Consider the following 70,704-nt stretch of genomic DNA (forward strand, 5'->3'; position numbering starts at 1 on the left):
CTCTGGCCTCATGGCCCTCTTCTCTGGAGGAGAACCAGATGAGGGCTATCTAAAGCATATAGCCAAGGCAGGCCCTCTTGCCCATGTATAGGCTAGTATTATTAAAATTATTTCCGTTTTACAGATGAAGTAGCTGCAGTCAGAAAACTTGAGTGACTCTACACAGGCACACACCAGCCACAGGAGAGCCAGGATTTGAACCTGAGCCTGCCTGCCTCCAGATCCCTGCTGGGCCTCTCCCCCACCCTGCTCTCCCCATTGTCTAGCATCACCTGGGAACGCAGTGAGCCTCTCCCTGCTGGGGGCCTGAACTCCCAACACGTCTCGCCGCTGGAAAGGTGCAAACAATCTCTATGGGTCTCTTCACCTCCTGTCTTGTCCCCTCACCCAGCCAGGTTTTCTAAGACACAAAAGCTGTGACAAGTGGCCTTCTTAACCCCCTGCCCTCAGGGTCATGTTCAAAGACCTCATTTTGGCCCATCACGCGCTCTTACACTCTTCCTCTCAGCGGCGGTCAAGCCCCCTCTGGCCTGCACACACTCTTGCAAATGCGGTTCCTTCTCTGGTCTTGTCAGGCTTCCCACTCCCTCTCCCAGCCAACGCCCTCATCCTCCTCATCTGGGCTTAGATGGCCTCTGCCACCGCCCCCCCCCACCCCAACTCTAGTTCTAAGGTGCATGCTCTTTGTTCATTAATTCCTACATCAATAAGTGTCGGGCTCCACACCTGACCCTTGGCACTGGGTGGTACAGAGCAAGCCACCCGTAAATGCTCATTGACCTGCTGGGCTCCCTACAGGATGGAAAGCTGGTCCTCGTCTCCTTTCTGTGCTTCAGCCTGAGTCAATCCCTTTTGAGAGATAAGGGCAGCAGAGAGCCTCTGAATGACAGGCACTTCCTGGACCAGCCCAATGTCCCATGGTCCAAACAGCCACTGGAGGGGAAGAGCCCCGAGGGAACTCTGCAGCTCTGAGCTCCAGCCCAGCCTCACAGCTCTTCATATAAAAGGCATTCAGAGCAGGAGACATCAGGTTCATACCCCAAGCTCAGAGCCCTCTTCTCCTTGTAGCAGTGTTTTTCAACATTGCAAATTACAAAAACGATTCACTGTAGAAATTTAATGGAAGTCTGTAGAAGAAATTTAAAATTCTCTGTTATCCCACCACCCCAGAAAAAAATCACAGCTGAAACTTGCATACCTCCTCCAGATCTTTTTTCTACGTATAAAATGATTACATATTAAATATTAGGATTAAAGGTTTCATACTGTTTTATTTACTTCGACACTTGATGTTCCAGTGTTATTTGCTAAGTGTGAGATCATTAGCATTTTCCTATGTCATTAGGGTTTTTTTGAGAATTTTATTTGGATGGCTAAGCTGAGCTGACATGAGCCAGGGCAGTGGCAGAGGGGCTGGAAAGAAATGGAAAGACTGGATCCACGCGAGGACTTCCCTGATGGCTCAGATGGTAAAGAATCTGCCTGCAATATAGGAGACGCAGGTTTGATCTCTGGGTCAGGAAGATCCCGTGGAAGAGGGAATGGCTACCCACTCCAGTGTTCTTGCCTGGAGAACTCCATGGACAGAGAAGCCTGGCAGGCTACAGTCCATGGGGTCACAAAGAGTCGGACCCAACTGATCGACTTTCACGTTTCATATTTAAGAGCTAAAGTCAAGAGGTTGGGTCAACGCCAGGGACTCTGCAGAAAGCCCCTGTTCAAGAACACTTGCGGGTTTAGCAACCGTCAGCCCGTTTGCGTGAAGAGGTGCTCCCGTTAGTGGGGTGTCTCCTTTGACAAAGTCCTTAGCGGATCTCCTAGTGAAAGAGGAAGAAAGGAAGTAAGACAAGGCTCAGATGGGGAATTGCACGCAGTGAGGGTCATGGGCACCAGAGGGCAGCACAAGGGTCTCAAGCATCTTGGGAGCTAAGTCCCACAGGAAAGAAGGCGGGTCATCTTGGGTCAAGCCGCTCCAGCCCCACTCCTCAGTGCGTACATCCGCCCTGGAAATAACGATGCTTGCCCTGCATCTCCAGCGCTGTCCTGAGCATGGGAGATGAGATAGCTTTGAAGGAGCCCGCAGAGAAGAGTCAAGAGTCTAGGAAAAGAACTTGGCCATGTCTAAGCTGCCCCTGAGAGTAGGGCTAACTTCCAGTAGTCAGCCCCGGGGCGGGAACTCCCAGGGAGAGGAGGAATTCTGCCCGCCCCCCCCCCCTCCCCGTCACTGGGACTGGGGTACCCGGTCTGCAGTCAGGACTGATCCTTCAGGCCTGGGTCGGGCAGCCCTGGTTGCAGTGTACGTGTCTCAGATGCCTGGAGCTCTAGGCTCTGGTGGAGCAAGGGCACCCATCTCCAGGGGTTCCAGTGGTTGGCACAGCACCTAGTATTCTGTGCCTCGAGGCAAGCTGTGGTTAGTGGGGGAAACACAAGCTCTAGGGCAGCGCCCCCCCGCCCCCCGCCCAGTCCCCGGACTGGTCTGGGAGACGGATCGGGAAGAACGTCTGCTTCTACTTAGCCTCTCCGAGCCTCAGTTTCCTCATCTGTAAGCTGGTGTGGTATGTGCTGGGCACTCAGTATACAGGCCTTGCTGCTGGTGCTTGGAATTCAAGCCGCTGGCGGGTGGAGCGTAGGCTCCCCGTTTGCCGACACCGCTGGAAAAGGGGTTCTCCTGCCCCCTCCACGCAGGCGAGTTGCTGACAGCGGCAAAGCCACGTTGCCGTGCTTGGAGGAAAGCCGCCTTGGTTTCTTTCTTTCTTTTTTTTAAAGTCTATTTGGGTTTGGTTTCGTCTAGGGTTTGGGCCATCGCGTGCGGTTTGCTTCTCCTCTCCGTTGCTCGGGTTGAGGTCCTGGCCGGGAACGAGCAGCTAGAAGGGCTTTAGGACCCGGCGCGCCCCGGGCCCCGGAGCCCGGGGCGGAGAGGCTTGAATGAGAAGCTGGAGGGGGATCTTGGCTGAAAGGACTCGCGGCGGAATAGCTCCGCTGTCGCCAGGCAACCGCCCTGACGCAACGCAAAAAAAAAAAAAAAGTCCCTTAAAAAAAAAAGAATAGTGCTGAGAATCCACCGTAGCAAGAGAAAGGGAGGCAGAAGCCGGCTCAGCCCCGAGGCCGGGGCCAGAGGCTGCGGAGGAGCCGGGAGCCCGCTTCGGAAGGAGAAGGCGGGGACCTGGTGACACCCCTGGAGGGGGCCTCCGAGCGCACGGGAAGGTGGGTTCGAGGCTGTGCGGGGATGATCCCAGGTCTGGGGGCCGGTCTAGAGGTGGTTTGTCTGTTGCCTTCGGCGCCGCCAGGGGAGGGGGCTCTTGGGGCACCGCAGGTCCGCAGAACTGGCAGTAGAGGGGAGCAGCGGGGACTGTGGGAGCACCCACCTCAGGGCACCCTGGAGTGGACACCCCGCACCCGCCCGCAGGAGATGAGGTCCTGCCTCACCCTCTCCTGGGGGCTTACTGCCCTCAGCGGAAGTGGGACGGGTGGGTGGCCTCCATCTCTCACGTCCCAGCTGGCCTCTTCCAGGGATAAGATCTGGGTGGAGATTTGAGCTTAGAGATTTGAAAGGGAGAGCCCCAGTCGGTCTCTCCAGGTCTCCTGACCGCTGGTCACCTCCAAACCCACCTGGTCCCTTCTGTCTACTTCAGGCTCAGTGATGTGGGTGTTCCTGTCCCAAGGATGCAATCACTAACTCAGGAGAAGTGACCCAAGGGCACTTGGGCCTGAGAGTGCTCTGAAGGGCTGAGGTCAGTGCGGTCAGCAAGAACTGCGCAGCCAGGAGGGCCTGGGGGAATGAGTAGCCCTGTGGCTGACTCCGGGTCACTGAGAGAAGGCGGGCAGGTCTGTACAGCCTGTGGCCAGGAGGCAGGTGTCTGTGTGCACCAAGTCACGTTGACTGTTCTGCCTTTTTTTTTTTTTTTAATCCCATATTACCTGTATCTGTTTCTCATTCCCTGTTTCTCCTGAGAAGATTTGGAAGGTGAGTTGATTCCAGGTTGTTAGACCACTGTCTCAAACCCACAGCCATGCTCTCCGGATTGTTTCTACCAGCTCCGAGCAGTTCTCAGTGAATCCCAGGTGGAATGAGCTAGATCCCGCCAACAGGGCAATCCCTAGAGTGCCCGAGGGAGGCGTGGTTCTAAAGCAGCTTCCTTTCCGATCCCCAGAGACAGTGCCACCGCCCTCCAGGCGGGATGCTGAGCTGGGCAAAGTCCTGGGAGAGCAGAGAGATTCAGCCCCACATGCCTGACTCCTAAGACAGTGATCTCAAAGGAAGGCTTTGAACATCTGAGCAGAGAGGGAAGAAACCAGATGAAAAGCAGGCTGCGTGGAGGGGCTTGTCCTGTGACCTGGGAATGTCTCAAGGGCCCCGTGGAGCCAGGAGAGAAGCCAGGCTCTGCATTCCACCTAGCTGGCTTCAATCCCACTCCCCTGAAGCCAAGAGAGGAAAGGGTCCTCCCTCATCCCCTTTTCCTCTTTTCCCACTCGAAGACCCCCAACTTCTCATGTACTTGCTGTCTTATCCTCCCAGTTACATGCATGGGATTCCACTTAATTAACAGTCCCACCTCCATATCTACCAGCTTGGCCTTTTTCCAAGAGGGACTGTGGCAGGGAAGTAAATTCAGGCAGTGCCTAAGTATCGCTGAGAGAGATCCACTGAGCCCCAGCCCAGCGAGGAAGAAACTGCTTATCAGTCTCCTCACGCATGCAGGTGGCACTCTGTAGGTAAATTTTGCTCATGGAAAACTCCCTTGGCCCCACAGGAGTGTCTGGAATTCCCAGAACCTTCTGGGAGCTGTGCCTTCCCCAGAAGTCACTCTTTGTTTGCCTGGGACATAGAGCTGTTTGCAAAGGTGGAAGATGAGTGACGGCTGGAGCAGTCTGATCTCAGTTTCCTGACTAGGCGGGAAGGGAGTTCTCACTCACGAAATGGAAATCTTCTAGGGTTAATCAAGATGACTTTTAGCACACACATGGACTCTGGGATTTGGACCTGGGCGAGAAGAAAGGGAAGGCAAATTCTGAAGCAGAGCTCAAGGGGGTGCGCATGGACTAAACAGAGGGCAGTGGGCAAGTGGACCCGGAAAGATCTGGAGGTGGGCAAGGTGGTTAGAAGGAACTTTGTCATCAGCCTGCAGAGTCTGAGCTGCCCCAGGGGGTCAAGTTGCCAACGTGAGTTAGGAAGACTGCAAATGTCAGCTTCTGCATGGTTAGGACAGCTGCCCTGGCGCAGGAAAGCCCACCGCTGCCCCCTCCACTGCGCCCGTCTCCCTTGCCCCTCCATACTTCTCTCTGGAGAGGCAGGAAAAAAGAGGAAAACAGAGAAATTGTCAAGAGAAGTTAGCAGTGTGCAGTGCCCCATACCAATCTTTTGTCCTCTTGACGCCACCCAACAGCCACCCCACCCCACCCCCATGAAAACCTAGCCCATGAAAAGCTCCTTAAGGAAGGGAATGCAGAGCATAGGAGCTATTCTCCCTGTGGGCACACCGTCTAGGAGGGTAGGGGGACAGTGAACTCCCCACCATCATGGGCCACCTCACTCCTGGCCCCTGAGCAGCAGCCTTCACACAGCCCTGGGGAGGGGTGGGGTTCATCTCCTCCCAGGCACAAACTGAGCCCCACTTCTTCAAAGCCATCTCTCCAGGACAGCCAGAGATTCCCTCAGGTATCCTGATTCAGAGGTGGGAGCTGCTTATGTATTCCCAGAGGCTTTGTCGTCAGGCTTGTCCCTGGGGACCTGGAAGGCCCAACTCAGAGCTGGTTTCCAGGGACATAATGGGCCCAGACAGGGACCTCTGCTGCAGCTGCAGCTCAGGCTCACTGAAGGCTGAGCAGCCTTTCCTCATTCCAGGAAGCCAGCTGGGCCTGAGTGTGAGCTGGCCAACTCAGCCCTGGGAGGCCAGCTGGGTGGTGCATGGTGAGGAGTACATAGGAAGGTTCTAGATCAGGGTCCTTGACCGGGCCCTCGTCATCCCTGTCCATCATCAAGTTACAGCTGCAGTGTCCCCCCGTGAACATTTACATGTGTCTCGACCTGGGGACATCGCTTTACTGACCTACGGGTTTGGTCCAGGCTCTCAGGCTCTGTTGTGTTGCTGTTTGTTTTCTTGTTTGATGGCAGCCACTGAAAACTATGAGTTGAGAGCAAACCTCAATATCAGGCTGAATGAAAATAAGCCTCAGACTAAATTCTGCCACCCATCTAGGCATTTTTTGAACACTTGTTTATTTGCAAATGGGTCCAGCAGAGGTCAGACAGCCTGTTCTGTGAGCTTGGTTCAACTCACAGTCATCTATCTCTCTAGAAGGCCCAATCATACCTCCCTCGAGGTCTTGCCAGATTCTTTCTCCCTACCCTTTCATGAGTCAAAATTCATTTGGCCAGCATATCTTGAATACCTCTGTTTTCACCAATGAGAATGCATTTCTAATGTTTACTGCGTTAATTATCAAATGTCTGGTGTTGAGCAGTAAGAAAGACACTCAAGCATTTGCCAGAGCCTCTTCTGGAGTAGGGAATCCTACACTAGGCTCCCGGCTGAGGTTGGGATGTCCCTTGTTGAATGCAGCTGGTTTCCGCTGGCCTCACAATACCACATGGAACATCTCATGTCTGTGAAGGATTTTAAGGTCAATCATTGACATCTCACCAAGGAAGCATAAGATGCTAGCTCTGTTCTCAAGGAGTGCAGTCTGATCAGAGTTGCTGAAGAGAACAGACCATTTGTGCAGCCCAGAGTTCTGGTCTGACAGTAGAGTGATATTCTGCAAATTCTGTGGCACACAGAAATGAGTGAGCTAACTTCAGTGGTTTGGCAGCCAAGGAGAGTTCAGCCAAGCACTGTCATGGGTAGGAGGGGACTGTCTTACTAGAGGCATAATTAAGAATTCACATATAGACATTGGATCCTTGCAAGGCTTTGCAATTGATTCCATCATGATCCCAAGGTCAGAGAATTAGTGTCAGGGCTTAGCCATCAACCCACATCCACCAACAACCAGCCCTGCCTCATCCCTAACCTGTTCCATCTCTTTCTCCATTTCTTTCTCCAACTCCTGATTCCTGCCCTTTGTGATGTGTGAATTCAGGCAGCTCAGCATCTGGCTGTGTTCAGCTCACGCTGACACCAAAGGGGAGCAAGGTCACACATCCTACTTTCTGTTCTGCCCGGGGCCCCAGAGAGTGCAGGGCTGTGCTTTGGGGGAGCTGCAGACAGAGCTCCCACACACCCTTAGTACAGGACTTGCCCAAACGCAGGAAAACTCTGAGGGCCCTGCACCCCCCTGAGAAGTCAGCATGCCCAGACAGACTATGCAGGAAGCCAGTGAAACTTCCTAGGAAGTCCTTGCCAAACCATTAGGCTTTGGAACGTTCGATGCAGAGGGAAACAGTCATCCCAATAGTTTCCCATTTGAGCCTGACCTGGTTGCTTCCGCTTATTTGAAGTTGAAGCCCGTTATCTTGTGGACTCAGATAGTCCTAACTCTGACTTGTCTGGGAGCTGAGACAAATGCCAACTAGGGACCCTTGGGTGTGGGGTGGATACACCCCACGGGAGAGGATGCACGGCTCCTGCACCCTCAGCTGTGAGACGTTCCCTGTTCTTAGAGTGTCTGCTCAAACAGCCTTCTACTTTGATCTCTGCAAATTGCTTTAAAGGCCACTCTGTGTCTGCTTTCTGCCCCCTAATCCCTGCTGCCATGGCCTTTGGCCAGAAGAACCCCGCGGTCACATGCAGCGGTCGGCCGGGCAACGAAGGGTTGCCTCACCCCTCCTGCACATCTCTGCCTCGTCAGGGTTCTCACGGAGGAGAACCTCCGCCTCGGACTCTGTGTTTCCCATGGCTAATCCCCCCGCTCCCCCCGAGGGACCCTCAGATTCTCAGGCACCTTTCTCCCGCCTGTCGCCTGTCGGAGCCCAGCAGCCCTTTCCCAGGGCCTCGCAGCCTTGGAAGGGACACGGTGGCGGGGCTGCTGTGTGGCCCGGCGGCCCCTCCTCTCCTTTCAGCCCAGCAGTAAATTACATCTGCGGCTCCCGGGAGCCAGGACCTCTTCCCAACCCGGGGGGAGGCACAAGTCTTTTTCGGAGGTTTTCTCGGGCACCTCTTTCACTGGGGAAAATGATAGGAAAGGTCTCTCCATTCCCAGCCTCAGCGGGAGGCCTATGTGGCCTGTCTCTGCGGCGGGGAGCAGGCCCATCAATTATTCAGTGTGGACTGAGCTCTTTGAAAGCACAGAAGTCCTGACAAGTATTTTTATAGATCCTTGCCTGCTCACAGTGTCCCAGCGAGACAGAGCAAGCTTTCTCCGTATTTCAGACATTGGAAGCTCCACTTGGAGTCAGAAGATGTGGGTTCAAGCCCAGCCAGCTCCCCGAATGGAGCTGTGTGACCCCAGGCAAGTCTTGCAACATCTCTGGTTTGTGGCTTCTCTGTTATGTTCTCAGGAAGGTCTTTCCACCCCAGGTCATCGAGTGAGTATGGGGAGACGTTTGTAAACTGCAGTGTGATTTCCCAGTGCTTGTGATGGCCCCTGTGATTTCAGGTGTGGACAAGGGAGCTCTGGGTGATAACCTGAGGTGTGGCCATTAGCACAGGACTTGCAAACCAAGCTTCACTGGGAGAAACGCCTGGGAGAGCGCGGGTGAGTGGGTTCCTCTGTCCCTGCCCCCTGTGAGTGCGACTTCGTGACAAGGTGACAACCCCATGGGGTGCTGTGGTCTAGACTCTGCACTTATTGGCAGGGAACAAGGGTCAAGGCCATTGTCCCCAGACCGTGCATTTCAGAGGGGAGAAGCGAAACCCTAAGGGGAAGTGAGTCACCACAGTCACTCGAGTTGGTGGAGGTGGGGATGGGGTTCTTGGAGCTGACTCCCAGGTCAGGGACGCCTCTCTCCCACCCAGGCTGGGCCTGACCAAAATGGGGGACCCACTCCCCTCCCCCAGCAGCAGTCCTGGGACCCCTGGAGCAGGCGGCAAGGGAGTGAGGAATGTAGCACCCCCCAGCCTCCTTCCACCTGTCCCCTGGGCGAGAGGGCCGCAGAGCAGAATGAGATGGTGTCTGAACTAGGCTCAGAGACTTGTCGGGAGAAGGCAATGGCAGCCCACTCCAGTGCTCTTGCCTGGAGAATCCCAGGGACGGGGAGCCTGGTGCACTGCCGTCTATGGAGTCACACAGAGTCGGACATGACTGAAGTGACCTAGCAGCAGCAGCAGCAGCAGAGACTTGTCAAATTCAAACATGAGGCTACATGGAAAGGCTTAAACATCAAGTTGAGACCAGCTTCCTAAACCATCCCTGCCCTCCCCACTCAGACTCACTAGAAACATTCTGACCTTGAACTTGCAGGGGGTCTCCTACTGGGCAGGAAGCCATCTGGAGGTGTGAATTTGTTCACTGGTTCACAGCACCACCATCCTCAGCATTTAATGAACATCCGCTATTTGCAGAACTCGGAACACAAAAGAGAAAGGAAGGTCCTTCCCATCAAGGAGCTAGATGGTGGTCAGGGAGCCTAGATGCTCTCACGGTTCAAGGTCACACAGGCCTTGGGTACAGCGCGAGTGAGAGTGCTGGGAGCATTCAGAGGGTGGCTTGGAAGGTGGGGTTTCCTAGAGGACTTTGGAGAGGACACTAGCCCTCAGATGAGCTTCCAAGCAGAGCTCTAGACCCAGCGAAGAGAAGGGCGTCCCTCAAGGGCCAGTGATGGACAAAGGATAAAACCGACTGTCAGAAAGTCTTCCTTCTTTCATTCATCCTATCACTTCTTCACCTGTTCATCGAGTTTATTGAGCACCTACTGTGTGCTAGGCACGGTTCTGAGTGCTAGGATCACAGTAGTGAACAAGACGAGGTCCCTGCGCTTGAGCTTACGTTCCCATGGGTGACACATTGATCACTGTGTGATATCCTAGTTATGTGAGTGGGAAGAGCTACAAGGAACAAGGAAGCAGGGACATCCCAGTGAGCAGGTCAGAGCTGGTGTCTGTGGAGGTGGCATCCGAGTGGTGGTGTGAGATCGGGGAGAAGTCAGTTGATAGAGCAAGGCATGAGGGCGGGGGGCACAGTCTCAGAGTCTCAGAGGAAATGGCTGGAGTCTCACAGTGGTCTGGGGCAGGAGGAGGGATCTAGGCAGCCAAGAGGTGGCTTTCTGGAAGTGGTGAGTGAAGGGTTCTCCTGGTGGCAGCTTGCGGCCCCTGAGGAGCACATCATGGGTGGATGGGAGGAACCCAGGTACCACCCCACTGTCCTCACCAGCCTCCCCCACTGTGCACATCCAGAGCACAACCGCAATAAAGCCCACCCCACCACACACATGCACACGTCGCACACACAAATACATAGACACACCCACACACAATGTCCCAACTCATTCGCCCCCACCGAGCACCCACAGTTGGTACCCAGGGTCCTGTCTCTGCACCATGTCTTCCCCATCTCAGGTGCTCCCAACACCAGCTTTGACCAAGACCAGGAATAAAGAAGAGCTGGGAAAGAAGATCTGTGCAGGGCCAAACCAGCAGTGTCCCCTCCTGCCTCTGTCTCCATGGCAACCTCAGAGGAGGCGAGCAAACACGCTCTCTGGCAGCTCCTGGAAGTGCCCTGGAGACTGTGGGTCGCTCCATGGGGCACAGGGCTGTGTCCCCCAGCCTCTCACCCCGGTTGTTAGGGCTCCCACGAGTCTACAGAGCACAGATGGGGTTTCCCAGCCTCCATCGGCCACCGGAGGTCAGTCCTGAGGCCCAGCCCTGGGCTCTCCATTTAAAATAAGCGTCAGGGTTTTATGACGAAACCCCATACTGAAAAGCCAGCCTCATCACAACTCCACCTCCGTGCCCCACACCTACTGACCTGTCACTCACCTGGAACAAAGAGGGATTCGCTGCTTTAGAAGAGGAAAGAAAAAGATTCGGCTGTGAGTCGTGGCCTCAGCCACCGTGGAAGTTCAGACTGTGAAGTGCAGGCTACAGAGCGCTTTCCCCCGACTCTGTCCTTTCAGCCCTGTGGTCTTTTGGTCTTCCTCTTATTTTATGACACTGCTTAGCCCTCAGTTATATGCTTCGGCTCCCCAAATGAAGTGTTTGTCCCTCTCATTTCCAAGAGTCAGCCCTCATGAGGCTCAGAGTCCAGTGGAGGAGACTGTGGAGAAAGTTCCCGGTAGAAGTGCTGTGGTCTAAGAGGGACACCGAGCCCACTGTTTGGAGCCAACCTGGAGCCAGACCATAGGGGTTCAGTTCCCACCTTTTCAGTTGGCTCTGCGACCTGGGGCTGGCTACTCTACCTCTCAGGGCTTTGGTCTCCTCACCTCGGTCATGGAGACGGTGATAATGCGTGCCTCGTGCGGGTATTGTGAGGACTGGACACGTCCGCACATGCGAAGCTCTTAGAACAATGCCTGGCTTGAGCTGCTCCGAGGAGATGTGACCTAACCTTGCTGCGATGACATAATTGTTTCCCCGACGTGGTCTCGTGGCATTGCGGGGGCACGTGCAGCGTGGGCAAGTCGAGGAAAACTTGAAGGGGGAACATTCCTGAGAACTGAGATGTGGAAGGGAGCAAAGGGCGTTCTGGGCTGAGGGAAACAGCTTGTGCAAAGTCACAGTGGCCATGAGGGGGCCTGGGATTCAGTGTTGGAGAGGTTTGTGTATCATGGAGAAGAAATGAGTCCCTTCTAGTGGAGAACCCCAGACTAGAAGCAGTAGATTGGAGCCTGGGGATCCAGACTGCTGGAGAGAGTGACTGAGACTTTCTTAGGAAAACACGGGGCAATGGGGGGTGGGGGGGAATACTTCCCTGGTGGTCCAGTGGTTAGGACACTCCCAATGTAGGGGGCCTGGGTTCAATCCCTGGTCAGGGAACTAGATCCCACATGCTGCAACTAAGACCCGGCACAGCCAAATAAATAAAAAGTATTAAAAAAAAAAAAAAGAGAGAGAGAGAGAGCAAGTGTCCCATGAGAGAGATGAGAGAGAATGGGTCTTCAGCATCCTTCCTGCTCTCAGAGCCCATCTAGGAAGCGGGTTTGGAAGTTGTCCAGGAGGACAGATTAGGTCATCTTGGGATGAGATGTTGGCCGCATGACTGGGCTGCACCCACCTGACTTCCCCAGCAGCCGGGGCATTAGCTCATGGCTGGCACGGCGTCCTTTGTAGCAGCCACCAGGGGCCCAAAGCGAGCCAGGAGCGTGTTTGAACAGCAGTCCTTGTGTGTGGTGTGGGTCCCAGGTGCTGACACGTCACCACTGCAGGAGCTGATCGCCCCAGGGCTTGTCTTCTGCTTCAGGAACTTCAGGTTCTCCTGCAGCTCAGTGGCTGCCTGGCGGGGCGTGCCCAGGCCTGGTGGGATTACCGTCCAGCCTTGTTTTTCTGGACGTCCCGGGTCCTGGATCTGGCAGCCTTCTCTGGCTTCTCTGCTAGGGCTCTCTTTGCCAAGTCCCCAATGAATGCCTCTTCGTCTCAGGCTTACTGTAGACCAGGCACTGTTAAGGGCTTGATATTTGTCACCTTGCCTAGCTTTCACAATGACCTACAGAGTTGATAGCATTTCCCTCGGGGCCAGCTTCACGAGCAAGGGACCTGGGCAGCCCCACAGGGCCCTGTCCTTGGGATCCCGCTCTGCTGTCCATGTCTTGAAAATCTTAGTACTTTTTTTTTAGGCTGCCCCTCAGGTCTTAGTTGTAGCATGTGGGACCTTTCACTGCGGCGTGTGGACTCTCTAGTTGTGGCTTGCGGGCTCAGTAGTAGTGGCTCCGGTTTAGTTGCTCTGCGGCACGTGGGATCTTAGTTCCCCTACCAGGGATTGAACCCGTATTCTCTGCATTGCAAGGTGGATTCTTAACCACTGGACCTTCGAGGAAGTCCCCAAATCGTAGTACATTGTAACAAGGTGCTCTTTTACATTTTGCCCCAAGCCCAGCAAACTACATAGGGAGTCCTGATTCTCCCCATTTGTCAGGAGAAGACAGAAGCACGGAGTGGTCACATGCCGAAGATCACAGAACTGGGCCCCTGGGGGACTGACGCCAAGGCCTATGCCCCCTGGAGGAGGCTGACCCAAGTCCCTCAGCCTTCCTAAGCTCGATCTTCCCATTCTTGAAATAGGGTGATACCACCTGCTCCTCACTTCCCCTGTGGCTCAGCTGGTAAAGAATCTGCCTGCAGTGCGGGAGACCTGGGTTCGATCCCTGAGTTGGGAAGATCCCCTGGAGAAGGGAATGGCAATCCACTCCAGTATTTTCCCTGGAAAATCCCATGGACTGTATAGTCCCTGGGATCGCGGAGCCGGACATGACTGAGCGGCTTTCACTTTCGCTTCTTTCACCTGCTCCTCAGGGCAGCCATGAGGTTTGGGAGAGCAGACAGACACAGCAGGGGAGCCTCGTACGCTCCCGCTCAGCCGATCAGGGATCAGCACGGGCTGACTCCCACAGGCGCGCCTGCTGATACCGCCAAGTCGTCCTGACACCGTCTTGGAACTGATGCAGAAACTGCTGATTAAAATAAGCTCCCCACCCCCGGGAGGCGGCTACACGAGAGTGGTCAGAGCTGTTTCCCCCGAGAAGGAGCACGCCTCCTAACAGGTCCTCCCTCTGCAGGGAGGGTGCAGCCGGCAGAAAGGGAGGCAGACAGACGTCCCGGTAGCTTCTTCTGCTCACAGATCTCAGGGCTCATCTCCTTAAAAGGCTTTGCTGTAAATCGCCAGCACTCCGCTGTCAGTGGAGAATGCCCTGAAGGGTAAAACCACCCTGGGCACACTCCAGCCAGAATCTGGCACCCCAGCAAAGAGATGGATGGTGCCTGGGAGGGGCCCTTGCTGCTGCTGCTAAGTCGCTCCAGTCGTGTCTGACTCTGTGCAACCTCATAGACGGCAGCCCACCAGGCTCCCCCATCCCTGGGATTCTCCAGGCAAGAACACTGGAGTGGGTTGCCATTTCCTTCTCCAATGCAGGAAAGTGAAAAGTGAAAGTGAAGTCACTCAGTCGTGTTCGACTCTTAGCAACCCCATGGACGGCAACCTATCATGCTCCTCTGTCCTTGGGATTTTCCAGGCAAGAGTAGTGGAGTGGGTGCCACTGCCTTCTCCAGGGAGGGGCCCCAGACAGAGGCTAATGGGTCTTTAGATTTGGAGAGATTCTTGAGAAGCCTAGATGACAGGGAGGCTGCATAGGAGGCCCCCATGAGAATACCCCCCATTTGCAGGGTGAGCTACGCCTACAGAAAGTCCACACAAGCCTTAGTTCTGCCAGTGTCCCAAACCTAGGGCGCTGGTCTTGTCACTCTCCATTTTGCAGATGAGGAACCTGAGGCTCAGCAAGCCTGGCAGCACCTACAGCTAAGCGATCTGACTCCAAGCCTCATGCCTCTGTGCCAAGACCTAATGGTTCTCAGCTCCGGTCCTCTCAGATCACGTGGGGAACTTTAAAATATGTTGATGCCTGAGTCTGGCTACAGACTAACTGAGTCAGTACCCCTGGGCCAGGCCTGGGACTCATGTTGTGGAGGTTCCTCAGGGGATTCTCATCTGTGTGACTGGAGCTGAGAGCTAGGTTTCTCTGCCATCAGCAGGGGGAAGATTTCTTTTCATTCCTGGAGCCAGGTGCAGTACATCCCTCTGGTCAGATGCGATCTCAGGAAGGGGTTGCAGGAACCGTCCAGAGAGACAGCAGGCTTAGCTCTTGAATAACTCCAAGCCCAGGTGGGAGATGAGCCCACAGCCTCCCGAGTGGCCCAGCCCTCACACCATCACCCCATGCCTGGTTCCCATCACCCTAGACACACAATCACAACTCTTGGTTTCAGTTTTTCTCCTTAGGTGCATCCAGGTCAATACAAATCTCTTCATTCCCCACCTTTTCAATACCAAGTGTCCCCTCCGGGCTGCAGATGTCTTCTTGTTGTTTTTTTGTCCCCTACGTAAGCTTCATCTTGGACGTTGTTCCCCGTTCAGTCTTTTGCCCAACCTCATGCCCTCACACAAATTTTCAAAACTCACCCTGAAAACCAAGGACTCCTTTTCTCTGCCCAAATGAAAGCTCTCCCACTCTGATGGCCCACCTCCACCTGCCCAGACCCTGTGGGACACGGAGGCTGGGAGCCCAGGGCCTGATTCTGGCTCAGTTACTTCCCTGCCTGCCTTTGATGGGACAAGGGCCTGGCTCTCACCTCCTCCGTGGGGGTGGGAAGGCCGAGTCAGATCAGAACTGCAGCCCCAGCCCGGGAGCTGCTGCTGTGTGGGCATATTAGGTGGACGTGAGAACCATCTTTGTAGAAGGTGAGTCATGGCCTCGCTCCATTTAACAATCCACCCGAGTGCAGCCTGCTCTTTCTCTGCAGGTTTCTTGCTTCCTGCTCTGCTGAGGTGAGGTAAGGTGTTGTCCTTGGAGAAAGAAGCTGAGGGTGTGCAGTAGGACTCGCCCTGAGGAACCGGAGCCTAGGAAGGGGCTGTAGTGGGCAGGGTGGGGCGGAGTCAGGGGTCTCTGGACCCAAGGCTCACCTGAGTCTGCCTGGGGACTACCCTTTCCCTCCCGCTGGCAGCCTTAGCTCAAAGAGACCTGAGCCTGCGTCCTTACTAATCACTGGGAGCTCTTGGGTGAGCCATGTAACCTCTGGAGACTCTGACTCCTCATGCATAACATGGAGACAAAAATAAGTAATTATAGACTTACAGGGAGGATTAAATGAGATAATAGGGGTGGAACCATTTCCTAAATGGTAAGACACTGTACAAAGTCCAACTTTCCTGCATCGACTTCAGGTACTAAGCCTCTCTGAGCCTCCGCGTCCCCTCCTGAGACTGCGTCCAAGGGAGGGGTCAGCACTGACGTCATTCCAATCCTTCCTGCAGGTCCCACACCAGCCAGCAGCCTCCCGCCGCCTGCCCTTCCTGCGAAGGGGACCGGGTCCATCCTGCATCCCCACTGGAGTCTGATCTGCCTGCCCCTCAAGCACTGATAGATCTTCTTGGCAAAGCAACCCCCAAAGATTCCTGCTAATGCTTGTCTGTTCCTGCCTCTTGCAAAGCATGGCGCCCACAGCGCTCCAGGAAGCCTCTTAAGCCCTGAACGTCGGCAGCTGCTCCAGTGGAGACTGTGCGGGTCCCCTCTGCCCCCTCTAGACTCCAGGAGCCGTGCCCTTCCTAGCAATGCCCTTGGGAGCCTCGGCCCCCGCTGGATGAGACCCTTCCAGAGCAGGACCCGACCTTGCTGCCCACCAAGAATCCCACGGCACCTTCCACCACCTCTCATGTCTGGCTGTCCGGGCAGGTTCTAGAATGTCTGTGCCCCAGATCCAAGTAGAAGAAGTGGCTGGTGGGGAAGAAGGGCCGGCAGGAACAACCCCACCTCCAGATGACCACCTCCGGAGCCTGAAGGCCCTCACGGAGAAACTGAGGCTGGAGACCCGCAGGCCTTCCTACCTGGAGTGGCAGGCCAGGCTGGAGGAGCAGACGTGGTCCTTCCCAAGGCCGGCGGCCGAGCCGCCGGGCTCTGCGGAGGAGGAACCCTCGCTCCTGAGAACGAGGGCACTCAGGCCGCATCCCCCACCTAATGGGAGGGCGAACCAGGACGGGCCACCGCCCACTGGCAAGCTGGAGGGCTTTGAGAGCATCGACGAAGCTATAGCCTGGCTCAGGAAGGAGCTGGTAAGTAAGTGGCTGTCCAAGCCTTTCTCTGTCTCTGTCTTCCCCTGCTAACTTCACGTCTTCCTATTCAGACAAGGGGGGGCCTCATTATTATGTAGGTCCATGTGGTCCGTGTGTCCATCAGCCCCCAACCACAGTACTTACAGAGAGTGTGAGCCCATGTTCTGAAGGTGTCCGCAGCCTTCCTGATGCCACCCCGAAGCCACAGCATTCCACACTGAATGGTCCAAGAGCCGAGCGGCTCAAGGAACCAGTGAGGTGCTTGTTGTCAATTGCTGACCCTCCTAGAGCCCGGTGAAGTCGGGTCTGGCAGAAGAGTCTCTTGCACTCCTTCCTGGACTGTGACTGTGCCTCTTCCTGTCTGAAGCCCTGTCATCCTGCCATCCGCCCTTGTGACCCTTTATTCGGCAGCCACTCTCCCCACGGCGCCGAGCTGGGCAGTGGGGCTGTGTAGCTTGGGCTCAGCCCAGCAGTGCTCTGTGCACATTGAGGGGTGAATAGGGAGATGCCTGGGGTGACATGGCTGATCAGGCCTGGCGGGGGTGAAGGCTTTGGGCTGGGCCTCGGAGACTAGAAATGGCCAAGAAACCAAGGCTTCTCTGGTGGCTCAGAATGTAAAAATCCGCCTGCATGCAATTCAGGAGACCTGGATTAGATCTCTGGGTCGGAAAGATCCCCTGGAGAAGGGAATGGCAACCCACTCCAGTATTCTTGCCTGGAGAATCCCATGGACATGGAGCCTGGTGGGCTACAGTCCACGGGGTTGCAAAGAGTCTGACACAACTGAGCAACTGACACACTGGATGAGAGGGCACCCAGGTGGAGTAAGTGTGAGCACTGGGCGTGCATTGGGAGCTGGGACCAGCAGCTCAACTCTTTTTCTGCCCATGGCCATGGCCACGGCAGACTCCATCAGTGGTGGCGCTCAGCTCACGAGAAGGTGGGCAGAACTGTGTCATTTGGCTCTTCTTAACCACCGTACTATATGATGTCTTCCAAAGGCAGTTGATTTTGTTCTGTGGCTCCTAAAAATGTCAATTCCCAAGAGTTGTCGGCAGGCAGTCAACAGAATGTGTAGGGTGGGGCAGCAGGAGAAACAAAATTGGCGAGAGTCCAGCCCTTACACTGTGGTCTCTTTGAATCCTAGAGCAGACCTGTGCAATTGCTATTATTGTCTCCATTATACAGATGAGTAAACTGAGGCTCATAGGAGTCAGACGACCTGCCCAGAATTATATGACTAGTAAGTGGTGAACTCAGCCTTTACCAGTGACAGCAGAGCTTTGGGGAGAGAGGCCGTGGGTGAGGGGGGTCCCCTCACAGGGCCCTGTCATCGGGCAGGCCTCTTCATGTGGCAGGTAGAGAACCTCTCAAAGCAGAGACTCTCCAACTCTAATGGGAGGATTCTGATCCTGTTAAAATGAAGATTCTGATCCTACAGGAAGGAAATCCATGATTCTGAATTTCCAACAAGCTCCAAGATAGTGCTGTACTGCTGGTCCACGGACCACACTTTGAGAATCTAGGACTGAAAAGCAGGCAAGACTGGGGTCAGAGAACCAAGACAGGACCTCAGAGGGAAGTCCCAGGACCCCCAGGCTTGTGCCCAAAGCCCTGTCCCCGCCGCATCTACCTTTCAGGCTTGGGCTTCCCGAGTTAAAGTCACAGCATCCCATGCTGAGTGGTCTACAAGCTGAGTTTGTTCAGAAGACTGTGAGCCTGGGGCCAGAGCAGCCCTAATTCAGATGGGCGGGCAGGTCAACTGAAATATGCAACTCTGCTTGCTTCTAAGATTAAACACTAACAAAGGCCACCTATAAAATCCTTTGCTTGGCCTGAAAACAGAGTCGAACGTTTGATCAACATGCCCATTCTCTAGTTTTAAGTCTCAAACACCAGACTTCATGTCATTGTTTTCTTAATTTGTCATCTATTAACTTGTTGAAGGTGTCATTAAAAATTACCCATTAAAAAAAATACTCATTTCAAAATTGGTTTCAATAACCTTTGTTTTATTTTAAGCCCAGAGTCAAGTTTTCTCTATACCTGGGTGGACTCTCTCTGGCAATTTGTCAGGCTCACTTGCAAATAGGTCTTTTCTCTTGATGTGGCCAAGGAAACCAATTAAAAATCTGCAATTCAGTCAGCCGTGTGGCTGTTTGCCCTCCACGATGCCAAACTCAGTTGCTTGGGAGTTTGGGCTCAGTTGTGGGTTTGTGCCCTGAGCAGGTCTCTGTCTTATCCTGGGACAGTTGATGCAGCGAGTGAGGTGTGTGCGTGCCCAGGCGTGTCTGACTCTTTGGGACCCTGTGGACTATAGCCTGCCAAGTTCCTCTGTCCATGGGATTTTCCAGGCAATAATACTGGAGTGGGTTGCCATTTCCTCCTCCAGGGGATCTTCCTGACCCAGGGAATGAGTGAGGTGCTTGTTGTCAATTGCTGACCCTCCTAGAGGCAGGTGAAGCTGGGTCTGTAAGGATGGGTGGTCCACTCCTGCCTCCTAGGAGGCCAGTTCAAAGGTAGAGTGACTGCTTGAATGCTGGTTTGTTTCCAAGGCCAGAGAGGATCCTAGCAGCGCCAGCAGGGTCTGCCCTCCCTCTCAGCTTTGACTGCAGGGCAAGTTCAGGCACTCCTGACAGCCCCAGGGACTTACAAGTAGTGGGTTTCCCTTCAGAGTCACTCACTGTGGGTGGAAGGATGGTGGGAATACTTAAAACCCTGCTGGCACTGTTTCTCCAGCCAGCAAGACCTGACCCTTGGTTCCCCGAGTGTCCAGGAGAGGTGTTGCCACCCAGCCATGGCAGACAGTGCTGCCAGCTCTGTACTTGGCAACTTCGGCTCCCTGACTCCCTAGGTTCGCTCTCTTGGAAGACAGACTTGGAGCCGGGTGAAATGACTCTCTGTGACTCGGCTTGATCCGGGTTGCTCCTGCTGCTAGAGGTCACAGCCTCCAGCTTTCCACCTCCAGAGTAGCCTCACTAGGTGGCCAAGGAGCCTGGAGTTGGTGATGGGGGCGGGGGGGTGGGGGGTGGGCAATGCTTCAGGAAGGGGTCAGCTAAAAAGGGCATGGCCCTGAAGCTGTGGGACTCAGCCCTCTAGCTAAGCCTGGAATTCAGAGCATCGCGAACCTCTGACCCCAGAGTTCACAGCCCAAGAGGAAAAGAGATGGTCCCTTCTGCCTTCTGTCTTCAATCCTAAAACATTCCCCTTGCCAGCTTGAAGGATAAAGGAAAGGGAGAAATCGTCTCCTTGGCCTGTGCAGAGCCAAAACTAAAACCAAAAAAATAAAAATAAAAAAATAAAAATCCCAGCTTCCTAAGTGCTTGTCTTTGTGGCGAGAACCCCTGAGCATCAACAGATATTTTTCTCTAAGCCTCATGCAGGTGTTTGATCCCCACAGACAAAGCCTCCCGCCAAAAAGGTGTTTATGGTTGTTAGAAAAAGGAAAAGAAACCTGCCAGGTTTTAATAACTGTAAGGCCTGCTGTGTCAGGAGTTCTGTGCCCACAGCTCAGGTCCAGCTTCTCTAGGTTAACCTTCTCCTGCCTATGCTGCCTGCTTGACAAGCATGTGCCTAGGGCGTCCACACACTGCCCTCTGAGGCCAGTGTTATCCATTGCCACTGAATGATAATGGCCGAATGACAATTCAGGCTCACTGAGCATCTTCTGATGGGGATGGAGGTGAGAGGCATGAAGATGATACCCACATTAACCCTGCCCACCTAGGAAGCATCTTACGGTCCCCAAAGCACTTTTACATGCAGTATCTAAGTGAGAAGAATTGGAGGTATTCGCTCTTCCCATTTTATGAGAAGACTGAGGCTCAGAACGATGATGAGCCTGAGGGTCAGAGAGTTTAAGTAACTTCTCCAAGGTCTTACACAGGGGTGTGACTAAGCCAAGACCCGCATCTCCAGGCTTTGGACCCAGATCTCTTCCCTGTGTACTGGGTACCGGTGCTCACATCAGATGTTCAAGTCAGTGGGGCCAGGAGTTGTCAAAAAGCCTGCATTTAAAATTCTTCTGATCTCAGAATGGGACCCCTGTTATAAGCAATGTCTGGTAACAACCCTAAAGCAGGGATGGGGGGAGCCATGCCTGGAGCATGGTGAGAATAATTAGCTGCTCAGAGCCATCCAGGCTGGGTGCTGGCTGAGACGAGGTATGATGCACAAGGGTTTCTAGCCCTAGTGTACATTCACTCACGGCTCCTCCACGGAGCTGGGCTTTCTGCCTGTTGTTCCTGCAGGAGGAAGGCTGTCCTGTTAATCTGGCCACACGCTGCCAGATTTGATCAAATAAAGAATTGATCAATAACCTCAGATATGCAGATGACACCACCCTTATGGCAGAAAGTGAAGAGGAACTAAAAAGCCTCCTGATGAAAGTGAAAGAGGAGAGTGAAAAAGTTGGCTTAAAGCTCAACATTCAGAAAACGAAGAACATGGCATCTGGTCCCATCACTTCATGGGAAATAGATGGGGAAACAGTGGAAACAGTGGAAACAGTGTCAGACTTTATTTTGGGGGGGCTCCAAAATCACTGCAGATGGTGATTACAGCTAGGAAATTAAAAGACTCTTACTTCTTGGAAGGAAAGTTATGACCAACCTAGATAGCATATTAAAAAGCAGAGATATTACTTGGCCAACAAAGGTCCATCTAGTCAAGGCTATGGTTTTTCCAGTGGTCATGTATGGATGTGAGAGTTGGACTACGAAGAAAGCTGAGTGCTGAAGAATTGATGCTTTTGAACTGTGGTGTTGGAGAAGACTCTTGAGAGTCCCTTGGACTGCAAGGAGATCCAACCAGTCCATCCTAGAGGAGATCAGTCCTGGGTGTTCATTGGAAGGACTGATGTTGAGGCTGAAACTCCAATACTTTGGCCACCTCATGCGAAGAGCTGACTCATTGGAAAAGACTCTGATGCTGGGAGGGATTGGGGGCAGGAGGAGAAGGGGACAACAGAAGATGAGATGGCTGGATGCCATCACCGACTTGATGCACATGAGTATGAATGAACTCCAGGAGTTGGTGATGGACAGGGAGGCCTGGCATGCTGCGATTCATGGGGTCACAGAGTCAGACACAACTGAGCGACTGAATTGAACTGAACTGAACTGAAAGAATTGATAAAGATGTTTCCCTGGTGGCTCAGCAGTAAAGAATCCACCTGCAGTGCTGGAGACAAGAGTTCGATTCCTGGGTTGGGAAGATCCCCTGGAGGAGGGCATGACTACCTATTCCACTATTCTTGCCTGGAGAATTCCATGGACAGAGGACCCTGGCGGCTACAGTCCAGGGGATCACAAAGTGTGGGACACGACTGAGGGGTTGAGCATGGGGAGGTAGCCAGTGCCGTGTGGAGGTTCTGTGGCAGGAGGAGTCCAACGTGGGAGTCTCTCTCACCCTTCACGGTTAGGGGACAAGGGCTGAGCTGGGCCTGAGGATGTTGGCATGGGAAGGGTTGGTTCTGAAAGAGGGGACACAGACCCAGCATGGCTGCTTCAAAGGGCCAGGGGCTGAGAATGGGGGCCCGAGCAAGGAGAGAGCAAGGGAGCCAAGAGGGCTGGTTGTACCTTTGAAGGGTTTGCAGAAGGGGAGAAACCTGCCCGCTGGCCTCTTGACTGAAGGGCTGAGTGCAGAGAGTGGGAGGGAGGCAGAGAGGCGGCTGGTGCAGGTGAGAGGTGAGTGTGGGTGTGCTCATCTGCCCCTGGCAGTAGTGCCCCTCTCTCCCCTCTCACTTTTGAAAACAGAATTCCTTTCTTGGGCGTACGGTTTCCAGGGCTCCCTCTTGCGCAGGATGTATTCTTATGAGGTAGGGGAAAGGGACGAGCAGAGGGGGTCACATCACCTGCCAGAGCCCCTCATCTCCTTATGGGCTGGACAGGAACTGTCTGTGTCCATTCTGGCCGCTGCAGGTGGAATTGCTAAGCCACAGATATTCAGTTATCACAGTTCCAGAGGCTAGAAGTCTTGGATCAGGGTCCCAGCATGATCAGGAGAGGGTCCTCTTCTGAGTTAGACTTCTCCAACTAGGTGGTTGGTAAGCCACAGATATTCAGTTATCACAGTTCCAGAGACTAGAAGTCTGGGATCAGGGTCCCAGCATGGTCAGGAGAGGGTCCTTTTCTGAGTTAAAGACTTCTCGCCATGTCCTCACACGATGGAAGGGGCAAGGGGACTCTCTAGGGTCTCTTTGATAAGAACAGTAAATCTTTGTTCTTTGATAAGAACAGCCCCATCATGGGGCTTCCCTGATGGCTCAGTGGTAAAGAATCCACCTGCCAATGAAAGACGTGAGTTTGATCCCTGGGTCGGGAAGATCCCCTGGAGAAGGAAATGGCAACCCATTCCAGTTTTCTTGCCTGGAAAATCTCATGGACAGAAGAGCCTGGTAGGCTACAGCCCATGGGGTCGTGAAGAGTCAGACACAACCGAGTGACTAAAGAACAACAAAGCCTTCATGAGGGGTCCACACCCCTCGCGACCTCACCCCCTCCCAAAGGCCCACCTCCTAACACCAGCATGTTGGGCATTAGGGTTTCAACATATGGGGAGGGGTGGACACAAAGATTCAGATCAGAGCAGACTAGAAGCCAGAGGCTCTGGGTACAGACCAGGAGGCCGGCAGAATGCATCACCACATTCTTCTCAAAGGTCAGCCTCACCTGTGTAGCTGGTAATTTGGCCTGGGACCTTCCAAGTTTGAAAATCAAAGACCTTATCATAGAGTGTGTAGGGTATGACTCACCACTGGTGACGGAGAGTCCCTGGTAGGGCCTGAAGCAGCTCCTGCTCTCTGTCCCAGCTCCGGGGCTCTGCTCTGACTTCCCCTCCCAGCAGATGATGGCTCCAGGGGGATCAGGAGAGCACCTTGGAGGAACCCCCCCAGACACAGGATGGGAGCCGTGGTACCTGCCCCCACCCTCACCCCCGGCCAGCGACATCAGGGGACCCGGCATCTAGCCTGTACCTGCCCCAGCCCCAAGGCGGGGGGCTGCAGGGTAAGAGGAGGCTGAGAAACATGTTCCACCCTCTCCCCGAGTTGACAGCATCTCCTGGAAATCAATTCACAAACACAGTTTGGTTTCTAGGGGTGTCTGAAAAAATTTTTAAAATTTTTCCCAGCATCTGAGATTGCCGACCAGCAGCACACTTCAGTGACAAGCCTTGCTTTCTTTCCTCACAGCATGATTCTGGCTCTTTCTGAGAGGCCAAGATCAAATACGGAGTCATGTTTTGTCCAGGCTTCTAAGTGTGTGTCTGAACAATGCTGATTAAAACAGTACTGGACCTTTAGTTAAATCACGAGACAGGTTACAAAAACTGTTTCCAAGTTTCCAGCATTAAGTCCCATAGAGAAGGGAGCATGTGTCTGAGAGAATGGCTTGAGCTTTATACCCAGTCTCTCTTCAGCATCAAGCAAAGATTAATTGTAGCTGTTAGGCTGGGCTTCCCAGGTGGCTCAGTGGTAAAGAATCCGCCTGCCATTGCAGAAGATACAGGAGACTTGGGTTCGATTCCTGGGTCAGGAAGATCCCCTGGAGGAGGAAATGGCAACTGACTCCAGTATTCTTGCCTGAAGAATCCCATGGACAGAGGAGCCTGGTGGGCTATAGTCCATGGGGTGACAAAGAGTCAGACACGACTGAGCTGAGCTGAGGCTAGAATAGCTTAGACACCAGCCTTAGAAACAGGGATTGAACAAAATGTCCTTGATCACCTTGGGATTTTTTTTTTTTTTTCCTGTCTACCTGAATAATGCCCCTTCCAAGAACTGTAGGAAGCAAGTAGATCAGAAGTAATATGCCATATTAGCTGAGCTGCTGCTGCTGCTAAGTCACTTCAGTCGTGTCCAACCCTGTGCGACCCCAGAGATGGCAGCCCACCAGGCTCCACCATCCCTGGGATTCTCCAGGCAAGAACACTGGAGTGGGTTGCCATTTCCTTCTCCAATGCATGAAAATGAAAAGTGAAAGAAGTCGCTCAGTCGTGTCCAACTCTTTGCAGCATCATGGACTGCAGTCCACCAGGCTCCTCCGTCCATGGGATTTTCCAGGCAAGAGTGCTGGAGTGGGGTGCCATTGCCTTCTCCAGCAGTGCCAGTCAAATAAAGGCAAGAATTCCACCATCTAGGTCCTTCTAGGTTTGGAATATGGAGATTGGACAGGGCCTTCCAGTTTTGAGCCTTTATTAAAAAGACAGAGACGCTGGCCCTAAAACCTGGTCCCAGTGACCCCACCATCCATGCGGGCTTAATGCTCGCCCTGGCAAAGGCTCAGCTGTAGGACATGTGATTTGTAGTCCCCCTCCCAGGGTGGCCTGTGGCCTCTGCGGGATAACGATATTTACAGGATTCTCAGAGGCGCAGCCTGTAACTCCAGAAATCCTATAATTAGGGCATAGCGAAAGGGTGTGTTCCCACGGGGTGAGAAAGCACGTGCACCAAAGCTGGGGGGGGGGGCTGGGTGGCCGCTGGCCAGGCCGTGTTGCGATAGTTGTGCTGCTCTGAGTGATTGGCTGCAGGCAACACACGTTTGATTCTCTGAGTCAGATAAGAATGGCTCTGAGGAGAGCCTGTTTCTTTCTCTCTTTCTTTTGAGGGCAGGAAATACTTATTGTACCAGTCATGGAACTTGGTCTCAGGCAACAGAAGCTACCACTGACTATCCTAAGTCAAACTGATTGAAAGGGGATTTTTACAATTAGTTTCTATTGGAGTAGAGTTGCTTTACAATGTTGTGTTAGTTTCAGGCATACAGCAAAGTGAACCAGCTGTATATTTACATATATCCACTCTTTTAGAAATTATTTTCCTATATAGGTCATTACAGAGTGTTGAGTAGAGTTCTCTGTGAAATACAGTAGGTCCTCATTACCTATTTTATGCACATATCAGTAGTGTATAGATCCCAATCTCCCAGTTTATCCTGGCCTCCCTTCCTCCTCGGTATCCGTATGTTTTGTGGAATTTAGAAAAATGGTATAGATGATCTTATTTGGAGAAATTGGTTGTTTCTTAAGGGGAAAGGTGCAACTCCATGGGAGGGAAGATGTAACTAAAGTGGTAACTAAGTTGCTTTGCAAGAGGAAGGGCTTCCCAGGTGGCTCAAGTGTAAAGAATCCACTTGCCAACGCAGGACACTCAAGTTTGACCCCGGTTGTGAAGATCCCCTGAAGGAGGAAACGGCAACCCACTCCAGTATTCTTGCCCGGACAATCTAAGGGACAGAGCAGCCTGGTGAGCTACTGCCCATGGGGGTCACAAAAGAGTCAGATACCACTTAGCAACTTAACAACAACATCTGCAAGAGGAGGAGGGAGATTTCTCCAGTTGTCTTTGATGAGATGAGGGGGTGTGATGAGTGGTAAGGCTCCAGGGTCGGGGGATAGAAAGGGAGAATCGAGGAGGGTGGCGGCCAAGGGAACGCAGGAAACAGAAGAATCTGCGTGCGTAAGTGGTTTGCTGTGAGGTCTCTTTGTCTGAGTCTCATGGGTCATTAGTGATTTCCTGGAGAGTTAAAAGAGGAACTGACTACTCCTGCCTGTGGACTGGCAGGAATAAAAACAAGAACTGCAGTAAAACATTGAGGAGAACAGTATGGCGATTCCTCAAAAACTTAAACATACGATGACATGATCCAGCAATTTCACTTCTTAGTTTCCGCCCAAGAGAAGCAAAAGCAGGGACTCACAGCCTGCTGCACCTGTGTTCATAGCAGCGGTATTCACAAGAGCCAAGAGCTGGAAGCAGCCCAGACACCCATTCATCCATGGATGAGCGGATACGCCACATGTGAGCTATACACGCAGTGGGATATACATCAGCTTTAGAAAGGAAATCTGACTCGTGCTACAACGTGAGTGAATCTCGAATGAATGAAATATGACGGTCACAAAACAGTAAATAATGTACTGATTCCACTTACTCGAGGTGACCAGATAGTCAAATTCACAGAATGGTAGTTGCCAGGGGCTAAGGGAGGGGAAATAGGCAGTTATTAATTAATGGAGATGGAGCTCCAAGTTTGCAAGATGGAAAGAATTCTGAAGAGAGTTGGTGGTGATGGTCACACAGCAATGTGAAAGTTTTTAATGCCACTGAACTGCACACTTCACAATGGTTTAGACGGTCAGGTTTTATCCTCTGTGTATTTTAACACAATTGAAAAAATCCTAGCAGTGGGGGAAAGAACCTCTTAGCTCTGCACATTTTACTCAGGTTTCTTCAGGGGCTCATAAAACTTGATTCTATATGGATTCGGTTTGATTGCAGTGAAGTTACCTCTTCACTGAGGACTCAGTTTAGGGTTTAAGGTGTGGAGTCCCCTTGGAAAACTCCTGTGTGGTCTGCAGAGGAGGTGGGAATAGGGCCAGCACTGCTGCTTTTCCTTGAAGCCCTGGAACAAACACTATTTCTTTGACTATTAGGGGAAATAGTGGATTTCTATTCAGGAGTCATAACAAAATATGTCTTGCAGGCGAGACATAGGATGGGCTGCTCACATGATCAGGTGCCCTCAGGACCAAGGCAGTGGAGGAAACAGAATTCCCAGCCCCTTCCAGTGTTCCACTCTCCAACAAGGGGAGTGACCAGGTCACCATCCCCACCGGAAGCGGTTTCCTTCCTTCTAGGCAGAGGTGAACACCTCCAAGCTCAGAGGGTGGCAGGTGGCTCCACCAAGGTGGCCTTGTCCAAGGAAATTAGTCAGGTGCCTTACTATTACCGCTCTTTCAGCTGATTTTCCAACCCAAAATTGTTCTCAGACTCTTGACCAAATCTATTTGCCATAGAAAAATAGCCCCTTTCTCCCATCAGGCATCCCTGCCCACCACATCTCACAGAGATTTGCAGACACCTGGTCAAAACTGAAATTCTCCAACTTTAAAGGATATTTTCAGATTGAAGATCCAATGAGGCCAGTTTCTGGGTTCACATCTGAGCCATAGGCTTCCTAGCTTTCAAAGAGATCTATCTTCAAATTACAGGAAATCCCAAAAAGAAGTGCTTCAAGCCAAACTCCCAGAAGACCATGTTAAATAAAGCAGTGATGTGAGCTGGCACTATCTTTCAGACAAATTGGACCCCCATCTCCTTCAGAAGGGCTTAGGCAGCACCCAGCCCAGCTTCCAAATAAGTGAATGAATGAATAGTCACCCTCTGGCGAGCCTGCCATCATTAATTTGGCTCTACTAGAGTAGTCTGATTGGCAATGTATCTGGGTTGTGATGCCCAAGGATTGAGAAGTAAACAGATGAACTGGATGCTATGAACTTGCTGTTAAATACTTTGGTGGTGATGGTCATTAAATACTTTGCTGATCCCCAAGCAAGACTTCCTATCCTGATTTTACTCATCTATGAAGTCTGGATAAAAGAGATCTGTAGAAGCACATCAAGCAATGAAAGGGAGAAAGTAGAGCAATGAAATGCTTATTGGTGGAGTCCCCAATTTTTCTGCAATGCACTCGATTCTAAGCCTGAAGAGGGAAAAGTGAGAATGTTAACGTTTATTTGCATAACCAGCAGGAAAGTCCCTCTGGAATCTCACAGTTGGTCTTTCTAAACCAGTTTGGGCTCCAAGCACTGGCTGAACAACACAGCTGAGCGTGAAGAAACAGAAGGACATAAACATTAACCACTTGCAAGCAGAGCAAACAGTGAGAAGGAATCAGATCTCGTGCCAAGTAAGGGCAGCTGGTGACCTCAGTGACCAAGTGTCATTAATGGAAAACACTCCACTAGGAGCCTGAAGAGACCCTGGGAGCCAAGCTGGGACATGGAATAGCTCACTAAAACTCTTCTGGATTCAACCAAACTGCCACACCGACACCTTGGGGCTGGCTGTATGGTTCCAACAAACATAACCTGTAAGTGAATTTTGGAAACTGTAAATGTGTGGCCAGGTGAGGAGTTATTATCCCATTTCTTCCTCAGTAGGAAAAAATAAACAAACACTAAATATATCATGAACCTTCTCCTAGGAAAAGGAAATGGAACCCACTCCAGTGTTCTTGCCTGGAGAATCCCAGGGACGGAAAGCCTGGTGGGCTGCTGTCTATGGGGTCGCACAGAGTCGGACACGACTGAAGTGACTTAGCTTAGCTTCTCCTAGGTCATGGGCACAAAATGAGTCCCATGCCCCACACTCCAGCTCTACCTGAAGAGTCAGAACTTAGAGGTTTGGGCTCTGGAGTCTGACTTCGGAGCGCCTCCTCCCAGCTCGGTCAGTTGTGAGCTTTGTGACTTGTCATGAGGACTGGCTTTGCTGAGCCTCTGCCTCTTCATTTAGAAATTGTGAGTGCATGCGTGCATGTTAAGTCACTTCAGGCATGTCCCACTCTTTGTGACCCTATGGACTGTAGAACGCTAGGCTGTTCTGTCCATGGGATTCTCCAACAAGACTACTGGCGTGGGTTGCCACGCCCTCCTCCAGGGGATCTTCTCGACCCAGGGATCGAACCCGAGTCTCTTATTTCTCTTACACTGGCAGGCAGGTTCTCTACCACTAGCACCATCTGAGAAGCCCAGAAATTGTGAGTAGGATGGTGATATTACTTCCAGAGTTGTAGTGAAGATTAGGTGTCACGTATCAACATACCCAGTTCGAGTCCGCCCCCCACTCCCCAATTCATATGTTGAAGCCCTGGGCCCCAGTGTGACAGTGTTGGAAGGAAGGGCCTTTGGAGATGATTAGATGTTTCGGTCATGGGAGTAGAGCCTTTTGGTGGGATTATTGTCCTTATGGAGGAAAAGAGACCAGAGCACTCTCTCTGCATCAGGTGAGGACACAGAAGGTGGAAGAACCTGTCAGCCAGGAAGAGTGTCCTCACTGGGAACTGAATCAGCACACCACGTCCTTGAACGTGGACTTCCCAGCCTGCAGAACCGTGAGAAATAAATGTTTGTTGTTTAAGCCACTCCGTTTATGGTACTTGCATGGCGGCCTGGGCTGACTAATACCTACTCAGAAAGCTTAGAACAGTGCCTAGCTCACAGGAAAACATCCAATAAATATTAGCATGTATTTATGTTTGGCTCTTTTGAAATAAGAAGTATTGCAAATACTCTTAAATGTTTAAATAATAAGGTGACAGCATACCCACCAGCCAGCATGTAATATAAAACAGCATCAATAGAGCTGAAGCCCGGAATACCTTCCCCAATTGCAGTCTCTCCTTCCTGCCCAGAGTAACCATGCTCCTGAACTTGGTATGTATCATTCCCATGCATTTCTTTATACCCTTACTCCATTTGTAAACAATGAGAATGAGCTGGAGATGCTCCCAAGCCAGGACTGACACACGCCTTCCAGAAGGATTTGGACACAGCATCTAGCTTAGCGCAAAGGGCTGGGCGGCAAGCGTGTCCTCGTTTGTCCCCTCACTCTATGATTTCACCTCCCTGACCTGAGAACAGGCTGCTCTCTCTGTGCTCTGCTTAGCCGCTTAGTCGTGTCGGACTCTTTGCGACCCCATGGGCTGTAGCCTGCCAGGCTCCTCTGTCCATGGGGATTCTCCAGGCAAGAGTACTGGAGTGGGGTGCCATTTCCTCCTCCAGGGGGATCTTCCCAATGCACGGATCGAACCAAGGCCTCCCGCATTGCGGGCAGATTGTTTACCGTCTGAGCCACCAGGGAAGGGAGCCCAGATGATGCTGCTAGCCGGTCGTTAGGTCCGTTAGCCGGGGTCTGTGCCGGTAAGGGACTTGCAGCACCCCGGCTCCCCCTCCAGCTTGGCGCTGACGCCTCCCCTCCTCGCTCTTCCCTGGCAGATGGAGATGCGGCTTCAGGACCAGCAGCTGGCGCGGCAGCTCATGCGCCTGCGCAGTGACATCCACCAGCTGAAGATCGAGCAGACCTGCGACCTCCACCGGCGGATGCTCAACGACGCCACCTACGAGCTCGAGGAGCGCGACGAGCTGTCCGACCTCTTCTGCGACGCTCCTCTCGCCTCCTCCTTCAGTCTTTCTGCACCACTCAAGCTCATCGGGGTCACCAAGATGAACATCAACTCCCGCAGGTTTTCTCTGTGCTGAGAAGCCCTAGACGGGGCGGTGGAGCCAGAACGAGGGCTTGGGAGGTGGACCGGGGGTGTAGGAAGGGAGCTGAGGCCCAGCTACCCCAGTGGGTCTCTCCGGAGGCAGCGTGTCCCCGGGACAAGTGCTCTTGGAGCCCAGCTGTGGAGCCCAGTGTCCCCACGCCTGACCCTGGTTTAATACCCAGAGTCCTGCAGACCGGCCGCTCCATCCGATGTTCAGTGAGACCTCGGTACCCCACGCACACGTCTCATCCCCCCACTCAGTAACCCAGATTCCTGTTTCCCGGAATCACTGGTGCTATGACGTGGGAACCCAAAGTGGGGGGGCAGGGATGGCGAAAGCTGTGATTCTTGCAGAAGGCTTCCCCAAGGACACCGAACCCCAGAAGGGAGGTGATTAGATACGTCATAAGCGCCCATGACATGTCACTGTGCTCTGAGGCTCGCTTCACCCTAAGTGGCTGACTCAGCAACCTCAGCAGGGACCCACCAGCAAAGGAAAATCAAAAGGAACCAACAGGTGGCTCTTGGGGAAGCAGGCCCCACCTGCCGCCAGCGCCTGGGCAAGGTCTTGGACCTTGGTCCCACAGGTGCCAGGTAAATTGTTTCCAGTAAGTGGGGTCCCTCCAGTGTAGCCAGGGTGGAACAGGCAAGACTGTTGCCCGCTCTGGCCACATACACCCGTCCCAACCTCCAAATATCCGCTTTGCTGTCACCCCACAACCTGGGATAGGGAGGGCCTCGGGCTTCCCCGGGGGGGCCAGCAGAGGCCTCCTGGTGGATTCTGACATTGTTACCTCCGTCACCTTCGTGCCCTCTGCAGAAGTTCACCCTGAGCCTCCTCTGAGATTCTGTGCCTGATTTAAACACCTAACTTTAGCTGAATCAGACTGTTACTAACCTATGGCCAGCTTGTTTATAACTGTTTGATTTTTGCCCAAATGGCGAACCAGTGGGTAAGTCAAGTTTGACAGAGGTTCAGAGTTTGGTTTTAAAAGGTTCTCCCTAAGGACAGGTGGGAGAGTCAGCAAGGTGAGGACTGAGACCTCCACAGTTTAGGAAGTTAACCTAGTGGAATACCTTGTGCCTGGGGGTTTTGGGTGTTTGACCCAAAGTCTTTGATCCTTCTAGCCAAGCCCTCTGGTTCACTGAGGAATGCAAGAGGCTAGTGGAGGGGAGGGGAGGGCCCCCGAACCCCGAGGCTCCTCAGCTCTTTAGTGGCTGTAGAATATGGATGTGTTAATTATAATCATTATTAATAATGCCTACACCGATCATGTATCAATGAACTTGAATTCCAAAGATGGTACTAAGGCTTTGCCAAACCGCTGCCAACCTCTCTACTCTCCGCCTCACTCAACCCTGTCACCTCCCAAGTTGAAATTCTGCTTGCCGTCAGCGTTCTGTCGTCGAAGTGAGGTGCTCTATTGCTCTGTCTTCCCTGCTTCGCCCTCCTGTAGTTTTATCAAGGCCCATGCATACTTGCACATGCACACACACACACACACACACACACACACACACACCATGACCCATGCTGGGGAAAGGTTGGTTTCCTCTTGTGGGCTGGGAGTAGGAGTTTGTAAATGATTGGTCCCTGGTTAGACAGAGGATAATTTGGTGTTTCCTTGTGATTTCTAAGAGCCAGAGGGTTTATGCTTCCTTCAAAGATGCTACAACCACCTAGCCAAGATCTGTTTCAAGCTGGCTCTGAGCAGTGGCAGAAGTCTGAGGCCCTGAGGTCCATGGAGAAGGCCTTAGTGGAAGGCCAGGCAGCCCCACTCCTGTCCTCAACCCAGCGATGCCTTTCCTCCGGGGTTCTGTACAGATGCTGCCAAGCCCTACAGAGGCACTCCTGCCAGCCTTCCTCCAGAAGAGCCCTTGAGGTCGTGGGGTATCAGGCTGGCCTGCACACACTCACAGCCACTCTACAGAGACGTGAACATATACACACTCAACCCACACGGGCAAGCCCATCCCATATTCTGGAAGAAAAGTGCCAGACTGGTTATTTTTCTTTCTAGAAACCAGTCATTACAGTCACTGAGAAAGCTGGAATCAACCAAAGCTGAGTGATCTAGCTGAATGGCATCAAGTCAGTTGATGAGTCAACTGGGCAGTTCAGTTGCTCAGTTACCTAATGATTCCTTTCTTTGAGATCAAGACACACACCTTTTGGAATAGGTTAGTTGTCTGAGCTATTGTGCTTAGTTCATCCCAAGAGAATCTTCCTTTGGGATAAGGGAGGAGGGGATCAAGAAGAGAAGCCCAGGGAAAGACAGGTCTGTTTTCTTAGTCACGGTGCAGCATCTGTTAGCAGCCTTATTTCCAAGGTGAAGGCAAACAACTAACCAGGTCAGTTCAGCCCTGTGAAGTCCCTGCCTCGTGTGGTCAAGAGACGTCTGAGTCAGTCACAGCCTAACCTTCCTCACCTCAGAGCAGCCTTCCAGCTCTACCATGTGTATACAGTACTGTTGCAGTTTTACTCATTATCTGCCCATCTCTCTGACACCCCCAAGAACTCCTGGGTTTAAAACTCAAAGTCTCTGTTGACACTGCCAAGCAGGGCAATGTCTGACACCTTCGTGGACTCAGCAGTGATCCCAGAGGCCTGGGGAGCCCGGACGGGCTTGAGATGACCTGCCCCTGCCCCAGGCCTCCTCCCTGTATCAATACCAAGTGCTATTATGTAATCGATGGACAATTTATAATTTTATTTTTTATGATTGTTTCTATATTGCTGTTAGCAAAAGTGAAATTAAAATATTTCAAAAGGACATCTTTATAAAGAGGAGAAGTGTCCTTCCTTTTACCTTGTTCCTGTTACAGCACTCGCCGGGCCAAGCACTGAATTGAAAGGAAGAGAAACAAAGAGGGAGATCAAGAGGGAGTGGGGAGGAGGGTGGGGGGAGGAGGGGCTACAGGATTAGCTGTCCTGCCTTCCTGGTGCCTTCCCTCGCGGAGGGCTGTTTGGTGGTGATGCCATCGGGAGCTTCCCAGCTCAGGAGGTGAAATTAAGATACCCAGCCATTATTCCTGTCTGTGACCGAAGCCGGAGCCGAAGCAAACCCACTGTGTCCCGCGCTGTGTGCTAAGTCGCTTCAGTCCTGTCTGACTCTTTGCGACCCCGTGTAGCCCTCTAGGCTCCTTTGAGATCCTCCAGGTAAGAGCACTGGAGTGCAGGGCCATTTCCTCCTCCGGAGGGCCTTCCCGACCCAGGGCTTGAACCCCAGCCTCTTCCGTCTCTGGCATAGGCAGGCGGGTTCTTTACCACTAGCGCCACCTGGGAAGCCCCTCCCTCTCCTGCATTAAACACTTCAAACGTGACTGGATTCAGAATACTTGGGTCAAACTCAGAGCACAGCTGGATAGTGGACCCACAGGACGTATATTTCAAATCACAACTCCATCATCCAAGCACGTTGCCTCGCATTACTGTCCCGTGTGGAGAATTTGTGTCAGACTCATTCCACATCTCAAGCAGTGGTCCTCAAAATGAAGGCCGCATAAAGCACCACCTGGAGCAGCCGAAGCAAATGCATATTCCCAGGAAATTCCTGGGCTCTGCTCAAGGGTCCTGGTGTGCAGCTCTGACTTAGGGCCTAGGAATCTGTTCTAACAAACACCCCCGTGAGACCAGCATAGGTGGTCCACAGACACTTAGAGAAGCCTGCAAAGGAACAAAGCAGGCAGGGAAGGCATGCTTGATTTACTTTGGGACCTGCTGCGGGACACCCTTTAGATACTTTGGAGGTGAAACCAGCAGGGCCCACTGGTAGCTGGAGACTAAGGCTGGCTCCCTGGTCAGCAGCTGGATGGGGGTTACTGTTTACTGAGATGAGAAAATTTGAGGGGCGCACAAGTCAGGAGATGGGCAACATTAACAGTTCCATCTCAGTTCTGTCATATTTAAATGTCTATCAAACGTCCAAGCAGGAAGTGAGTAGGTGCCAGGCTGCAAGAACTTGGACTTCAGGAAAAGACCAACGTTGGATGCATAAATTGGGGAACCTGGATTTGGGTGTTTGGGTGATATTGAAAAGCACCATACCCAGATAAACTCGTTTAGGAAGAAAGTGTTGACTAAAGTACAACACCCTAGGGACTCCAGCATCTAGGGTTCTGATAGAGAAGGAACAGTCCAAGGAGACTTAGAAAGACCAGCTGGTAAAGTACAGGGGAAAACAGATGAAAGAGGCAAATGTGTCAAGGAGAGTGTTGTCAATATCAACTGCCGTGGAGAAATTAAAGAAAAGGTACACAAAGAGAGAAACAGTGTTTTCAAGCAAGACAGAGCCCATTTGTCCTTTATTACAGCAACAATAGCCCTTTCAGATCAGGGGTAACACAGAAGTCCAGTTGTGTGGGTTGAGGACAAAATGGAAAGTGAAGAAATGGATTCTTTCAAGTTGGTTTGCTGTAAAGGGAGCTGAGAAATAGGAGCGTCATGACTTCAAAGTCATGAAGTCAGGGAAACAATTTTTGGTTTCCTTGAAACAGTGTATAACAAAATAAATGCATAATAAAATAAATGCATAATAGAGTATTAATTGTACATATCATAATAAAGGTGCTGGCATAATATATAATAGAATAAAGGTGCTGACAATCTGTTAGGAAAGAAGAAATGGATGGTGCAAGAGAGAGAAGAAAGTAATTGTAACAGTGAAGTTCTTAAGGAGGAGAGGAGGGGAATGTCAGCGTGTAAGTGGGGGAGCCGGGCTGGGAGGGAAGCAGAGACCCTCCTTTGACTGTCGTGAGAGGGAAGATTGAAGATGAGTGGCTTAAGGAATCTCTGGTCGGAAGAGGAGGAGAGGCCTATTGGATCCTTCCTATTGTCCTTGTAAAACAGGAGAGTGAGTTGGAGTTGGTGGAATGTTGAAGGTCTGGGAAGAAAGTTTTGAAATAATTATCTCATCAAGTGGGCATGTTCATTTACTAGGAAGAGTAGTGGAACCATCCGGCAGTGTTGGCTCCTCGTTTGAAGCTTGTGGCCTTTCAGGGTGATGCAGATCCTGTGAATGAGGTTGTGTGTGTGTGTGTGTGTGTGTGTGTGTGTGTGTGTGTGTGTGTGCCCTCCAGCAATGGCTAGATGCTGCAGCATACACAAAGAGCAGGCACAGTGGTGAGGGGGTGTGCCAGGCAGGTACACGGGAGGATGGGGAAGCACAAGTTACAGTGTTTTGCAAAAGAGCAACCAGTGTTGAATCGAGGAGTCCCAACTGAGTAAGGAGGGAAAAGGGAACACGGAGATACAGCAGTGGAGTGCTGGGACCACAGCTGGAGGTCCAGGTGCCATCTGGGACTCTGCGTGACAGGGCTGGTGGAGAAAGGCTGGACAGGTAATGATCAGGGTGTGGGGACAGTGCAGGTTCGTCTTCCAGAGGCCCAGCCTGACGCTACGTTAGCTGCCTGGTGGCTCTGGCTGAGCGCGTGCTACATGCATAGGCGATGTCGGTCAAAACCGAGAGCCCCGTGCAGACCTCACCCGGCTTATTTAGAAAGGGGCCCTTGTGCTCAGTCGACAGCGTTCCCCTTGGCTTCTCTGCAACAGCAGAGCATCGCTCACTCTAACTGCCTGTCAAAGCCCCGAGTCTGAGACTGTGACGGCTGGGGAAGAGGGGCTGGGGGAGCGCACAGTGGCGGCCCCGCCAGGACGCACAGGCCAAGTACAACCAGGGACCTATCTGATGGGAATCTGATTGGAACCACTCAGACACATGGAAGGTTTCAGACAAGGCTATTTTTAAATACCCCGTTCACAGGCTCAAAGCAAACACTGGTGGAGACAGCTAGGCGGTCTCCGAGGGAAGTTGATTCAGGAAGAGAAACCTCAAACACTGGAGTGCTCTGGACAGTAGTCACCCACACTCACGGCAAAGAGATAAGTCCTTTGGGGATGTTTCCCAACCGGCAGGGACAGGCGCCTATAGTGGGTGGAAATTCCCTGGGAAGTGATCCGGCAAGGCATGGTCCAGCTCTGCAGGACTGGAGTATGTTTATTTCCTAGACCATCTTATCAGACAGGGAGCCCCTCAGTCATGCTTCTTCTAGCCCCTTCCTCCCGACATGGGGACAACTGAAGCCTGAAAAAGGACCCAAGGGACTCTGCCTCCCTTAAGGAAACTCCCTCCCGAGGGGGACCCAGGCACCCACCCACTGCCCTCGAGCCTCACCTGGTCAGGGTGCCCCATCTGGTGGAATGAGACTGAGGCAGAACAAGGGCTCTCCCTCTCCTATCCTGTTGCACCAGTCAGGGTGGGTGGGAAGTGGAATTGTCCCAGCATCCCAAGCTGGGGAGGACTTGACCCAGGGCGTCCGGGCTTACAGAACCTTTGGAAGAGTCAGGCTGTTTTAAGACGTGATTCCCAGAGTTGCTCTGCATTCCAGCAGGCAAACTTTTGGGCTCCGGCAGTACTGGAGTGGGTGATTCTCAAGAGGTCTTCTGTCTGCCTCTCTGCCTGCCGACACCACTGGGTTTTTACTCACACAAACAACCCCCCCCCCCACCAACAGAAGATGGGTGAGTTTCCCACCCCTATCAATTCTTCAGATACCAACTGGGTGTTCTACATCTTAATTTCGACACTGTCCACAAACAAAATGTCGTTCCCTATATCCCCCACTCCCAACCATTGTAGCCTCAGCTCAGCTGTCTATACCTCTCTCTAAGGAAAGACTGAAAGTACCATCCTAAAGACGTGGCATGGTGCCCAGGAAGTGAAAAGGGATGCTCTGAAAGCAGGTTTCTGTTAAATGTTTTCAGCCGCTTCTGTTTCTAGCAGAGGAGACACAGAGTCTTCCTGAGTGGTCCCTTTCAGAAAAGTGGATCCGAGGGACTCACTGACCATCCCCCTGGGGGAGGAGAGCCAGGAGTCTCTGTGCTGTTGGCTGCCTGGGAGGGGTGGGCAAACCACCCACACAAGAAACCTCCTGAAGAAAATGACCTTGACGCCTCTACAGCTTCAAAAGGACCTCTAAGGCTGAATGCCTGGCTCCTTCATAGGAACACAGATGTGCGGTGAGGCGTGCACCGCAGGGGCTGGGACCCAGGAGGAGGTGACCGCACCGCTTCAAGGGACAAAGCAGGGAGCAAGAAGCAGCCTTGGGGAGTGATGAGTCTTAGGGAAGAAGGGACAGGAGAGATTCTTGCCCTGGTGGAATGGAGCTAGAAGTCAGTCATATACCGTCAGAAGAGCATGGCTTTATATCAGCCCCAGGCTGCAGGCGGGGCACACCATATGCTGTCAGAGTCAGGTGGCATTAGCAATCCGAGCACGAGTTTTTTTTTCTCCTGTCCTGCGAACAAAGAAGCAGGTCCAAGAGCCGGAGTGGCTGACCACTGTCACCGTCTGGGTGATGCAGAACTGGGAATGCACCAAGGCCTCCTAACTCATCTTGGCTCTTCCCAGCACCCTCTCTTCCCCGAAGAACCTTGCCTCTGGACTCATACAGAGAAGGAGGTCTGAGAAAACAAATCTGAGAAGTTCTTCCCCTGGTACTGTAAATAATTTTTTTTTTTTTCCAGATTTTTAACATGGAGTTTGGTGTTTCAGATGGTGAAGAATCCACCTGCAGTGTGGGAGACCCAGGTTTGATCCCTGGGTTGGAAAGATCCCCTGGAGAAGGGAATGGCAACCCACTCCAGTATTCTTGCCTGGAGAATCCCATGGACAGAGGAGCCTGGTGGGCTACAGTCCACGGAATCGCAAAGAATCAAACACGACTGAGCGACTAACACTTACTGAGTTAAGGAAATCCTAAAATGCCCCCTGCTGGAGAGACAGAGGAATCTACTAATACGTGGTTTGTTGTCCAAAGACTGTAGCATCGTCAAGAATTTACACCTTGATATTTCCATTTATGATTGTCATCACTGTACATATTTGGTGAAAAATTCGAAGTTCAAATGCTATTTCCATCACTCAAAAACGGAAATCTCTAGTTGGAATACACTGTCACAATTAAATTAAATTCTACCAATACTTCTTAGTATTTGTGCCAGGCAATATGCCAATTCTAGGAAAGCAAGGTGACTGGAAGCTGAAGGTTTATATGGCTCTTTGGTTTTATCCATGCCATCTCAACAGAGATTCATGTTTTGTGTCAATTTTAGAAATCTGTATGACCTTGGGATAAGCAAAGATCTTTTAATATAAAAACGCAAAAAAAAAACCCCAAACCAAAAAATTTTAACAAATTGGACTTTATCAAAATGTAAAACTTCTGATCTTTGAGAAGAGATTGCTTATGGAAAAATGAAGCACAAACTGGGAGAAAGTATTCTCAATATATATATCTGACAAAGAACTTGTAGCCAGAAAATTTTAAAAAAGCTTCTTAGAACTCAGTAATAAAAAGACAACTTAATTTTTTAATGTGCAAAAAAATTCCTTCACAGGAAAACAAGTGGCCAGCAAGCATGTGAAAAGATGCTCAACACCACCTGTCATCAGGGAAATGAAAACTAAACCCACAATGGTGCACCACTTCCCAGGCTCCCCAGGGGGCGCTAGTGGTACAGAACCTGCCTGCCGATGCAAGAGACGTAAGAGATGCGGGCTCAGTCCCTGGCTTGGGAAGATCCCCTGGAGGAGGGCATGGCAACCCACTCCAGCATTCCTGCCTGGAGAATCCCCGTGGACAGAGGAGCCTGGCAGGCTACAGCCCATGGAGTCGCAAAGAGTCGGACACGACTGAAACTACATAGCACGCATGCGTACCGCTTCACGCCCGTGAGAAACACTAAAAAAGACTAGTAACACGAACTGTTGATGATGTGGAGCAAACTCATATGTTGCCCCCAGGAGGTTCAGCTGGTTATTTCTCTGAATCGAGTGCCCGCCGTGCCTACACACGGTTACAATCGTTGCAGAGAGCCTTTCATATCCACACGGGACTGTGTGGTCTGTGACCAGACGTCTTCACAGTACTCCCATTCACTCTTGGCTTAGTTATTATTGTTGCCTTCATCACTACAGAAAAGGAGACTGAGGCTCAGAAATCAGTGATTTATTTTTTTTAGGACCACGTAGAAGATGATAGACCCGGGATTCAAGTTCAAGTGCCAAGGAACTTTGTTTTCTGAGTTCAGTCACCTCTTGTGCCCCAGAAAATGTGACTCAGTTACTATGTTAATTAATTGAAATCACAGTGAGTAATAGCATATCAATAACAGTAACAGATCTAAGAAGTAGATCTAGGCTGTGACATTCATGTTCTTGCTCAGAGCAGTCCACACGTGTTTTTCGAAGGATAGAATGACTATAACACCGACTGTTGTGTTTAACAATGCTTTATTTATGAGTATTTCAACAAATACTCTGTGGTGGGGAGGCATTGTTAGGAACGTGGCATTCAGAAAGGATTAAGACACAGTCCTGGCCTTCCAGGAACTTAAAAGCCAGTGTTAAACCCTGTTCAGCTCAGGACTGTTTTCTCCTGTGTGTGGTCCTCACACCACCTGTTGCTTCCTACCGAAATCCCATCAGCTCCTAGTGACTCACAGAATGGGCACAAGCTAGGGCACCATGTCTGGACTGTCTTGTTTTCCAAGAAGTATAATGGCATTTTCCAAAGGGTGCTGATGCTCAGAGTAGGAAAGAGCAATTTAAATCAGAGCTGGCTTGCAGGATCCAGAACACACAGCACCGTTTTTAATAGGTCTGTCAGCCTCCAGCCTGACAGCCCTAGCCTGCTTGAGAACTGGTAATGTTAGAGTTTTGACATGCTCTTTAACATAATTATAAAATCTGATAAGTCAAGCAAACACAGGTCTTTTTTGCCTTTTTTCACAAGTTTTAAAACAACTCTTTTATCAGTTCAGTTCAGTTCAGTCGCTCAGTCGTGTCCGACTCTTTGCAACCCCATGTCCATCACCACCTCCCAGAGTTCACTCAGACTCACGCCCATCGAGTCAGTGATGCCATCCAGCCATCTCATCCTCTGTCGTCCCCTTCTCCTCCTGCCCCCAATCCCTCCCAGCATGAGTCTATTCCAATGAGTCAACTCTTTGCATGAGGTGGCCAAAGTACTGGAGTTTCAGCTTCAGCATCATTCCCTCCAAAGAAATCCCAGGGCTGATCTCCTTCAGAATGGACTGGGTGGATCTCCTTGCCATCCAAGGGACTCTCAAGAGTCTTCTCCAACACCGCAGTCGGAAAGCATCAATGTTTCGACACTCAGCTTTCTTCCCAGTCCAACTCTCACATCCATACGTGACCACAGGGAAAACCATAGCCTATAAATCATCGCATACACCTCCAACCATAAGCATCTCTCTGGAAAGGAGGTGGTGTAGGTTGGGGCGCTTCTGTGGTGCGTGCCTTTTGTTTGCACATGGCCTGCTTTTTGAGGGCAGGGGAAGGAAGGCAAAGGCAGTCATTCTTCTTTCCCGTGCTGAGCAGCATTCTCATGAAGGCCACCTTGGTTTTGCACATCTCGATCTTCTTTAAAGGTTTGGCACGTTCATTTGTGGAGTGAATGACAGTGAGTACGCTTTCCCTGCCCACATTTGGTTGTCCAAACGAGCCCCTCTATCAGCTCTTTTAGCTTCCCAGATGGCTTAGTGGTAAAGAATCTGCCTGCCAGTGCAGGAGATGCGGGTTTGGTCCCTAGGTTGGGATGATTCCCTGGAGGAAGAAATGGCACCCACTCCAGTATTCCTTCCTGGAGAATCCCATGGACAGAGGAGCCTGGTGGGCTACAGCCCATGGGGTCGTGGAGTTGGACGGACTGAGCACACACATCACACAGGCTCCTTCACGTGCCCCTGTTCATATTTACGGGCATGGTTTATGCTCATCTTTATGAGCTGAAGCCCCCTCCCAACTTACCAATTGAAATTCAGCTGCAGCCTCTCCTCTATAAATGAGTTCCCCATGTGCTCTGAAAATATTATTTAGCAGCAGATGGCCATGTAAGTCAAATGCAAATCAAATCAGCAAAATGTATTCTATCTATATCAAAATAAACTAATAGAGCTGCTATAATGACATATCAAGAATATAAAATGACGGAGAAAATAAATCAATAAATCATTTTAGCAGTTTCATCATTTTAGCAGTTTCAAGTACTGATCTTTTAAAGTTTTCACCATTTTTTTTTGACTGGCAAGCTGTCACCTGCTAGATGAAACTGTAATTGTCTGAACCATAATTTGACTTACAGAATCATATCAAACTCTCAACCATGGTCCCCAAACCATAATTTGACTTACAGAATCATATCAAACTCTCAACCATGATATTTGGTAGGTGACTTTCATCCTAAGTAAACATCTCAGTATAAATGGTTTCATTTTGCATGCTGAATCCTCTACTGAACTAAGTAATTTCACTAAAGAATTTCTTAGCCGTTATAGTACTGCTTGATACTTCTATTTATTCAATATTTCTGTTACCAACTAAGTCATAAAAATGTTTATTGAAATGTCCTATTAAAGAATTGGTTTAATTTTTATCAACTTATGTTCACCTGCAACCCATGACGTTTCGTGGATATCAATCAGCCATGTGGATGGAACTTCCATGATGGTTTTCACTTTTGTCATCAAATGTGCATTTATACATAATGTATTTAAAAATGAATAATTTTCTCTTACAATTGATGCTTCATTACTTTAAATATTCTTTATTTTTTCTTTATACCTATTTATATATGACCTATATCTTCACTGGACTTCCCTAGTAGCTCAGCTGGTAAAGAATCCTCCTACAAGGTAGAAGACCCAGTTTCAACTCCTGGGTCAGGAAGATCTGCTGGAGAAGAGATAGGCTACCCATGCCAATATTCTGGGGCTTTCCTGGTGGCTTAGCTGGTAAAGAATCCACCTGCAATGAGGGAGATCTGGGTTTGATCCCTGGGTTGGGAAGATCCCCTGGAGAAGGGAACAGCTACCCACTCCAGGATTCTGGCCTGGAGAATTCAGTCATGGGGTTGCAAGGAGTCAGACTGAGTGACTCTCACTTTTATATTTTTCATTATCTCATCTTTTCTCATTATCTTCTGCTTCTCTTTCTTACTTTCTATATTTAGGTTTATAAGTGTGACAGCTCTATCATTCATCAGAATAATTTTTCAGCTTTAAGAACTGAAATATTTCTTTCTTATAAAACAAGACAAAGTTTTGAGGTATGTTAGAATATTATTTACTTGAATCAAGTCTTTAATTTGTCTGCTAGAATATTATTTATTGATACTTAAGCCAAGTTTCTAATTAAAATTTTTTTCCCAAATATTTAACCACTCCCATTTCAGTTTCCTGCTCTATAGGAATTATCTAAGTTTCACGTTTAAATATAAAGTCCTCAGCTGTTTAAGCCCCACACTCCTTTCCCTCTGTAGGTAATCTGATTACCACTCAATACTCAGAATCACAGAGCCAGACCATCTGTGCCCTTGACTCTTGCAATGGGCACTATGGGAAAGGACCAGCCCTAGATACCCGGCACCTGGATGTGCCTCTTCTGGGCCCGGATGCCCTCAGACCTGTTCCCCACGCTTTCCCTGCTCTGCTGTGTATCGAAGGGGCAGCCTGCAGCCTGCAAACCCCCTTCTCGGCTGTCAGCTGTGTTCAGCCCGATGGGAGGTGCTGGTGGGGATGGAAATTCAGGAGAAGAAGAGAAACCAGGGTGTTTCATCCCTCCCTCTGGCAGCATGTCCAACAGCATCTCCATATCGTCTGGAGTTCCAGCACTGCCATGCAAGCCCCTGGCTCTTGTACCTACCATCGCCTCCTCCTCTCTCTCAGCCCAGGGATGGAGGGCCTGCTCCTGGACTTACATGGCCCCTGGTGATTCAGAACCTCTCCATCCCCTGGGGAACCGAGTTCCTGCATGAAATCTCCTTTGCTATCCCAGTTAACCTTTGGCTGATGTGTTGCAATTTCAAAGCCCAGTGACAACATCCTGTGGGGAGGCGCTGTCCCCTCTCCCGCTGGCCATAGGCTTTCCCTTCAATACCTCCCGTGGCTTGGATCTGCCCGTTGCCAGCTCTTCTCAGCTCTGATTTCAGCAACATCTTTTTGTTTGTGGCTTGAACTTTCATATGGAGGAAGAAACTACGTCATGGAAAACTGCTCACACTGCCCATCCCTGCTCTGCCAAGAGCCAGCTGTTAAACACAGGCCAACACGCCCCTGGTGGAGATCAGGATGAGCTAGTGCAGTGAACGCTTGTCTACTGACTGCTGACAGAGCAGAGGGCTTCTCTGTGGAGGTGGGTGTCCAGCCTTAGAGGAGAGCTGGCCCCACATGAAGATGACTAGAGAGCCTGGCTAGCTTCTGAGTCCGGAGCAGGGCTGTGTTAGGGTGAGGGGAGGGAGGAACTCAGCTCAGGCACAAAATGTTAGGGGCATCAGGAACCTCAGTAATCAAGACAACTGGTATTTTTAACACAATATTTTTAAAGGTCAAAATCAATGCCCCCAAGCTCTATATGAAGAAGATAACAACATTTTTAGTGAAGACAGGATTGAACACACAGTGATTGAGATCACACTGAGGTGAAGAAGGTTAAGTCATGCAATATCCATCTTGGTCAGGTTTTGATCATTTTTTCACATGGACTCTTTTGTATTAATTTTGATTTTTTTTTAAAATTCATGACTTTCCACTTGGCAATGATTTCTTGACTACAACACCAAAAGCACAGATGACCAAACAAAAAAAGATAAAGTTCATCAGAAGTAAAGGACATGATCAACAGATGAGAGAAACTAGGAGAATGGCAGAAAATATTTGCAACTTACATATCTGATAAGAGATTAATATCCAGAATATTTAAAGAGCTCCTAAAACTCAATAACAAAACCCGCAACAACCATATGAGCATTGGGCTTAAACTTCTCTGCAAGAAGATATACAAATGGTCAATAAGCACATGGAAAGATGCTCAACATCACTAAATATTAGAAAAATGTAAATCAAAACTGCATTGAACCACAACCTCATACCTATGAGGATGCTGCTGCTGCTGCTGCTGCTGCTAAGTCACTTCAGTCGTGTCCAACTCTGTGCAGCTACAGAGATGGCAGCCCACCAGGCTCCCCCGTCCCTGGGATTCTCCAGGCAAGAACACTGGAGTGGGTTGCCATCTCCTTCTCCAGTGCGTGAAAGTGAAAAGTGAAAGTGAAGTCACTCAGTCATGTCCCACTCTTAGTGACCCCATGGACTGCAGCCCACCAGACTCTTCCGTCCATGGGATTTTCCAGGCGAGAGTACTGGAGTGGGGTGCCAGTGCCTTCTCTGCATGCATTGCTAGTGGGAATGAAACATAGTATGTTACCTTCTATGTAACAGCAGTTACAACTGCTGTGAAAGACAGTATGGACGTTCCTCAAAAATTTGAAAATAGAACTGCCAGATGGCCCAGCAATTGCACTTCTGGGTGTTTAACTAAAAGAATTTAAAGCGGGGACTCAAACAGATGTTTGTATGCTCAGCATTATTTATAAGCGCTCCCACGTGAAGTAAGCCAGGTGTCCACTGATGCAGGAACAGAAAATCAAAATATGGTCTCTCACACAGCAGAATACTCTCCAGCCTTTTAAAAGGATGGAGATTCTAGCACAGGCTGCAATATGGATGAACCCTGAAGACACTATACTAAGCAGAATAAGCCAGTCACAAAGGGGCGAATACTGTGTGATTCCACTTCCGTGAGGTACCTGGAGGAGTCGAATGCATACATACAGACAGAAAGTAGAACGGAGGTCGCAAGCGGCGGGAGGAGCGGGGAACGGGGTTGTAGTTTAGTTTCAGTTTTGCAAGATGAAAAGAGCTGGGCAGTGAATGATGCTGACAGCTGCACAGCATTGCGAGTGTACCTAACGCCAGTGAACTGTACACGTAAAAATGACCAGGACGGCAAATTTCATGTTATGTGCATTTTGCCAGAACCTTTTCTTAATTAGGGGAAAAAAGCAAGGTGCAAACCAGTGAGCATATAATTGGTTACTCATGTTACATGGAGGGAGGAGGGGCAAGACTCCAGTATTTTATTTGCATTTTCAAAGCTCTGAAAAGATGCCTAAGAAACTAAAAATAAACTTCACCCTGCAGGGCTTGGGTGGGAACTGGGCAGATGGAAGGCAAGGTGGGTGTGACCTCTGTCACGTAAGAGGTTCTCATTCTATATAAACAAGTCTCGGAAATTCCCAGGTGCTTATGGAAAAGCAGGAATCAGATTTGAAGGTTGCATAATGGCCATGTGGCCGCCTATGACTGCTAACTCTTTCTAGTGGGGTTTACCTTGACCTGCCATTGATCAGTGCCTTGTTATCGGTCTCATCTCACCTGAAACCCGGCATGAACCTCAGACCAACCAGCAGAGCATTTTCTTCTGGAAGCAGCCCAGCTCTCTTGAGAGCAAGGGGCCCTGAAGCCCCTGGGACCCTTCCCGCTGGGGGGAAGGTCCATCCTTTCCCTGGGCTTTCTGTCACTCCCACGGATGCTCTCTCATTGGTGATCTGGAAGGGCCAGGCCTGCTTGCCAAGCTCTCTGTGTTTCAGGAAGACTCAAGGATGCTAGGCACAGTCGGGGGACCTGAGGACAGATGCCTGTGGGCCGGGCTCCCCTTCAGCTCTCCTCCATGCTCCCTGCTCAGGGAGTTCTGGCTCTGGGTCCATGCCTCGCCCTGCCCACCTCACTTTGGCCTGGGCCTCAGCGTGCCCCGTTCCCATGCAGGAGCCCTGCTCCTTAGTCCCATTCTGCAGTCAGATACGCATGGGTTTGAATTCTGGCTCTCCTGCTTACGATCTGTGTGACCCTGGGGGAGGTAGTTAACCTACCTGAACCTCCTGCCTAAGACAGGGACAGTAAGAAAGTACCATGGACATGCGTGGTCTCCTGCTGGGAGGCCATGGTCCACACTGGCTTCGGGCTCCGGCATGGTTCTGCCTCTTGAGCTGGCTGGTGGCCACACAGGACTTTGCTTTATAATTATTTCTTAAACTGGACTTTGAATTGCATGCACTTTCCTATAGATACGTTCTTCCATACAGTTTCCCCTATTATACAGAGTGAAGTAAACCAGAAAGAAAAACAGCAATACGGTATGCTGTTGCTGCTGCTGCTGCTGCTGCTAAGTCGGTTCAGTCGTGTCAACTCTGTGTGACCCCATAGACGGCAGCCCACCAGGCTCCCCCGTCCCTGGGATTCTCCAGGCAAGAACACTGGAGTGGGTTGCCATTTCCTTCCCTAATGCATGAAAGTGAAAAGGGAAAGTGAAGTCACTTAGTCGTGTCCGACTCCTAATGACCCCATGGACTGCAGCCTACCAGGCTCCTCCGTCCATGGGATTTTCCAGGCAAGAGTACTGGAGTGGGGTGCCATTGCCTTCTGCAGCAATACAGTATACTAACTCATATACATGGAATTTGGAAAATGGTAGCGATAACCCTGTATGCGAGACAGCAAAAGAGACACAGATGTATAGAACAGTCTTTTGGACTCTGTGGGAGAGGGCGAGGGTGGGATGGTTTGGGAGAATGGCATTGAAACATGTATATTATCATATGTGAAATGAATCGCCAGTCCAGGTTCGATGCAGGATACAGGATGCTCAGGGCTGGTGCACTGGGACGACCCAGAGGGATGGGATGGGGAAGGAGGTGGGAGAGGGGTTCAGGATGGGGAACACGTGTACACCGTGGCAGATTCACATCAATGTATGGCAAAAACCAATACAATACTGTAAAGTAATTAGCCTCCAATTAAAATAAATAAATTTATATTTTTTAAAAAAGAATAAAAAAATAAATAAAAAGTAAAGCTATAGAAACAATATCAGGTGCTGAATAAATGCTAGTTTAGTTACCCCTACCCCCATAACATTTCAGTTCTCATCTTTTTTAAAAATCCTTTGACTCTCAACTATCACAGATCTCTCTCCCTTTCCAGCCAAGCTCCTAAAATTGCTGATGTGAACCTGCCCCTCTGCTCCTCTCTCCCGCGGCCTTTCTCTGAGCTGCTGTGGGTGTTGGGCCGCGCCTGGACAGATCTGATCACCCACTGGGTTTCTGAGGGGCTGGACCACCGCTGGCCACGTGGTCATGGGCAGGTGGGCGGGGGCTGGATCTCCTTCCCCACCTCAGGGAGCGCCCTTCCGACACTGGTCAACCTCGTCCCAGTGCACAAGGGCACTGCCTGGGCACAGTCCCAGGTGTGAGGTTCTGTAAATGATCCAAAGCAATACCTTGCACCAGTGTTGCTGTTCAGTCACTCAGTCATGTCCAAATCTCTGTGACCCCGTAGACTGCGGCACGCCGGGCTTCCTTGACCTTCACTATCTCCCTGAGTTTGTGCAAACTCATGTCTATTGAGTCAGTGATGCCATCCAACCATCTCATCCTTTGTCACCCCCTTCTCCTCCTGCCCTCAATCTTTCCCAGCATCAGGGTCTTTTCCAATAAGTAGGCTCTTCGCATCAGGTGGCCAAAGTATTGGAGCTTCAGCTTCAGCATCAGTCCTTCCAATGAATATTCAGGGTTGATTTCCTTTAGGATTGACTGGTTTGATCTCCTTGCTGTCCAAGGGACTCTTAAGAGTCTTCTCCAACACCTTAGTTCAAAGGCAAAAATTCTTCTGGGAGTAATTCATCCATTTGAGGAAATACACTGCTTTCCCAGCTCCATACCTGGAACCTCCATTCCAGAGCCAGGAGGAAAGCTCCAGAAAAAGAAGTCTTATCCACCAATAACCCACTACACACCAGGATCTTCTCAAACACCAGCCTATGCAATTCGTCTTCCAGTCCTACAAACTGGGCACTGTGATTGTCCACATTTTGCAGGCGAGGACACTGAGGCTCAGAGGAGGTGAGTAACTTGCAGTGGGTCACCTGTGTGGGAGGGTGGAGACAGGATTTGCAACCACGACTGTGTGTCTCCCTTGACCACACCTTTTCTGGGATCAAGCTTACCAGCATTTCTCCAAAATGTCCGTGTGCCTGAGAGTTGCCTGGGTTCCTGTTAATTCTGACTCACAGGTCTGTGACCTCTGAGTCTGCATTTCTAACAAGCTCCCAGGGATGGTGCTGCAGCTGGTGGACCTCACTTTGAGTAGCAAGACAGGAGAACAGGCAGAATCAAGCATACATGTAACCCAGAGAGTCACTGGGGTCTCCCTGGTTTAAGGGTGCATCAGCTAAACTGGTACTCTTGCCTGGAAAATCCCATGGATGGAGGAGCCTGGTGGGCTGCAGTCCACGGGGTCGCTAAGAGTCAGACATGACTGAGCGACTTCACTTTCACTTTTCACTTTCATGCATTGGAGAAGGAAATGGCAACCCACTCCAGTGTTCTTGCCTGGAGAATCCCAGGGACGGGGGAGCCTGGTGGGCTGCCGTCTATGGGGTCGCACAGAGTCGGACCCGACTGAAGCGACTCAGCAGCAGCAGCAGTGGCTAAACTGGATGGACTGAATGTTTGTGTCTCCCCAAAATTCATGTTGAATCCTAACCCAGGTTGTGAGGGGATGAGGAGATGGGGCCTCTGGGAGGTGATTAGGTTAAGAGGGTGAGCCATCATAGAGGGGAATTAGTGTCCTTATTAAAGAGGACCCCTCCGAGGGACCCCTTGCCTCCACCACATGAGGACACAGCGAGAAGACGGCTGTCTATGAGCCAGCACGCAGCGAAAAGCCCTGGGTGGAGATTTTCAGCCTGCCCTTCCAGGATGCGCCTTTCCCACACTTTCTACTGATGCCCCGCTCGGGTGTTTTTGTTCACAGTCATACTTGCAGACTAGTTCAGGGTTCAGGTCGCTTTCTGATCAGAGGTGAGGAACTGGTAGCCTCCACTCTCTGTTTGATCTAAACTGAGGTTGCTGGGTTGCATCTACCCCCAATGTCACCTTTTCTGACCTGGTTAATTGTTCTCATTTCCCAGCCACAACCAGCATAGCTTTCCTCCTTCCCGCTTGTGAAATTAATTGCACAAAGAATGAGAAGTCAAGGCCTTTCATGTTTCTAAGTTCCTTAGCTACGATTTTTGCCATAAACTACTCCTGTAATAACTGGCTCAGCCAGCCTGACCCGATTTCCCCAATGCACAGCCCGTACTTCTTGACAGATGCCCTCTGAGTCTTAACCATGTGCAGAACTTGCTTCTTTCTTCCGGGGTTACACAGCAGGAACACTGGCGTGGCATCTTTGCAAATCGCTATTGTATGACATGGTGCTGGCACGGAGATGGAGGCCTTGGCTGCTTTGACAGCACATAGAATTCCTGAGCCCGCAGATACTCGACTGATCACTGTCTCCTCTCCACTTGTGCCCCATCACAAGCTGGGGACTTCGCTAAGCACAGGTTCAGAGCTGCCTGCCCCAGGATGCTGCTCCCCTGCACACGGCTCTGGTGTCTGCAAGCACAGGCTCTACCAGGGTCCCCACCAGTGAGACAAAACGTCCAAGGGGCCGAGATTTGAAAATGCTGGGTCTTGACAACAGACCCCCCCAGGGTCCCCTAGGCAGGGAAGAATTGTCATCCTTGGATCCATTGACCCACATAAGCACTACAGGACCTCGGGAGCAGGGAGATGAGGAGAGAAGTCAAAGGGGCCTGTTGAGATGAGGCCAAACACACCTGGCACCTCAGCAACATGACAGCATCCAGCCCTCTCTCTGGGAGCGCCACCAGCTTCATAGGCAATGTTGACTCTGGCAGGAGGAGAGGATGCTATCAGCTCACAAGGTCTGAGCCTCAAGGCAAGGGCAGAGAGGCTGATAAGCTAAGTGGGGCCTGGGAACTGCGCCAGGCACGGGCACACGACCTACTGTGCTTTGTTCTGGCCGACCACAGCTGGGGCTGTGGACGATTGTCCAGCTGTGGCCTGGTACCTGGGGCAGAGTGGCGGGGGGAGGGGGAAGATGGCCAGCCTAGCCCCCCCAGATGTGCCCCCTAACGTGAGTTGTCTGCATTTCCCTCCGAATGTATACACGAGGATCCCTCACATCGTGGTTCTTTACCCTTTGTGTTGGAGAGGGACCCTTTGAGAATCTGATGAAAGCCAGCGCCTTCTACTCTGAAAAATGTAGCATTTATGTGCAGCTGAGAGTTTGTTTTTTAATCCCTATTTAATCAATCCCTGGGTTAGGAAGATCCCCCGGAGGAGGGCATGGCAAACCACTCCAGGATTCTTGCCTGAAGAATCCCATGGGCAGAAGGAGCCTGGTGGGCTACGGTCCATGGGATCACAAAGAGTCGGACACGACTGAGTGACTAACACTTTGACTTTCACTTGAGTCAGTCACACTCACACTCAAACCCTGACTGAAGGGGTTCAGGGAGCATCTGGGGGTGGTGCACTCAGGGAGGGCATGACAGCTCTGCACCCTCCCCATGCCCTGCCTCGTGTGTCTCCTCCACCTGGCTGATCCTCCTTAGGTGTTTTATCAGGTTATCGCCTAAAGGCCTCCCTGTCCTGGATGGCGCCAAGCGTGCCGTCGTACAGGTCCCAGACTCTGGGGACAGACCTGGAGGACTTCGCCTGGGCTCCCTCTCCTTTTCCTGGATGTTCCCGTCTCTTGCCCACATGCCCCGATCCCAGCCCTTCGTCACCTGCCTCACCTCCTGCTGCAGGGCTCTCCCCGGTCCAGATCCCTCAGACTGGTGGCTGGGTTCTCCTAAGACCCACAGTCCCCTTCATACGGGGTTCCTCAGCTGCGCCTGCAGCTCAGGCTCTGCACTATGCCAGCTGCTACAGGACGTGGGAGGGGGTTTATCCCCTTTTCTAAGGGATCCTGGTGCCTTGATTCCTGCAGCATTAAAGGTAAGTCAGGTGCTTCCAGGCAGTGGAGTTGGACAGAGTATCAGCAGAAGGCCAAAGCGGTCCTTGTAGATCAGCTGGTGAAGAATCTGCCTGCAATGCAGGAGACCCCGGTTCAATTCCTGGATCAGGAAGATCTCCTGGAGAAGGGATAGACTACCCGCTCCAGTATTCATGGGCCTCCCCGGCACAGATGACAAAGAATCCACCTGCAGTGCTGGAGACCTGGGTTTCATCCCTGGGTTGGGAAGATCTCCTGGAGAAGGGCATGGCAACCCACTCCCACTCCAGTGTTCTTGCCTGGAGAATCCCCATGGACAAAGGAGCCCGGCAGGTTGCAGTCCATGGGGTCGCAAAGAGTTGGACACAACTGAGCGACAAAGCACACAAAGGTGAAAACGCTCAGTGAGCAGCAACCGGATCGACAGGTTTCCAGATGGCTGCGTGGGTGAGAGCCCAGCAACCTGTCACCAAAGCAGGAAGAAACGCATCCCATTTCCGGGTCTCTGCTGCACCTGGCTTCAAGCAGGGGTGAGCTTCCGGGGCTCTGAATGTGTCCTTTTCATCCTGCCGGTGTCAGGTTCCAGGAAAGGAGAAAGCGAAATGCCATTCTTGGGTCTTTCCCTCAGAGTTCTCCTGGCTTCATGGGGAGGCAGGTGAGCACCCAGACTTCACGAGAACTAATAACAGGGCACCTGTTCTGCCACAGGCTCTGTTTTTTTTCCCCCCTTTAATTAATCAATTAATCTAGCTGTGCTACGTTTTAGCTGCAGCACGCGGGATCTTCATTTGAGGCATTGGGGATCTGGTTCCCTGACCAGAGATGGACAGTCCCCTGCACTGGGAACGTGGAGTCTTAGCCACTGGACCACTAGAGAAGTCCCAGGCCCATTATTTTTAGCAAATGCTTTTATCTGTGCGAGGTTTCCCTAATAGCTCAGTTGGTAAAGAATCCACCTGCAATGCAGGAGACCCTGGTTCGATTCCTGGGTCAGAAGGGATAGGCTACCCACTCCAGTATTCTTGGGCTTCCCTCGTGCTGCAGCCAGCACAGCACGTAGGGATCGAGAGTGGTTGACGCAGTTTGAGGGGAAAAAAAAAAACCAACTAGAGACAGAATTAAAGTTTTAAAGATAGGACCAGGGGACTCAAGACCTCTTGGATCAAGAGCCCTGTTCCTCAGAGCCACATCACTTTTATTTAGTGTCTTGGTAAGCAGAGAGTATCTGTTGTGCTAAAATGAAGTCAGCCTCCTGTGTCCCCAGTCACGTCTCCCATTTTATTGATTCAGTTCAGTTCAGTCGCTCAGTTGTGTCTAACTCTTTGTGATCCCATGGACTACAGCACGCCAGGCCTCCCTGTCCATCACCACCTCTGGAGTTGACTCAAGCTCATGTCCATTGAGTTGGTGATGCCATCCAACCATCTCATCTTCTGTCATGCCCTTCTCCTGCCTTCAATCTTTCCCAGCATCAGGGTCCTTTCAAATGAGTCAGTTCTTCACATCAGGTGGCTAAAGTATTGTAGTTTCAGCTTCAACATCAGTGCTTCCAAGGAATATGTGGGACTGATTTCCTTTAGGATGGACTGGTTGGATCTCTTTGCAGTCCAAGGGACTCTCAAGAGTCTTCTCTAATACCACAGTTCAACAGTATCAATTCTTTGGCACTCAGCTTTCTTTAGTCCAACTCTCACATCTATACATGACTACTGGAAAAACCATAGCTTTAACTAGATGGAGTTTTGCTGGCAAAGCACTGTCGCTGCTTTTTAATATGCTGTCTAGGCTGATCATAACTTTTCTTCCAAGGAGCAAGTGTCTTTTAATTTCATGGCTGCAGTCACCATCTGCAGTGATTTTCAGTTCAGTTCAGTTCAGTTGCTCAGTCGTGTCCGACTCTTTGCGACCCCATGAATCGCAGAATGCCAGCCCTCTCTGTCCATTACCAACGCCCGGAGTTCACTCAGACTCGCGTCCATTGAGTCAGTGATGCCATCCAGCCATCTCATCCTCTGTCGTCCCCTTCTCCTCCTGTCCCCAGTCCCTCCCAGCATCTGAGTCTTTTCCAATGAGTCAACTCTTCGCATGAGGTGGCCAAAGTACTGGAGTTTCAGCTTTAGAGAAATCCCAGAGCTGATCTCCTTCAGAATGTGCCAGGGTCCAGCCCCAGTGGATCCAGGGTGATTCGAAGGTGGGGATGGCATCGGCGTCTTTGGAAAAATACATATTTAATTACAGATATATAGAGAGTTTAGAAACGGATAGTGTAGTAGGAGATAAGTGTAGAAAAAGAGGCTGAATAACTTGGTCTACATGGAATAGCATCCATGCTCCAGATGGGAATTTAGCCAGAAAAACGAGGAGCAAGAAAGAATGACATGGGGGAATCAGTCTTTCCGGAAACTGATCCGATTTGTTTATTTTTGGGTTTGCTTATATACCTTTTGTTACATATAGGGATGAATACAGAGTCGCGGGGGGGGGGGGTGGGGTGGGCGGAGGGGTCAGCAGTCCTGACCTTTATCAAAATCAGGTGCTTTACGTAAAAAGGTCTTAGGGATTTTACGATCCTTTCTTTCTGATAACCAAAAAACTTATTTCTTCCAAAGGTGTTTTTTCTTACACCAGGCACCACCCTCCAAATAAAGTTACATTCCTATAGGGTGAGGGTATAGTGAGTTACAATCAAGAAAGGAATTTATTTAACCCAAGGTTAACATGATTAATCTTAAAGGTTAATACTTATTTCTCCTATATGCTAGTTATATTCATTATAAGGGCAGGGAACATGGAGATTTAGCAGCAAACATCAGCCCAACAAATGAAAGTCCTTTCACCAATGTTCCCCTTAAGATCTATTTAGTCTTAAGACAGTGATAAAGTTACGTTTTTACATAGCAAGGACACAGTGATTTATAACAAAGCACAGTGATCTATTACAAAAGGGAAAATCCATTAACTCAAAAAGTCTAGTATTGCTAACCTTAAAAACTACTGTATTTCCTTTTCTATATTCCAAATACGTTGATTAATATATTCCCAGGTGCCTAAGGATATGGAGGCATGGCGGCAATCATTGACTCAACAAGAAGAAAAGGCCCTGTGCTAATTAAGACTCTCAAAATACTCCAAAACTGTGCTGTTTATGGTTGAGAGGTAGTAAACAATCATGTGGCAGGAGTATGGATAATCCTGTCACACAAGCTAGTCTGCCAGCAGAGAGGTTTGACCTGAGACATCCTTGTCCCACCCAGAGCAGGGAATTAGCAGCAATTATTGACACAACAAATGAAAAACCCTTCACCAATATAATTCCTAACCAACCCACTATACTAATAATTTCTAACTCCCCAAAACAATTTGTCTTTAGTAAGTCTAAAACATCTCGTGCCTCTCAGATTGGGAGGCTGTAAACAATCACATGTGGCTGGAAGAACCTATACAGGTGGGCTAGATAACCTTCAGAGGAGTCCGTAAGCTGAAACACTCTTGTCACGCCCAGGAATTTTTATTGCCTTGGAGCTGCACGTTTACTCCTTCTCCGAGAGAAACGGTTATGGGGGAGAGCCCCCCGTAAAGTCAGAGGTGTAGGTGAGAGCATAAAACAGACTCTGGTTTTGGGGTTAGATGCTCGGGAACAGGGGGTTTCCTGAGGCTTGATCATGCCTTTGTGTATGCCAAGCCTCCTTCCTCATGACCTTTGCCATGGGTGGAGTTCCTCACGCTGGCCCCTGGCAAGAACGGACTGGTTGGATCTCCTTGCAGTCCAAGGGACTCTCAACAGTCTTCTCCAACACCACAGTTCAAAAGCATCAATTCTTCGGTGCTCAGCTTTCTTCACAGTCCAACTTTCACATCCATACATGACCACTGGAAAAACCATAGCCTTGACTAGATGGACCTTTGTTGGCAAAGTAATGTCTCTGCTTTTCAACATGCTATCTAGGTTGGTCATAACTTTTCTTCCAAGGAGTAAGCGTCTTTTAATTTCATGGCTGCAGTCACCATCTGCAGTGATTTTGGAGACCCCAAAAATAAAGTCTGACACTGTTTCCACTGTTTAGCCCCCCAAAATAAAGTCTGTCACTGTTTCCACTGTTTCCCCATCTATTTTCCATGAAGTGATGGGACCAGATGCCATGATCTTAGTTTTCTGAATGTTGAATTTGAAGCCAACTTTTTCACTCTCCTCTTTCACTTTCATCAGGAGGCTTTTTAGTTCCTCTTCACTTTCTGCCATAAAGGGTGGTGTCATCTGCATGTCTGAGGTTATTGATATTTCTCCTGGCAATCTTGATTCCAGCTTGTGTTTCATCCAGTCTGGCATTTCTCATGATGTACTCTGCATAGAAGTTAAGTAAGCAGGGTGACAATATTCAGCCTTGACAATATACTCCCTTCCTGATTTGGAACCAGTCTGTTGTTCCATGTCCAGTTCTAACTCTTGCTTCTTGAACTGCACACAGATTTCGCAGGAGGCAGGTCGGGTGGTCTGGTTTCCCGTCTCTTGAAGAGTTTTCCACAGTTTGCTGTCATCCACACAGTCAAAGGCTTTGGCAGAGTCAATAAAGCAGAAGTAGAGGTTTTTCTGGAACTCTCTTGCTTTCTCAATGATGCAACGGATGTTGGCAATTTGATCTCTGGTTATTGATTACTCTAAACTATCTTTGTTATTTTCTTGTACAAGGGCTATCACCTAGCTGGAGGTCATAGACCCGCATATGCCTTGGGAAAACATCTTAATGTGTGCACAAGCAGTGTTATGAGCTTGTGCTGACCCAGCGTTCCAAGGTCCACACTATGTTTTTCTTTAGCTTAGCAGGGAATGACAGCCCCAACTGATCAACCCAATGTGCTTTTATCTGGGTTATGCTGTATTGCTATTATTTTGCTTTTATTCTTTTCCCATGGTGATTTTCTCATGGCTTAGCCAGAGCAACAGGCGGCTGACTATTAACCCCTGTACCCTTGTGGCTCACCTGGTAAAGAATCCACCTGCAATGTGGGAGACCTGGGTTCAATCCCTGGTTTGGAAGATCCCCTGGAGAAGGGAATGGCTACCTACTCCAGTACTCTGGGCTGGAAAATTCCATGGACTGTATAGTCCATGGGGTTGCAAAGAGTTGGACATGACTGAGCAACTTTCACTTTTCACTTTATCTGTGCATATGAGAATTCCATTGTTCTATTAACCTAGGAAAGGCCTTCCCTGGTGGCTCAGTGATTAAAAAAAAAAAAAAAAAATCTGCCTGCAATGCAGGAGACACAGTTTTCATCCCTGGGTCAGGAAGATCCCCTGGAATAGGAAATGGCAACCCACTCCAGTATTTTTGTCTGGGAGATCCCATGGACCGGATGGAGGAGCCTGGTGGGCTACAGTCCACGGTATTGCAAAAGAGTCACAACTTAACAACAGTAATCCAGGAACTTCTGAAAGAGTACCTTGGATCAGGAAAAAAAAGATAGTAATTATGCACCCAACTTTTAAGTGAAAAGGGGGAGAAATGCTAAAATCAGTGTTTTAAAATTTCTACTGGGGATATGAGAGGTATAAGGGATATATGTTTTTAATTATGAAGTCAATCTGGGTTCCCTGATATTTGTTGTGAAAAATGATATTAAATAGCAAAACAGAAACACTCACTGAGTATTATTATTATTATTATTTATCAATGCAAAGAAATCTTCCCAGGGAGTTGTAAACCATCTTTAAACAGAAGTGTTGAAAACAGTTTGCATACAATTATACAAAATTCAGTATGAACAGGGACTTTTTTTAATCTTTTACTAAAACAGAAAGATTCTTAAAAATCATTTCTCCCTTTCAAACAGAATCCCATCTGTTTCAAGACTGAATAAATACATCAGCACAGCAGTTCATTTCCAGAGTTTATTTCCAAACATTGCAAAATTAGTATCAAAGCATATGGAAGATACTTAGCAAAAGTTTCCCCCACTCCCAAACTCAATGACTTAAGGAGAAAACTAGAAATTGTCAAACTGTTGCAATATATATATTCTACCTCTTTCACTGACTGGAAATGTGCAATTCAGCTTTACATAGTCCTCAGAATCCCAGGGACAGAGGAAACTGGTGGGCTTCCGTCTATGGGGTTGCACAGAGTCAGACACGACTGACGCGACTTAGCAGCAGCAACAGCAGCAGCAAGACAACCAGATAGTTTTGCTTTAATATGAATGTGCTGAGTAATTTTAAGCAAAATATTTTTTCATTAAGGTATTTCGATAATGGTTTATTTAAAGGAGGAGAACTGGAAATATTGATTCATCTTTCATTGGAGCCTTACTGTCTCACCAGTGAAGTGAGGAAACCCTGCCAGGCCCCCCTCTGATGAGCAAAAACTACATAAGAGAAGGAAAGTGTGGGCGGGGAGGGAGGCGGCCTGTGAGAATGGGTGGTCCCTGAGCACAGTGGTGGGGTTGTGGCCGTTTCGTTTTTTTGTAATTTTTGTTGGAGTATAGTTGACTTACAATGTTGTGTTAATTTCAGGTATACAGCAAAGTGAATCAGTTATACATATATATATATATATATATATATATATATATATATATATATTCACTCTTTTTAAGGTTCTTTTCCATATAGGTCATTACAGAGTACTGAGCAGGGTTCCCTGTGCTGAACTGTAGGTCCTTATTAATTACCTACTTTATGTCTAGTGGTGTGCATATGTCAATCCCAAGCTCCCAGTTTATCCCTCCTCCTCTTTTCCCCCAGTTGGTTTTCTTATACCCCATAAATTACATGTTTACAGATATGCTTTCAAACATACCCAATGTTACTTTTTCAGGAAATGTTTAACTATGGTCTTGTTTCTAGTCCCCTGATTGAAGCTGCAGCCTTGGAAGTCAGGAAGCTGCAGCCAGGCTCACGCTATCCCTCACAGGTGAAGAAGTGGAGACTCAAGATAGGAAGTGACTCGGGCAAGATCCACAACCTCAGGCAAAGCGACGGCCGGAATTCATTTCTCCTCCAGGTGCGAAGCTTTTCCCCCAAATCAAACACCGCTCTAAAATCAGATTTTCACATTTTGTACTTATTTGGAAGACTTGTGGATTTCCAGTGTGCCAGGCAGGCTCACGTTCAAGTGTCATGAAGGAAAGAAGGGAAACATTTAAAGTGTCACTGCCTATTTGCTAGGCGATCGGTCTCCTTTAGGTCCTTGGATTACGAATCCTGCAGACCTAGCACTCGGCAGGCTTCAGTGCACTAGGGGACAGGGGAGTGGGCAGAGCATAGACCCCCCTCCCCACAATGGGCAAGTGAGCATCTCTGAACAGCAGGTGAATGCCCCTGTAGAGTGATGATGGGAACACAGGCCTCCTTCCTTTTCCATCTTCCATTTCCATTTAAGTGTTTGTTTGTTTCTTAGTTACTAAGTCACGTCCACCTCTTACAGCCTGAGGTACTGCAGCCCGCCAGGCTCCTCTGGCCATGGGATTTCCTAGGACAGAACTTCCCAGGAAGAATACCGGAGTGGGCTGTCATTTCCTTCTCCAGGGGATTTTCTAGGGACTGACTCAGGGAGCAAACCCATGTCTCCTGCATTGCAGGCAGATTGTTTATTGCTGAGCTACCTGAGAAGCCCTTCAGAGGATTAGTGGAGCTCTTCTGAAAGCTCATCTGAGAGTGCATAGAAGGGCTGTTGTAAGGAAGTCCTCTTTAGAAAATCATGTTTGGAATTGGTCTAAATTTGGGGGCCCAGTGCTGGAAGAGAATAACCCATGCTCCTCTGAGATTTCCATCTCCAACAATTGAGTCCACCTGAAGGCATGGAGTCCCCAAACCGGTACATTTAGACAAGCTCCAGGAGAGCCTGACGTGGCAGGTAAGGGATCAAAGTCCCAGTCACTACCCCCTAGCTCACCAGCAGGAAGGCAGTCAGAGTGAGAGATGCTCCCCTTGACAGTCAGATCATCTCTGATATTCTTAGTTTTCTACCGGTAGTGTATCTTCACGGAGAAGGCAATGGCACCCCACGCCAGTGCTCTTCCTGGAAAATCCCACAGACGGAAGAGCCTGGTGGGCTGCAGTCCACGGGGTCGCTAAGAGTCGGACACGACTGAGCGACTTCCCTTTCATGCATTGGAGAAGGAAATGGCAACCCACTCCAGTGTCCTTGCCTGGAGAATCCCAGGGACGGGGGAGCCTGGTGGGCTGCCGTCTATGGGGTCGCACAGAGTCGGACACGACTGAAGCGACTTAGCAGCAGCCGCAGCAGTGTATCTTCTTAGGGAAAAATAAATTGGAAGTGATCATCTTTGACAGGTTAAAATCTCTTGAACATTGTGAACATGGGATTAATACACAGACATGTTTTTAGGCTCTGATGGGATAGTAAAGAATTCTTTTAAATTGGGAGATTATCTTTGATGGTCTTTAAAAAGTAATCTTTGGTCTTGGTCAAGGGAATGATGGAGTCTTAGGAGTGATATTTAAATCAAGTTTAATTTAATACAAATGTCACATATCTTCCCAGAAGTGGTCACTTCATCTTAATTAAGGAAACGGAAATGATTGTGACTTAAGTCTTCATTCTGTGATGTGAACAAGTTTAGGCAAACAGCAAAGATTCATGAGGGCTACCACCAAACCTACAGCATCGAGAAGACACTAAAGCCAAGTCATTTCTCCATGTGGCAGTTCAATATGAGCTGCGAAAATTCAATCCAATTAGTCCTTCAGCCCCACATCATCTAGATTCCTTGGGGTCTGGAACCTCAGGGTTGTTATAGCTTTCCTTGGACAGCCACCCAGGACTCACGAGCTCTTCCTCCGGCCCCTTCAGTTAGCCTGGGCAACTCTGCTCTCAGAACCGTGGAGGTTCAACATCGTTGTCACCAGCTCCGGGAGGTCAAAATCGTGCTTCCATCCCCAGTCCTTCCGAGCGTTGCTATCATCAAAGTTCATTGGCCAACTATCCGCTAGGATAAGACATGGAAAAGAGCGTAAGTTATTCAGGCTGTAGGTTTGCAAAAGGGTCTAGAACACTTTAAATAAATGTCAACATGTCATAAAAGAAACGTTCTCTTTGAAATCTCCCTTGAGCAGAGCAGAGCAGCAATTACGGGCACACACAGTCACCTTCTTAGACTAGAAGCCTGTATCTACTGCCAGGCACTGTGAGTTGTCATCTACTAGGAGAGTCCGCTGCAGACTTGTAAGGTGGGACTGCCATGCTCAGATGGCATGGCACTCACATAGGGGCACAGTCACAGCCTCTGAGAACCGGGGCTGCTCTCATACTATGTCTGTCTGTTTGATATTTAAACTGGCAAGCGGTGAAATGCCGACAGGTTGTTTACTTGGACAGCTCTAGTCCACCCACTTTGGACATCATTTCCCAAAGCTGTGCCATCTGCCAGCTCTGGTGCGACAGCAGCTCCTTCTTCCGAAGGTGTCGGGCCCCTGGGAAAGCCACTGCGCTCTTCTTCTCCACGGTTTATGTCCTCAAGGACTCGCGCGGGGGACTGCAGCTGAACTTTGGTTCTGAGGTGGGTGCAGCGGTGTACCCACCTATGGCCTGTCGGACAGGATCCACGTTGTAGGTGACCTGGAGCTCTGGGATATGCTTGAGCACCTCCTGGGCCAGCTCCGCGGGGGTGAAGCTCATGGCGCTGATGTTGTAGGTTCTCATGGACAGGGACTCTGCTGGGGCCTCCATGACCTCCAGGGTGGCCCTGAGGCAGTCGTCAATGTACATCATTGGGAGCCTCGTGTCGGGTTTCAGGTTGCACTCAAATCTGCCATTCTTGACAGCTTCATGGAAAATCTGGACCGCATAGTCTGAAAGAGAAGCTTGTCTGAGGGTCATCTTATAACAAAAATTATGAGTGAGTCTCTTGGATTAAGGCAGCGGTTCCCAGATGTCTTAGTCTCAGAAACTCTCTGTGGGCTTAAAAATCACTGAGAGCCCCCAAAAAGGTTTGATTAAGGTAAGTTATAGGAGCCTGGCGGGCTACAGTTCATGGGGTTGCACAGAGTCAGACATGATGAGCAGCTGAGTACCTATACACATACAGCAGCAGCTACTGTATCAGGAATCAGCAACACCAACCATATCAGAAATTAACTGCGAACTTTAAAAAATATTTCTACACTTAAAAATGATAATAAGCCCACATATTCATATGTATGATATTACATGTGAAAGAAGAACATAGATTCCAAGTAAGAGAGAATTTAGTGAGGAGAATGGTGTGTTTTCATTCTGAAAAACCTCTTTATTCCCTGGCTTAATAGGAAATAGTGAGCATCTCTGCTTCTGTGTTCAGACTGCTATGCTACATACATCAGGCAGCCCGTGAGAAACTCCACGGTATACTTGAAAAGGATGGTGAAAAGGGCAAATAATATCTTAGCATTAATATGAAAATTGTTTTGACCTCCTGGATCCCTTGAGAGGGTCTGACTCAAGGATCCCCAGGGATTCCTAGTGCCTTTCTGGAGAAGCACTGCATTAGGCAAATTTTTAAAAAGTAACCGGGACAGAGGAGCCTGGTGGGCTGCCGTCTAAGGGATCGCACAGAGTCGGACACGACTGAAGCGACTTAGCAGCGGCAGCAGCAGCAAACCCAAAGGCTCTTTTAAAATCCCTTAAAAAAATTCCTCAAATTTCAGTTGAAGATATTCAAAGAAATGGAAAGAAAGCCCATGCTTCTGATTGAAAGAATTACAATAGTATTGTTAAAATGGCCATACTACTCAAAAGCACTCTACAGATTTAATGTGATCCCTGTTAAATTACCTATGACATTTTTCACAGAACTAGAACAAGTAATTCTAAAATTCATATGGAACCACAAGAGACCCAGAACTGCCAAAGCAATCCTGAGGAAAAAGAACAAAGCTGGACTACAAGCCTCTCAGACTTCAGACAATACTACAAAGCTATAGTAAAAATCTCTCGGATGTTGCCAAGTATCTTTTATGTTATATCTCAGAACCCCTCATATGGGAAGGATCTCTGATGTGGGACTTACTGAACATAATGCACACTCAAATCCAAAATGATAACAATGTGGAAAACTGTATGGAGGTTCCTCAAAAAACTAAATATAGAGCTACCATATGACCCTGCAATTCCACTCCTGGGTACATATTCAGAGAAAAAGAAAACACTAATTTGAAAAGATACACTCAGTCCAACATCCACTGCAGCTTTATTTACTATAACTAAGACATGGAAGCAATGTAAATGTCCACCAACAGATAAAGATTCGGCTAATGTACACAATGGAGGACTACTCACTCATAGAAAAGAACAAAATTTTGCAATTTACGACAACATGGATGAACCTGGAAGGTAATATGCTTAGTGAAATTAGTCAGTTTGACTCTGGCACTGTGGGTGGTAAATTCCATTGGATTTACAGCATTGGTTGGGCTGCCCTGAACAAATTTAAGTCAATAGGGTTCAATGAGCTTCTCAGACGCACTTTTCAGAAAGGATATGAAGACCCCAGCCAGCATATGGCTGGAATGACAGCAGATCCATCCCCACTGCACCAGGCAAATAGAAAGCTAATTTTACATAAAAAGGAAATAAAAAGCAACCCTACCAGTTGTTCCTCCTCCAGGCTGGGAGTCAGCAGAAATGATTCCGGGATATCTCAGGCATCGGAAATCTAATCCATACCGATAATAGTAATACTACGAGAAAGAGAAAACTTAAATTCAAAAAGAATCTTTTAAATCAGGTAGAGCAATGCAAAGAATTAACAGCCTTTTCCTCAAACATCTCCCCATACAGTCATCTTAAAATCCTCCTCGAGGAAATGAAGACCTGAGAATTGTCATTTTTCTTTAACAAAGAACCCTGAAGTTTGTTATTGTCAAATAATCGCCATTCTGGTGATAACAATGTTAGACAACACAGTAAATAATAGATCAGCTGACAGTGGGGAGTTTCTGCCTTTCTTTGGAAGGAAGACCCTGCTCATTGTCCTGAACAAACCTCCATGATCCTGTCCTAGGAGGTAGTGTTGGGAGAGCACAGGGAAAGATGGTCACTGTGATTCATCAGTTGAAGGGTCAGACACTGGCTAAAATGCCCTTTTATGGACATTTTAGTCAAGTAGTTAGGACTCTGCACTTTCAATGCTGAGAACCCAGGTTCAATCCCTGGTTGGAAAACTAAAATCCCATAAGCATAAGCTATGAGGCATGACAAAAAAAAGATGTGCTATAAAGTATAAAGACAAAGTGTATTAAAAAAGAAAACCAAAAGGACACTTGAAGTTATTTTAAAGTTAGCTCTAATAATAGTAATATCAGGAGCCTGGAAGAACAGTGCAAACGAGTAAGATGGGCAGCAAATGAAGGAGGGCTGCCACTCAGGGGGCATGCTTGAAGCGCTGAATGTCAGCACGGGCTGAGGATTCGGCTGGAGCTATGGCGACGGCCACCTGGCAAACACAATCAGGCCCCGAGCATTTCTGGGGCAGGGATTGGAGGAGGGAGGAAGTCCTCTCCAAGGATGAATTAGCAGGTGTTTGAGACAAAAATAGAAAAGGAGACACTGAGTCGCCTTGCCAAGCGATGCTTACCTCGCCCATAAGCTCAGCGTGGACCTTGGACACCCCATAGATGGTCCTGGGTCTCTGGATGCAGAGGTCAGGGGTTGGGTTCCGTGGAGAAGTAGGTCCGAATGCCCCGATGGTGCTTGGCACAAACAATCGCAGACCATGCTCTGCGGCAACGTCCAGGACATTGTGCAGTCCTGAAACAAGCAGCCATCATAACCTGGGAAACCTCTTCCCAAGGAACTGGGGAATCCGGCAAACAGGGCATCTGGGGCACGACCCGGAGACTCACCAGTGATGTTCACGGCTCTGGCCAGGGACACATTTGCTTCCCCCACTGCGCTGAGCAGGGCGCTGTAATGAAACAGCCAGGTGATGCGGTTGTTCACCACAATCTCCCGAAGATTCTTGTAATCCAGGATGTCGGAATAAATAAACGGGCCTGCGAGGAGCAGTGAATCAGGCAAGTGAAGGAGTTCAGGGGCTGAAAACTTCAACAGGTTTTCGCATTGATTTTGATTCCATTGCTACCAACTTGGTAACAACTATTTAGACTCAACTCAGCATTTTTCTTATGCAGAATACAAAGCCCAACCCCCAGGTGATTCCCTGGTAGCTCAGATGGTAAAGAATCTGCCTGTAATGCAAGGGACCTGAATTGGATCCCTGGGTCAGGAAGAGTCCCTGGAGAAGGGAATGGCTACCCACTCCGGTATTCTTGCCTGGAGAATCCCATGGACAGAGGAGCCTGGCGGGCTGCAGTCCACGGGGTCACAGAGTCGGACACGACTGAGCTACTGACACACACACTCCACGGTTAACACCTAAGTCTTACACAGGACTTATACCTGCTGAGCACCATTCTAAGGGCTTCCTGTACAGGAAATCCCCTACATAGGAGCAAGTGCATCCTGAGAGCACGTTCCTAAGTCCCATTTGTTCATGTGTGTGTTAGTTGCTCAGTCGCATCCAACTCTTTGCAACCCCACGGACTGCAGCCCACCAGGCTTCTCTGTCCATGGAATTCTCCAGGCAAGAATACTGGAGTGGATTGCCATTCCCTTCTCCAGAGGAACTTCCAAATCCAGGGATAAGCCCAACAAAGTTAGCCTAGGTACCCAACTAACACAATCGGCTATATAGTACTATACTGCAATAGGTTTATAGAATTTTTAATGCAAATAATACATACACAAAAACAAAAAGTGAAACATTTTTAATCTGACAGCCTAGCACCTTGAAAAGTACAACAGTACACAGAACAACAGCTGGCATACAGAAGCTCGCATGCACCTTTACATCTTGGAAAGTTTGCAGCTTGAAAGTAGGGGACTTACTGTATATTTGACTCTCAAACAAACTTTGAGGTGAGTATTTTGTTGAGGAGGAAACTGAGGCCAAGAGAGGTTAAGCAACTTGCCAGAATCAAACAGAATTAAGATTAAGAACTGGGATCAAAACCAGGCAGCTGGCTTGAGCTGATGCTGTTCACGCCAAGCCGCAGGCACCTGGTGATTTCACTCCGCTTAAATAAGCTGCATATTTTAAAGGAATAGATAACATGGGTTTACAAAAGCCAAAAACCCACTGTGATATAAATAATCCACAAACTGTAGGTTCAACACGCTTGGTTAGGCTGGAGGTAGAGCCAGATTTCTGCAATGCCAATTTCCCCCACTTTCAGCACATTAATGCTCTTCCCTAAGGTGAACCACAAAAGGACTGACACGGAACCAGGAAGGACTAGGAGATGTTATAAAGATATTTTTGATGAGGAAGTGATCTGGGAAGCCAGCGCCATCTTCCCTGGAGCGTCTTGAGGGATCCAGCTCTCCCAGACATCTTGTATTCAACCCAATGAAATGAGTTTTAATTTCTGACCTGACCCCTAGAACTTTAATTTCTTAAGTTACTATTTTATGTAGGTTAGAGCAACAATAAGAATGCAAAGCACATATTTATCCAATAAAATATGTTCTCAGGAACTTCAAAAAAATAAAAAATACATAAAAACATCTTTGAGGTGGTAAACAATCCGACTATAGGAGTCTGAGGTCCGTGCGTGTGCACAGGTGTTTAAGTGCAAGCCCCTGCTGAAATAGGAGGATTAATTTCTCCAGAACTTAAAGTTCCTTTTCCTCATTCCAGAACTTGATTTTTGTGTGCTTTCTCTCTGAGTTAAGTTCACTAAAAACTCTGAAAGGTAGGAATCCAAATTTTTATTCCACAGATATGGCTGCAGATTATTTCCAAAGATATTACTCCATGACTTTACATCAAGGTCTAATGAACTCCCCTGTCCTTGGGTCACCCGATCAAGCAGCGACTATACCAAGGACATTTTACAGAACTAATGAGGGCAAGAACACGAAACTATTTTTTCTTTTTTGGCCACACCCCCACAGCATGTGGGATCTTAGTTCCCTGATCAGGGATTGAACCATGCCCCCTGCATTGGAAACATGGAGTCTTAACCACCTAACGACCAGGGAAATCCAAAAGCAGGAAACATTTTTAAGTAGCACGAGTGTGCCTCAGATACTCCTCCTCCTTTAATTCACAAGCCTGGTTATGAGTGATGATACGAATCCTACGGGCTGCCTCTCCGACTGCTCTGAGAGCCTCTTACCACTAAGGAAGACGTGTTCTGGGGGCTTCCGAATGTCAGACAGAATCACATTGTCCTTCCCGAATCGTTTTCTAAAGGGAAAATTAAACACATGAGATGGTATATTTGAGGACATACCAGGTCCTGTGAAAACCATCCTGCCCAGAGGAACTGCCATGTACTGCCTGGCTCCAAATCCCACCTTTATACGTGAGCCCTTCTTCCTCTCCACCCTCAACCGGCAGCCCTGCGGTCCCAGCCACACTTGGGGCTGCGTCTCCTGCTTACCCCTTACCCCACCCTTGTCCATGCACCTGTCACCAATGTCCTCCCAGGGCCCCGGAGTCCTTCCTCCTCCCCCCGTTCTCCTCTCTTTTCCTTTTATCCCACTTTCTCTAAATCCCACCTTGTTCCTTTTCAGTTACTAAATGTTCTTCTCTCAGTCCCCAAACATCAAAAAACTGACTGACCCATTTGGAGGCAGGTCTTACTTTGCCCAACCTAGAATAGGCAGAGGGCAAAGGACCAGGACGGGGGGACACTGAGTCAAGGACCTGAGGCAAAGCCTGTGATACTAAGAGGCACAGTGAAATGCATTCCAAACGGTCATTTAGATACAATATCGTAAAAGACTCAGGAGCAAGAGGAGAGAGGACAGATTCAGTGGTTAAACAGGAGCAAAGAGAAACTTCACATACCCCTAAACTCAGATTTTAAATTTCAACTTTGAGAGCTCTTACCTCAGAAAGCTAGCAAGACCCACTCCAAGCTGGCCAAGACCCCCTGGATAAAGAAGAAAAAAATGAAACTTTAATTTAAATCAAACCAGTTCAATTATTTCCAGGATGTAATAACAGAATAAAACTCTACCGGTAATCTTAGCTAATTAGGTGAAGCCCCAGGATGGCCTGATGGAACTGAATCACCTTCTCCGAGCTAGGTCAGAGATCAGATCAGATGAGTTTCAGAGACAGAACATTCTCCAGCAGAGGGGTGGCTAAAGGAAAGTCAGGGAACAGGAAAACAGTCACAGAAGAGCAAGAGCATCGCCCAGCCAGGAACTCACCAGCAGCTTTGGCTTTGTTATATGATGGGCTATGAAGCTTGTCTCCTACGGGTAGCAGAACACTTAAAGTCACATGTAATCATTTTTTTTTTAAGAAACTTTTAATCTTGTATTGGGGTATAGCTGATTAGCAACGTTGTGATAGTTCCAGGTGAGCAGCAAGGGGATTCAGCCATACATATACAAGTATCCATTCTCCCCCAAACTCCCCTCCCATCCAGGCTGCCACATAACACTGAGCAGAGTTCCATGTGTCATACAGGAGGTCCTTGTTGGTTATCCATTTTAAATACAGCAGTGTGTACACGTTGATCCCAAACTGTCCCTTCCCCTCGTCCTTCCCACCCTACCTTTATAATCATAAGTTTGTTATCTAAGTCTGTGAGTCTGTTTCTTCCCAGCCTACCCTTAATAATCATGTTTGTTATCTAAGTCTATGAGTCTGTTTCTGTTTTGTGAATAAGTTTATTTGCAGATATAATAGTTGGATATCAATCTCTGGTGGGATTATCCAGAGCACCCTCCTCCATTAGACCTGCAGTGGAATAGGAATCGAGAAAGAAGGCAAAAACCAAGAAGTCACCCAAAAAAAGAGCAGATAACTGGGTGGGTTAGGAAGTGCTAAGAACATTAAACAAATGATTATAGCATCTTAATCTGCATGCTTACAAATGCCATTGGTGGACCTGGGAGAGCTGGGGGTCTAGGAACACATTCAGGGGAATAGAACCCTAATTCCATTTTGGGAGAAAGTAATCAGGCAGGAAGATGCAGGCCGTGGGACTCCCTGTGGTCACGTGTAAGCAGGTGGCTGAAACCAGCGCGCTGGCAGTGACACCTGGAGGGTGCTTTGTTGGCGGCGGGAGGAGGGGATCAAAGACGAGGACAAGATGCTGGGAGAGCCAGGGAGGGAGGTGCTAAGGGGGCCGACCTCACTTGAAACCCATTTACAGCAGAGGGCGGGGGGGTGGTAGTGAGAGAAACACGCACACGCTGAAGAACGTAAGACGGATAATGACGTGAAGTCAAGGCGTGAAATTCTGGCAAACAGAAGACAAGAAGAACGTGCTAATCAGTCAGCGGTGGGCTTGGGTCAGCTGCAAGGACTTGTGGGCAGACAGTCAAATGTGCAGTGAGCGGATGCAGAACTGGACGCTGGGTGGACTCACGAGGTGAGAGGGGTTGGCGAGCCAGTCTGTGGACAATGAGACCCAGGCTCCATGAGGTCATGGCGAGAAGTTCTCTGAGCCCCAGGCAGGCCCTGGCGATCTGCTCCGTCTCCAAGACACAAATATGCAGTAACTGCCTGGCTAGAGGAGCCTGGCCAAGGAAAGATGCGCCAGACTCCAGAGTCCACATTTTGTCCACACACCTTGGATCTTGAGCAGGGAAGGGGAACCAAGGCACAGAGTAGCTTGTTCATCCCCAGGTTCCCAGGTCCTTTCTTCAGATGACAAAAGATTTGGGCAGGGAAACCAAGCCCTGTCAACAGCGACAAAATAAGCACCAGGGATTTGCACAATTCAGGAGGAGGCCAAGAGTAGACAGGGAGTTTCTGAAGAATACATGTTACCTGGTGGTATGTTAGACATTCCAAAAACGAATATACAGCCACGCAAAGTAAATAATGAAGCCACAAAGGTGGGAGAAAGAAAAAAAAAAAACCAACCTGTAATTAAGACACGCTGCTGGTCTGCTTCCGAGAATGAAGTGGAGTGGAAGTTGGCATCCATTGGAATCTGCCGAGGAGAGGTGCCCAGAAGCCGACTGGGTAGGACAGAAGCCCGGCAGCCGCAGGCTGGGCTCTGCAGCATCCAGCAGGCAACCTGCCGCGACACCCGAAAAACTGGCATGCTCTCTGTGACACGCCTGTAACGCAAAAGGAGCGGGGTTCAGAAAAGACACATGCATCCCAATGTTCATGCTTGGTTACTATTTAGAGTAACCAAGACATGGAAGCAATCCAAGAGCCCACCAACAGATGAACAGATAAAGAAGATGCGATTCATATATACAGCGGAATATTGCTCAGCCATCAGAAAGAATGAAGGGCCTCCTGGGCGGCGCTAGTAGTAAAGAAGCCACTTCCCACTGCCGCAGACTGAAGAGACGCAGGTCTGATCCCTGTATCAGGAAGATCCCCGGGGAAGGGCACGGCGACCCACTCCGGTATTCTTGCCTAGAGAATTGACAGAGGACAGAGGAGCCTGGTGGGCTACAGTCCACAGCGTCGCACAGAGTCGGACACAACTGAAACAACTCAGCGCTCAGAAGAGAATGGAACAATGCCAACTGCAAAAACATGGGTGGACCTAGAGATTATCATACTGTGTGAAGCCAGTCAGAAAAAGACAAATACTGTATGATATCATATGCGCAATCTAAAATATGATACAAAAACACATACCTACAAAACAAAACCAGATTCACAGATATAGAGAGCAGATTTGAAGTGGTCAAGGAAGAGCTGGTAGGGAAGGGAAGGAATGGGAGTTTGGGATTAGCATAGGAAAACATCTTACGGAAAAACAGGAGTGAATTTTTTGGCCAACGTGATATTCTATACAGAATGGATAAACAACAAGCTCCTTCTGCACAGCAGGAACTATATTCAATATTTCGTGACAAGTCACAATGAAAATGAGTATATATATATGTATGTATAACTGAGTCGCTTGCTATATAGCAGAAATTAACACGTGCCTTGGAGAGGGAAATGGCAACCCACTCCAGTGTTCTTGCCTGGAGAATCCCAGGGACGGGGGAGCCTGGTGGGCTGCCGTCTGCGGGGTCGCACAGAGTCGGACACGACTGAAGCAACTTAGCAGCAGCAACACATTATAAATCAACTATACTTCAATAAAATTTTAATAAACAAAAAAGCAGAGGTCAGCATGTAACTGCTTACCTTCCAGACCCCTCAAAACACAAACCATTTATCCACAACTAACACTAAGATCGCCAGCTCCCAAGCAAAGCCACGCCCTGGATTCATGAACCAAACTAAAGAGACTGCTGAGTGCAGGGACAGGGAGTCAATCTG

At 49.6% G+C, this 70,704-nt stretch overlaps 2 protein-coding genes across 5 annotated transcripts in view; one reads left to right on the forward strand and one right to left on the reverse strand.

Annotated features, from left to right (window-relative positions):
* FAM167A (family with sequence similarity 167 member A) lies at positions 3,011–33,448 on the forward strand. Of its 4 annotated transcripts, XM_018051839.1 has the most exons (4): positions 3,064–3,204; positions 8,536–8,634; positions 15,835–16,629; positions 30,406–33,448. In XM_018051839.1, the coding sequence occupies exons 3-4, from the start codon at positions 16,261–16,263 to the stop codon at positions 30,667–30,669; spliced, it is 633 nt and encodes a 210-aa protein (XP_017907328.1). In that variant the 5' UTR covers positions 3,064–3,204; positions 8,536–8,634; positions 15,835–16,260; the 3' UTR covers positions 30,670–33,448. The 4 variants fall into 4 exon arrangements, with proteins under 4 accessions (XP_017907327.1, XP_017907328.1, XP_017907326.1 ...); XM_018051838.1 differs by lacking the exon at positions 8,536–8,634 and having other exon boundaries at positions 3,011–3,204; XM_018051837.1 differs by lacking the exons at positions 3,064–3,204; positions 8,536–8,634 and adding an exon at positions 15,273–15,353.
* Positions 59,893–70,704, reverse strand: part of LOC102174841 (L-threonine 3-dehydrogenase, mitochondrial) — a 17,903-nt gene continuing 7,091 nt past the window's right edge. The window contains exons 2-9 of the mRNA XM_005683531.3: positions 69,331–69,530; positions 67,336–67,378; positions 66,617–66,687; positions 64,280–64,429; positions 64,012–64,184; positions 63,025–63,115; positions 60,980–61,249; positions 59,893–60,387 (exon numbers count right to left, since the gene is read on the reverse strand). Coding sequence (XP_005683588.2) covers positions 60,248–60,387; positions 60,980–61,249; positions 63,025–63,115; positions 64,012–64,184; positions 64,280–64,429; positions 66,617–66,687; positions 67,336–67,378; positions 69,331–69,514 — 1,122 coding nt within the window. The 5' untranslated portion in view covers positions 69,515–69,530 and the 3' untranslated portion in view covers positions 59,893–60,247. The remainder of the gene's footprint in view (positions 60,388–60,979; positions 61,250–63,024; positions 63,116–64,011; positions 64,185–64,279; positions 64,430–66,616; positions 66,688–67,335; positions 67,379–69,330; positions 69,531–70,704) is intronic.

Source organism: Capra hircus, chromosome 8, assembly GCF_001704415.2.
Source record: "Capra hircus breed San Clemente chromosome 8, ASM170441v1, whole genome shotgun sequence".
In the NCBI taxonomy this organism is placed as follows: Eukaryota; Metazoa; Chordata; class Mammalia; order Artiodactyla; family Bovidae; genus Capra; species Capra hircus.

What these genes read in the sequence shown, in the direction of transcription:
- FAM167A (XM_018051838.1), top strand. Translation starts at nt 16,261, where the DNA reads ATGTCTGTGCCCCAGATCCAAGTAGAAGAAGTGGCTGGTGGGGAAGAA. An exon ending in CCTGGCTCAGGAAGGAGCTG is followed by an intron (nt 16,630 to 30,405) that starts GTAAGTAAGTGG and finishes CTTCCCTGGCAG; the next exon opens with ATGGAGATGCGGCTTCAGGA.